The sequence below is a fragment of the Populus trichocarpa genome, chromosome 1, assembly GCF_000002775.5.
Source record: "Populus trichocarpa isolate Nisqually-1 chromosome 1, P.trichocarpa_v4.1, whole genome shotgun sequence".
NCBI classification, from domain to species: domain Eukaryota; kingdom Viridiplantae; phylum Streptophyta; class Magnoliopsida; order Malpighiales; family Salicaceae; genus Populus; species Populus trichocarpa.
This window is the reverse complement of record NC_037285.2, coordinates 7,852,761-7,922,645: the sequence shown is the minus strand read 5'-3', so window position 1 is coordinate 7,922,645 and position 69,885 is coordinate 7,852,761. Positions and strand designations below refer to the sequence as shown.

The 69,885-nt window shown below is 32.9% G+C and overlaps 7 protein-coding genes and 1 long non-coding RNA gene across 16 annotated transcripts; 2 read left to right on the top strand and 6 right to left on the bottom strand.

Annotated features, from left to right (window-relative positions):
• Positions 1 to 11,400: 11,400 nt before the first annotated feature.
• On the bottom strand, positions 11,401 to 14,549 carry LOC7472744 (2-C-methyl-D-erythritol 2,4-cyclodiphosphate synthase, chloroplastic). The gene is made up of 3 exons (XM_002297976.4): positions 14,099 to 14,549; positions 13,779 to 13,909; positions 11,401 to 11,822 (listed from the first exon to the last, which is right to left on the bottom strand). Exons 1-3 carry the CDS (start codon positions 14,439 to 14,441, stop codon positions 11,589 to 11,591), a joined length of 708 nt encoding a protein of 235 aa, XP_002298012.2. The 5' UTR covers positions 14,442 to 14,549; the 3' UTR covers positions 11,401 to 11,588.
• Positions 14,550 to 20,326: 5,777 nt separating this feature from the next.
• LOC7472743 (DET1- and DDB1-associated protein 1) lies at positions 20,327 to 24,058 on the bottom strand. Its single transcript, XM_002297975.4, has 4 exons — positions 23,831 to 24,058; positions 21,693 to 21,753; positions 20,722 to 20,783; positions 20,327 to 20,618 (listed from the first exon to the last, which is right to left on the bottom strand). The coding sequence occupies exons 1-4, from the start codon at positions 23,912 to 23,914 to the stop codon at positions 20,541 to 20,543; spliced, it is 285 nt and encodes a 94-aa protein (XP_002298011.1). The 5' UTR covers positions 23,915 to 24,058; the 3' UTR covers positions 20,327 to 20,540.
• Positions 24,059 to 30,996: 6,938 nt separating this feature from the next.
• LOC18094444 (meiotic recombination protein SPO11-2) lies at positions 30,997 to 33,485 on the bottom strand. Of its 3 annotated transcripts, none has more exons than XM_024594008.2 (11): positions 33,342 to 33,485; positions 33,168 to 33,251; positions 32,929 to 33,061; positions 32,706 to 32,843; positions 32,548 to 32,636; positions 32,319 to 32,447; positions 32,138 to 32,232; positions 32,005 to 32,067; positions 31,833 to 31,909; positions 31,611 to 31,738; positions 30,997 to 31,425 (listed from the first exon to the last, which is right to left on the bottom strand). In XM_024594008.2, the coding sequence occupies exons 1-11, from the start codon at positions 33,396 to 33,398 to the stop codon at positions 31,291 to 31,293; spliced, it is 1,128 nt and encodes a 375-aa protein (XP_024449776.2). In that variant the 5' UTR covers positions 33,399 to 33,485; the 3' UTR covers positions 30,997 to 31,290. The 3 variants fall into 3 exon arrangements, with proteins under 3 accessions (XP_024449776.2, XP_024449777.2, XP_024449778.2); XM_024594009.2 differs by having other exon boundaries at positions 32,548 to 32,627; XM_024594010.2 differs by lacking the exon at positions 33,342 to 33,485 and having other exon boundaries at positions 32,929 to 33,074.
• Positions 33,486 to 39,558: 6,073 nt separating this feature from the next.
• LOC18094445 (probable WRKY transcription factor 29) lies at positions 39,559 to 41,238 on the top strand. Its single transcript, XM_006368706.3, has 3 exons — positions 39,559 to 40,100; positions 40,206 to 40,319; positions 40,531 to 41,238. Exons 1-3 carry the CDS (start codon positions 39,685 to 39,687, stop codon positions 40,976 to 40,978), a joined length of 978 nt encoding a protein of 325 aa, XP_006368768.2. The 5' UTR covers positions 39,559 to 39,684; the 3' UTR covers positions 40,979 to 41,238.
• A 1,947-nt stretch (positions 41,239 to 43,185) lies between these two features.
• On the top strand, positions 43,186 to 46,631 carry LOC112323987 (uncharacterized). Its single transcript, XR_002977505.2, has 2 exons — positions 43,186 to 45,290; positions 45,429 to 46,631. It is a non-coding gene; the product is annotated as an uncharacterized LOC112323987 (long non-coding RNA).
• Positions 46,632 to 47,000: 369 nt separating this feature from the next.
• On the bottom strand, positions 47,001 to 49,725 carry LOC7472742 (endoglucanase). The gene is made up of 8 exons (XM_002297974.4): positions 49,273 to 49,725; positions 48,825 to 49,037; positions 48,505 to 48,705; positions 48,347 to 48,424; positions 48,104 to 48,256; positions 47,917 to 48,025; positions 47,645 to 47,811; positions 47,001 to 47,561 (listed from the first exon to the last, which is right to left on the bottom strand). The coding sequence occupies exons 1-8, from the start codon at positions 49,516 to 49,518 to the stop codon at positions 47,172 to 47,174; spliced, it is 1,557 nt and encodes a 518-aa protein (XP_002298010.4). The 5' UTR covers positions 49,519 to 49,725; the 3' UTR covers positions 47,001 to 47,171.
• A 1,595-nt stretch (positions 49,726 to 51,320) lies between these two features.
• LOC7472741 (uncharacterized) lies at positions 51,321 to 59,598 on the bottom strand. 5 transcript variants are annotated; one of them, XM_024584237.2, is made up of 10 exons: positions 59,322 to 59,593; positions 56,433 to 59,132; positions 56,241 to 56,344; positions 55,496 to 55,565; positions 55,252 to 55,354; positions 54,494 to 55,170; positions 54,188 to 54,390; positions 53,145 to 53,268; positions 52,176 to 52,382; positions 51,321 to 51,977 (listed from the first exon to the last, which is right to left on the bottom strand). In XM_024584237.2, the coding sequence occupies exons 1-10, from the start codon at positions 59,475 to 59,477 to the stop codon at positions 51,834 to 51,836; spliced, it is 4,488 nt and encodes a 1,495-aa protein (XP_024440005.2). In that variant the 5' UTR covers positions 59,478 to 59,593; the 3' UTR covers positions 51,321 to 51,833. The 5 variants fall into 5 exon arrangements, 3 of the variants coding, with proteins under 3 accessions (XP_024440005.2, XP_024440000.2, XP_024440013.2); XM_024584232.2 differs by having other exon boundaries at positions 54,494 to 55,354; XM_024584245.2 differs by lacking the exons at positions 51,321 to 51,977; positions 53,145 to 53,268 and having other exon boundaries at positions 52,211 to 52,382; positions 54,494 to 55,354; positions 59,322 to 59,597.
• A 4,123-nt stretch (positions 59,599 to 63,721) lies between these two features.
• On the bottom strand, positions 63,722 to 69,151 carry LOC7479289 (serine/threonine-protein phosphatase PP1). Of its 3 annotated transcripts, none has more exons than XM_002297972.4 (4): positions 68,775 to 69,151; positions 65,668 to 66,227; positions 64,786 to 64,998; positions 63,722 to 64,142 (listed from the first exon to the last, which is right to left on the bottom strand). In XM_002297972.4, exons 1-4 carry the CDS (start codon positions 68,950 to 68,952, stop codon positions 64,131 to 64,133), a joined length of 963 nt encoding a protein of 320 aa, XP_002298008.1. In that variant the 5' UTR covers positions 68,953 to 69,151; the 3' UTR covers positions 63,722 to 64,130. The 3 variants fall into 3 exon arrangements, with proteins under 3 accessions (XP_002298008.1, XP_024440036.1, XP_006368769.1); XM_024584268.2 differs by having other exon boundaries at positions 63,722 to 64,518; positions 68,775 to 69,124; XM_006368707.3 differs by lacking the exon at positions 63,722 to 64,142 and having other exon boundaries at positions 64,641 to 64,998; positions 68,775 to 69,125.
• Between the last annotated feature and the right edge of the window lie 734 nt (positions 69,152 to 69,885).

Sequence of the window (69,885 nt, the reverse complement as noted above, 5' to 3'; positions counted from 1 at the left end):
TGATGTCGTTCATTTTCTAAAGTTTTTTTTTAAAAAATATTTTGAAATAATTATATTTATTTTTTATATTAATACATCAAAACAATTTTAAAACAAAAAAATACTTATTTTAAAATAAAAAAATAATAATTTTTTTCAAAACTAATTTAAAACACAAAAACAAAATGAAGCATTATTTTCAACCTGCCAGGCTGCCACCCTGTTTATTTGTCCAGAAACTGTTTTTTTCACATGTTCATGTCAACTCTCCGGTTTGTTTGTCTGATTTTATCATTTTTTTTGTTTATATTGAAAAACATATACACACACACACACACACACAGTATCAATAAAAAAATAATTATTAGAGAGAGCAAAATGTTTTCTAATTTACTAGAACGAGAAATATTTTCTTACGAAGGATTCAAAATATTACCACTTTATTATTTTTAATTATATATATTTTCAAAAAAAGTAAAATGTTATTAATATGAAAAATTAAGTTTTAGTACATTAATCCATATGATGTGCTGTTAAAATATATTTTAATTCACATGATATTGCTAGAAAATGCACAATAATAACTAGTTATATTATATAATAATCATAATTATATAAGTTTTATTATAAATGTCGGGGTTCATTTTTCCAAAATTACGTTCTCTACAGAATTCATTCTTAAAAAGGAATATGTTTTATGCCAAACAAATGGGGTCTGCATTTAAATCTAATTTCATGCAAATTCTCGAGTCTCAGCATGTATCATTTCAAATCACAAACTCATTCCAAATTTAAATTATTTTCTCAAATTTCAAGATATCTTAATTATTTCAACACTTTCATTAAAACCAATTAGCTAAAAGAACTACATAATAATTATGGAAAAAATTTATTCACACATTGCATAATATTAGAAATAAATAAAAAAGAGTTCTACAATATATATATATATATATATATATAGATATAGATATATTTCTTCTTATATTAATTATAAAAAAACTAAAAATTTATCAAAAAAATAGTAAATAATGATTTGTGTACAATTTCAAAAACTTATAACATTGGTGTGCCAAGGGACTTGTCCCAAACCTATGCCAATTCTAATATAGCTCATCAATTTTAATAGCTTGTTTGTTCTTATATTTTAAAAATATTTTATTTTTTATTTTTAGTTTTATTATATTTTTAAATTTTTTTAATATACTAATATAAAAAATAAATTATTATTAAAGTTCAGGGTGATTCGGCCCGAAAGTTCAGGGTAAATTGTTATTAAAGTTCAGGGTAAATTGGTCCGAAAGTAATGGAATTGTTATTAAAGTTCAGGGTAAATTTGTCCGAAAAGAACATATGACATTGACTGGCAGAAAGAGAGATTGACTTTGATAAACTGCGGCAACCAATTTTGTAGCTAAAGTAATTAGTTACCTTTTATTCAGTCAAAAGAAATCGAAATTCATCGAATCCCATCACTTAGCTCTGTGAAAAAGTATTGTTTCTACGGCCACCTATGTTTAATGAAAAGTAATTTTTTAAAAAAAATAATATTTTTTTAATATTTATTTGATATTAAAAAATTGGTGAATGAAAAATATTTTTTAGTTAAAGAAAAAATTAACTTGATTTTCAAAAAAATATTTTCTTTTTATTTTGAGAAAAAAACAATTTACAGAAGTTGTAAAAAATTTAAAAATATCATGTTATTTAGTGATTATATCAAATTTGATCCTCAAACTTTTGATTGACTATATATTTTATTTTGAATTTTTTTTTTAATTTCATCCATTAGAATTTGATTTAATTTGATTTTTATATCAACTTTGGTTCTTATTTTTATAATTGTTATTTATTTTTCTCTTATCATTTTTTTAATTGAAATTTTTTATCTAACATATTTGATCATCTTTCTTTTAATTGTTATTTATTTTATTTGAAATAATTTATGAAATTGTAATTATTTTTTTTAATTTCATCATCTTTCAACTTTTTTATATGTTAGATTTGATCGCTATTATTTTGATTGTTATTTATTTTATTTGAGATAATTTATGAAATTAGATTTTTTTTTAATTTCATTCTCATTCGACCTTTTAATTTGTAAGATTTGTTCTTCATTATTTTAATGAACTTGAAAACAAATATTAATAAGTTATTTTTCAGCTAATTTTTCATGACATAATCAATCATTAAAAAGTATTTTCCAACTTATTTTTCATGATACTACTAAATATTTTCAGATTATTTTGATGCGCTGATATTAAAAATAATTTTTAAAAATAAAAAAAAAATATCATTTTTAATGCATTTCTGAGTGGAAAGCACTTTCAAAAGCAACCGCAACCACACTTCCAAACAGGCTACACGCTAATTCTTGGCTAGCGCTACACCGCAAGTATGATTAGTTTTTTTAAACATTAAAAAAAATATAAAAACATTAATGGCATGTTTTTTTAGAAATAAAATAAAATTTTAATTATAAATTCAAATCTAATGTATAGTTGTGTTTGTTTTTAATTATTGAAACAAAGATATATTAAATTGATCCAGACTAACTGGAATTAACCTGAAAAATTCATGACTTAGGTGATGAGATTATAATAAACTTATAGAAAGCAAATTATAATAAATTATAAAGTCTAATTATTAATCAATCTAATGCCGAACAACAAAAATGAGAAGAAAAAAAACATTCAATTCTAAAAATGATCAAAAGAGAAAAACTCGAGTCAACCCGAGTGAACATATCAATCACATAACCCAGATCATGAGAATAAGATAACCCATAGAAAAAAAATTTAAAAAATTTATGAAATCCAATTCCCAAACCAATACAATGTTAAATGGAAAAATTGAAAAAAACAATATAAAAAACAACAAAAAAAAAGATTCGAGTCAACCTAACTTAATCGGCAAAACTCTTAACTCGAGTCAAGATATTAGAATAACTTTATAAAAAGAAAATAAAAAAATTTAGAAAACTCAATCCCTAACTAACCAAATATTTAAGGATAAAATTAAAAAAAATAAAAAAAAACCCCAAAAAGAAACAACTGAAAATAAATTCGGGTTAACCTTTCAAACCTGCAATTCAGGTCATGAGACCGGGATCAACTCATAAAAAGAAAATTGAAAAAAAAATATGAAGCTCAATCCCTTACCATTTCAAAGTTGAAGGATGAAATTGAAAAAAAACAATTCAATTAAAAAAAAATTCAAAGAAAAACAAATAGCAATTAAAAGAATAAAGATAAAAAATAACATAAGAGAATTGATAAAGCATGATGAAAAAACCAATGCGAGAAGGGAGAAAAAAGAGAGGATGAGAAAAAAAATAATGGGTCGCCGACCACACATCCACTACATACCACCTCGTCTTAAAGCTCTATTGGGACCATTCAAATGACAACGACGAAGATCACCTTTCGAAGTCAGAAGAGTCTATACGCGTCTCTATAGATTGACTGCTCTCCTTACATATTGGTGCGTTGCATGTGTCAATCTTTCCCTTACTACCCATTTAATTTTGTCCCTGACTCTATTTCAGTTTTAAATTTGAGCCCAAACACCTTAATTGTTTTAAAATAATAAAATTAAATTTTATTATGTGAAATTGATCATTAACCACTCAGAAAGATTTTTTTCTCGACATTACGAGATCCTCATATCTAGGAAACTGAAACAAATTGTTAAGTTTAATAAAAAAATTCAATATAAAATGATCAAATGGGAAGGGAGTGTTCTTTATTTGTCCAACCTTGAAATTCAATCTTCAAAACCTTAATTGTTTTAAATCAATAAAATTTTATATAATCTTACCAATCAAGCATCAATTGAGTAACGTGATTTTTTCTCGACACTATGAAATCCCTTTACCTAGGCAATGTGTTTAGAATAAAGGTGTGGTAAAGTGTGGTTAAGTTTTTTTTGGTGGAACCACAAAAAAAAATAATAAAAAAATATGTATTTTTTACTTTTGGTGAGGTATAGTGAGGTGTGATTTGTATTTTAAAACAATTGTACTTTTTTTAAAAAATCAAGCACACCTTATCACGTCTTAATATAATCTCAAATAAATGCAACATCAAATAAATAAATTGAAAAGGAAAAAATCAAAGTACCGAGGTAAAAAAAAGAATAGAAGAAGAGAAATTATTGTAGAACACGGTTACATCCACAAATTATTTCTCTATATATAAACAACGATTTACTTTTTTATTAGCTTTTTAAAAAAAATATAAAACAATATCTTTTTGATAAAATAAAATGGTTTTTTACTGATACAATTCAAATCGTATCTCAAGTTAACTTATATCTGGGCCTCTGTTTGTGATTGTAGGCCAAACACAAATTATTTAAAACTTTATATTTTATATTTTTAAATCGTTTTAATAAATTAATATTATAAAAAATTATTATTTTAATATATTTTTAAATAAAAACATTTTAAAAAACAACATTATCATATTTCAAAACATCCACCAAGTTTCCTCATCATGCAGCACCAAATCTGGGGTTGGACTGGTGTGCGACCGGTGTTAAAGTTAGGTAAAATAGCTCTATTACACTCTCTCCCATCGTAGTTCCCCACATCCGCGTAAATGGTGGGTTGCACTGCACCTCTACGACTTCGCTTGCTGGTGTACGACTATCGAGGACTATCTACACTTGAAGGATAAGGGTGTCGACGCTGGAGCTGCTTTTATTCTTCTGCATTTTTTCTTTTTAAGTGAATATTTTTTAAAAAAAAACCAATGCAGTAAAATTTACTTGTACTATTCATGTAAATAATATATATATTTTAAAAAAAACTAGTTTAAAATGAATTAAATTCATTCGTACTAGTTATGTGAATAATATTTTTTTAAAAAAAAACTAGTGTAAAGTGAATTAAATTCACTCACACTGATCATGTGAACAATATTTTTTTCATCGAAAAACTAGTGTAGAGTAAATTAAATTACCTCGCATAGATCATGTGAACAATATTTTTTTCCTCCGAAAAACTAGTGTAGAGTGAATTAAATTCACTCGCACTGTAATCTCAATTTGATTCCTAATAATATTTTATCTAATTTTATTGCACGCTCAAAAAATCATGGAAACTATAGTTCTTGTCGGATGAATTTTATATGTAATGGAATTATAGATAGTTTAATGGAACAATAAAAAATATTTTATATAAAGTATTATTTTTTTCATGATATAATAGTAATAGTTAAATCTACAATGTTTAAATTTAAAACCATTAATATATATATATATATATATATATATATATATATATATATATATATATATTAGTTATTTTATAACCTCAATTTAAAAAGTATTCTTAACCAAACACATTAAATTATTTTTTGTTCAATCTTAATTTTAACCAAACATATATAAATATCAAACTAACCTCAACTAAAAATACTTTTATAAAATAATTTTTTTTAAATTACAACCATAAAAACTATCATAATACCATACACAATGTCTTTAATTTGTTGGAATTGAGTTTGCTTGTGAAGTGGATTGTACCGCGTAAGTGCTTTTTTTCTCTTTTTTTAAGGCACAGTGCAATTCCAAAATATATTCATTGAGCAATCGCTTCAATCAACAACTTCTATCAAACATGATCAACATGTTTCCCGAGGATTATTTCCAATTATTTTTGAACTGTTAAGTGCATAATATGCCTAGAAATTGTTTCTTGGTGGGACGGCGTTAATTTCTGGTTTACATAAATTAATGAAAGTTAAAGTTTCTTGCTTTCTTTCTTCTTCCTTTTTTGGAAACAAATGTGAAGATGGCCACACTCAAATTCAAGCATTTCGTGGAAGCAAGAAGAAGAGTATTATTGTAGGTAAAAAATAAAGCAAAGTTAGACTTTAAAATAGCTCTAGGTGAATTTGTTTTTGATGAGAATTTGATTTTTTAAATGTTTTTTAATTGTTTTGATGGGTTGATATTAAAAATAAAATTTATAAAATAAAAAAATATTATTTTAGTATATTTATAAAAAAAATATTTTAAAAAATAACGATATAATAAATACGCATGAGACTGGATCTGAAGACTGGACACTTGAATCATGACACCACCTACTCTGCTAAATATGACACGCTTGTGTCCCTTATTTCCGACTTCTGTGGTCAAGTGGATCAACACGTGGTCCACATCTACACACATTAATTCAAACTTTTGGCCCCATTTTATAAATGCTCAAGAATAAAAAGTCACACCATAAATAGCGTACTCTGGTTTGGTCTCAGATCACACAGGCAGGGCAAAAAATTTGACCACAATAGTGGTTTTTTCCCTCTCCCCTTAGAATTTAGGTGCCCTGTGCTTTGCCGCGTGCCAGGTAAATATTTCATGTAACTTGACAAACGAATTCAAGCACCTCCGGTGTGTTTTAAAGAAAAAAAAATCCAACTATTTGAGTTATAGATTCTACTTCCTCCAATGAAATGGTTTAATTTAATCACACCATAAATAAATAAATAAACAATGATAATAAATGCACTATTTCTACAGAGAAAAATTGATAATAACCACTAGCAGAAAAAAAAAAGCTAAAAAATCACGAAGATGCTACAATAAAAATTAAAATTCATCAAAAATTAAAAATAAAAAAATCCTCAAGTTAATCTAAACTAGTATGATAAATCTGCAACTTTAGGTGTGAGGTAAAATTAACCTCATAAAAAGAAAAATTAAAAATAATAAAATAAATAAGCTTCATCAATAAATCTAATGTTAAAAAATGCAATTGAAAAAAAATTAATGGAAAAAAAAATTAGAAAAAAAAATTACTTATGGCAATTTAGGTTAACATTTTCATACTTAGCCATGAGACCAGGATCACCGCATCAAAGAAATTCATGAAGTGCAATTTTCAACTAATCAAATATTAAATGATGAAATTGAAAAAAAATTAATTTAAAAAATAAAATGAAAAGTTGAAAATGTCCTGAGCCAATTCGAGTTAGCATAATAAACATATAACCCAGATAATGAGATTGGGTCATCACATTAGAAAACCAACCGAAAAAAATAAAGAAGTTTAATATTAAATAAACACAATGTCAAAGGATAAAATTTAAAAATAAAATTAGTGGGAAAAAATTGATGTCAATCCGAGTTAACATTCCATATCCGCGACCCAGATCATGAGACCGAGATCATCACATACAAAAAAATAAGAAAAGATTAATTCACAACTAATCCAATGTTGAAGGATGAAAATTAAAAAAAAAAATTGAAAAAAGAAAACAGAGCCATAGAAAAAAAACAATTGAAAGAAAAAAGATCAAATTTGACATAAATATAAAAGGATGAAGCATAAAATTAAAAAATAAATTTAATTAAGAGAAGGATATTAAAAAACAAATAGCAATAAAAAAATAAGGACTATGCTTGTTATAAAAATCAAATAGAACGAAAAGTTATGGGATAAAATTGAAAACAATAATCATTAAAAAATAAAAAACAATTAAAAGACTAATAAAAAAACGAGGACCACGATCAAAATAAAAAAAACTGAGGGGATAGATTCGAACTTTGATTGGGTTAGGAGAGAGAAAATAAAGGGGAGGAAAAAACTCTCAATCGCCATCGAACCGGCTCTAATTCCCATACGTGCGCCGCCTCATCAGTTGTGTCTCCACTCTCTTATTCAGACAACATGGTGGTTGGTTGCTTTTAATCTTCTAAAAGCGTTGCACGTGCTAGTAATTTTTTTTATTTTAAAATTATTTAAATTTATAAAAATAACTGAATTGCCTCTAAAGCCATACACTAATTACAAAAAACATAGTGATATTAAAAAAAAAATTCCCTAGACAAAAGCCTAAGATATTTGGCCTGTAGGGTAATTATGTTATTTTATCATGCGCGACAACATGGTGGTTAACTGTTTTTGACCTTCTATAAGCGCTGCACGTGTTAATAATTTTTTTTATTTTTAATTTATAAAAATAACTTAATTGCCTCTAAAGCCACACGCTAATTACAAAAAAAAAAATATAGTGATATTACAAAAAAGTAAATATATTCCCTAACTAAAGCCTAAGATATTTGGCTCGTAGGGCAATTTTATTATTTTACCGTGCACGTAATAGTTAAAGGATAAAAAAATCCCTTTACCCTAATTTAGTTTTTTTTTTTTTAATTAAGAGCATGCAAGTTATTACACTATGCTTTTAAGTGTGGAAATACTAATTTTTCACCGATCAAAATTCCAATGTCAAATGGGTCTTGAGGAAAAGACATTTGTACCCTTAAATCAACAACATCCCAGTCCCAGGCAGGGGCGGAAGGAAGGAGAGGCAAGCAGGGGCCCGGGCCTCCCCTAAAATATTCCGTCCCTGTAATATATATATATAGGTAATTAAGTGTGGGGGAGGTTTTTTATTCTACAAAGGTGAGTTTTCTTATTGTAATTAAGTGTAATTTTTCAATTTGATTTTTTTTAAAATTAATTTATGTAGCACTAATATAAATCCTGTAAATATAAAATCATTACTTTGCGCAATAAATTCTGTAGCCGGTCAAAAACAAAAATATAAATATGAATCACAAGTAAAATTTTTCAACGGAAAGATTGAAGCAGAGTCATCAATTAATTTATTTTTCATCAAACAAAACAAGGTAACTTAAATTTAAAATCTATTTTTATTTTGTTTTGAGATGTTTTTTAATAATTTGATGAGGTTTTTTTATTATTTATAATTCTACGATTTTTGCTTCATTTTTTTCTTAGATCTGCTAATTTTACCAATTGTTTTTTGAATTCTTGTTATAGTGTTTTTTTTTAATTAATTAGATATATTTTATTGGTTTTTTTTTATTATACTTTGATTTTTTTTATGTTCTGTTTTTAGCAGAATCACCAAAATTATTAATTTTTTCTCACGATATATGTTTTGATTTTAGGTTGAACCATGAACAAAATAAGAAGAATTTGATTTTTTTTTCAAAAAAAATATTGATAACTTGCAACCTAGTGAACCATCTCCAATGTGTAATGTTAAAATTATGATTGAGCAACTCCAATACGCCTCAGTTTACAAAGAACCTGCGTTGATTAGTGAGAATAGTTCTTTTTTATTTTATGCTTTATTTCAAAGTTTATTGAACATAAATAATGCTTCGTTTTAGCTAATGTTTCTTATATACCTTGTATGTTTATATTTGAAAGATATAAAAACCAATAATATTAAAGTGATAAATATATTATGAAGATGAAATTAACTTCGTTGTTTTGACTCAATTTGGTATTTCTTCAAACCTTTCACTTTATACAAAGATCATTATATGTTTATAGTAAGTTATTTGAATAAAATTAAATTATACATGTTTTTTTTGCAATTCATGTATAATAAAGTAAAATAAATATTATATTTTATTATATTAATTATAGCCCCTTCCAACTAATAATTCTAACTCCGCTCCTGGTCCAGGTAATGATATTTTGATTTGAATTTGCGTAAATTGATCGAATCCAACTTTATACATAAACAACTACAGTAAAAACTTAATTAATAATACTTAACAAATTAAATAAGCTTCATTGTAAATATTCCAAGTTCAGAGGAGAGGTTTGCTGCGCAACTAAACAGTTTTTTAGTCTACAAGTACGACGAGTATATTGTTCTTCCTATCTAAAAAGAATTTTTGTTGTTCCACATGAACGTCAATCATTTTATTTAATTCAAATTCTCCATAATTTAATATACATTTGCTTTTAGGTATTCTGGCAATGCTTCTAGCTTTCACAATTCAAAATACTTTTCATCTTTAACTTTGAGTTTCTTTTTGCATTTCAAATTTTTTTTTAAAAAAATTGAAATGTTTTTATTTTTTTATTAACTTTAAATTAATATTTTTTTAGTATTTTTAGATTATTTTAATGGGCTGATATCAAAAATAATTTTTTTAAAATAAAAAAATATTATTTTAATACATTTCTGAATAAAAAATACTTTAAAAATTAAAAAAATACTTGGTTAAAGATGCTGCTGGCCAGCTAGAAATATGATTTGGGTCTCCGAGTCAGATTTTAGGAATCGTTGAAGCCTTCGACATGTCCGACCATTTGGACGGTTGAGGACTTGAGTTGGATCTCACTTTTGTTCCCGTCAAAGGTCATAGAATGGAAAATCGACACGTGGACGGCTGAAGTTTCTACATTTCTTATCCACACAAGCTGAGCATCTGGAAGATGCAATAATCAATCATTATTACTTCTGTAGAAATAAAAGTCACATGTGGTCCCTCTACATCTTACGTTCGGTCGAGTCACAGCCTCTATTTCAAATTCAATAAATGGAACGAACCCCAGTTTCTTCCAATCAAAGATGATTTCAGCACTCTTATCCAATTTCATTACTTAAATTACAGAGCAGAGGAGCGTATTCCATGAGCCATTGTTGTAGACTGAAAGGAGGATGATCTTAAATTGGAAGTAAAGGGTTGATTTGACCTAATGTAAAGTCGAGGAACCATGCAAAGGTTGGTTTGACCCAATGTTAAGGGTTGATTTTCACAGTTTGGGACCACAAGCAGCCAGAGATATTAAGTCTTGGACTTCAATATCATCTGCTTTCAAGGACCTACCTTGCATCTACCATGGAAGTTTCTGTTGGGAATTAATCAGAATAGTCAATCGTTATTATAATAGAGTACTTGAACAACAAAATTCATCCATTTTTTTTTTTTTAAATTTGGCAGAGATTTGTTCAACCACAAATTGGGTTTTGAAAGTTTTGTGTATTTGGTAGGGGATGGCGATTCAAGATTTCTCCATGGAAAAAAAGACAACACCGCAGACATGACGAGTTTGAGAAAATCACATTCAAAGTAGTAACAGAACAAGTAACGCTGAAAAACATGATGTTTGCTCCTGCATACGTCTCTAGAAGATTGTTACTAGTTGAATTCAAAGTTAGCAAATTGTCATTATTAACTCCTGCCATGGAAGCTTCATGTCATCCCCTGACCGAGCAGCTTGTTAAACACGGGCTTTTAAATGTGGCGAAAGTGAAGCCCCACATTGTGTACTAAGGCCTTGTAAGTGCCATGCATACCACCGCAAGAAGTAGTGGTATGTACTGTGTAGCACCCAACGCCGGAAACATGGGCCCATCCCAACTCAACGGAAAAACCTGGTTTTTACACCAACCCAACAGGGGACGGGACAGGGGCGGGTCATCTGTACCCGAACCCACCCCAGCTCCTAACCCGGTGCTTGACCTTACGAGCAACCTTATATTATTTTTATTTTTTTATATACATTATTAAATTGTTATATTTTGTTACATACTAAACAGTATTACGGAGAATAAAAATTATCGGGCCCCCTCTCTCGCCGGGACTCGAATCCAAGCGGGTACATAATATGAGAGCCGAATCCGAAGAAGTCTGAAATTCACAAGTTGGCACAACATCTAGCATAAAAAAATAGCTGACCGATAAACTTGGCACCCGAAGGGAAATATTTATACGAGACACAGAAGGTATCAGTCGAGAGAACTAACACCATTATTTTTGTAGCTGTATATAACAATGTCACAGTTGCCATCCTTAAAACAGTATTAGATTTTAAGGCCTTCACTTCATTTCTTCATGAGAAGAACCACTGTGTGCGCCGCGATGCTTCTATTTTCACCAAGGCTATCGACCTTTTCATGAGTTTTCGCTTTCAGATTTACAACAGAGGGGTCGGCTCCTAGCAGTTCCGACAAATTGGCCCTGATAGCCTCCTTGTGTGGGCTGAGTTTTGGCCTTTGAAGGATCAAGGTAGCATCCAAGTTTCCAATCTCGTAACCTGCCTCGTGCATTAGTCTCACCTGAATTGAAGGCATAGGGTAAGCTTTGTATGGCTGATCAACTGAACTGCTTAGAGTACCTAACATTATAATATCCCAGGTTTCAGAAAAGTAGATGAAATTTTTTTCAGATGTAAACGTAATGCACCCTTTGATTGACAAACTGGAATAAACATCTAGCTGATTCCTAATAATGACACAGCTAATGTCTGAAACACAAAGTGTACAAGGATTATAACAAAGGATATTTTCCAGGATAAATCATCATACCAGTTGTTATCCAGACATGCATATAATAAGATTGGCTACTTGTTCCTAGATGTCAGTACTCGTAATCTCACATGTAAATGTCAATGCCAGTACACCACTCAAGTCAAGAACAGCCCACCCCATTATTTAAGATGTTTATCACAGTAGTAAATGTTTATGAATAACATGGGAGAGTAACTATAAGATGTTTGATCATCAAAGGCTTGTTTCAAAACCTATTAATGCTACATAAGATTGTCACAGATGCAAATGGGGAAGTGATAGATGGCAACAAGGAGTGGAGGAATAAATAAGCTCAGGATAGCTCCCCGGCAAAGAGATTGCAGGGGATGAGGGACATTGCAGCAAAAGGATTGTGAAACTGTTGTAGTTTTATCTAGTTTTAGCAAGAAATGTGGCTATACAGTTAAGTTAAAGCAGCTAGATTACAGTAAAAAAATGTGACAAACACTACAACGATCAACTCCTGTCACTGTAACAGAGAAACAATGCTGACATTCTCTTCCTTTCTCTGCCAAAATTCTCTTTCTGTCCTAAACTTGCAAATCTGTTTCTGCAAGTCCTAAAGAATACGCATCACCAAGACATTATATATGTTTTATGGTAGGTAGGACTGCTAAGAAAACACATGGGACAGATGCACCACATAAATAGATGAGATAAAAGAACACATGCTGGGAACATATTTTTTTTGCAGGAGTGGTTTAAATAAAACCTTCAAAAGTGATATTAAGACTGATCTGGTGAAGCTTCTCTGCTGTTTTCTACCAGCTACAATAAATTTCACAAAACTACATAGAATTGATACATGAAGGCCCAGCCAAAGCAGATAGCAAACATTTATAATGAGAATTAACAGTGACAGGCTACTCTGTGGTGGTGCCATTAGCACTACACTAAGTTTTGAAGGCACTCTAATTCTCTCAAAACCTTTCTCTCTCTCTTAATAAAAGTGGAGTCATATCAAGTATCAACACTTTTGCACAGTGCTAGAGGCCCCACCCACTTCTTTAGGGATGTGTACATAGTATGACTTTTATCTTTGTTAGGACACATGTCACGCAAAGGTAATTTCCTATGACAAATCCTTGCCTGCCGTCTCCTACACTCCCCAGTCAAACTAGAAACAAGTACAGTTGTTCCAAGCAAGGGTTTCGTTTCATCAGCATCAATCCAGAAGTATTGAGATTTTAGAGCACCATCAATCCAGAAGCATAGAGATTTTAGAGCACTATCAGAATTGCTTCCTCGCAGATCGGATACTCTACCTTTAACACCTATTCATGTAAGCAAATTGATTTAAAAAAGAGGTGAGATAGTTTGAAAATCAGGTTGGTTAATTCAGAGTGTAACTACAAACCAACTCTAAAATATCGTCTACTGTTGCCTGTGAAAGTGTAGATATTCTTTGTTTCTTCCACAACGATAGAAACTCTCTAACCATTTAACTTTGAGTTTAGCAAATATGATTTATTCAGTGTGTTCAAAGCCAAACGAATTCCTCAAAGCTTCTTGACTAGCACATCTAAGCCTGTGAGTGATTTGCCACTCCTAAATGTGCAAAAAAAGTTGAAACTATATTGAAAGTAATGACAATAAAGTCAAACATTAAGACAACACAACCAAATTTAAGACAACCAAGAGCCCATAGTAAACTTGTCTAATTCTCATAGCCATGTAAACGAAAGAAAAGAAAAAAAAACTCACAGCTTCTTTGATAAAAACAGATGAAGGTGCTCCTTTCCACTTGGGATCAGAATCAGGGAATATCTGCCCGATATCAGGGAGCCCCAGAGCACCCAATACTGCATCCACAACACAATGAAGTAACACGTCCCCTGCAAACAATTCAATAGAACTAATTAAACAAAATCACATCTCAATTAGTTCCCATAAAAAACCAACACCAAAAAAATGATTGAAGCCCGAATCTCTTTCAAGTTCCAAAACTCTCAACTTTGAATTGTAACATTCAATTGATATGGAATTGGGAAGAAAAAAACGTCAAGAATCAATCAAAATGTTACCATCAGAGTGAGCTTCACATCCTCTATCATGTGGCACATCAATCCCACCAATAATCAAAGGGTACCCAGGTTCTAACCTATGGAGATCAAACCCATGACCCACTCTGAAAGGCAAAGTCTTTGATGCTTTGCTAGAGGTTGTAGGTCCATCTACTTGTATAGCAGTGGTACTTGCAGCTGATATCGAAAGTGTGGTTCTTTTCTGAATTGGTACAGCGAACTTGACATGCCTAGAGATGTAAGCACCAGGTTGTAATGGAATAGAGACACTTTTGTTATTGCGGGTTTTGGTTGTTATTGGAGAATATGAAGTGTACAAGTTTGTGGCCGTGGCAATGGCCATTGGACCTTTTGAGTTCTCTTTGTTTACAGAGGAAAATTGGTTCCTTTCTTATGGTGCGTGTCTGCTTTCTGTGCAGGGGAGACTCTCTTCGTGGTGTAGATGGTTTGGTGGTAGGATTTGGCAAGGTACAATGCTTGGTAAGCTGAAGGTACAAGCTCGTGAAATATGGGGAAAGGACAAAACATAGTACGGTTAGATGACTTGGTTTACTCAAACAGAATCTCAATTAACGAATCCAAAACTTGATTTCTTGATAAAAACACGTGGCTAATAGGATTATTGATGCATCATTCTTTAAGAAGATATGTGCTCAGAAAATTGTACCTCATTTATGCTGGTTGCCATATAAAGATCTTTGTAATTTAATTAAATATGGGTTTTTAAGTTGCAAGCTTGAAGCATTTTTACTCCTTCAAGAAATTTCATGTAAATATCACTATCAAGTAATCCATATAAGTAAGTTATTATAATATCCATAAGATGCATATGAAATCTTTTTAAAAAATAACAAGGTAATTAAAAACCTAAATATAATTGCATGCATAATATTATAACCCAATTTTGACTTTATTTATTTAATTTTTAAGGGGGTTTAAATCAGAAATTAAAACATCAGAGATTGATTTTGATTTTGATTTAGGATGAGATTTATTAATTTATATTTCTTAATATCCAGTTGAATAAACTACTAGAAAAAATTATTCTTTTTAATTCTCATTTCAAATATTAATTTGAAGGAAACGATGAGTTTATTCGGGACTTTAAATTCTATATGCTGTGAGATTCCAGTGCATATAAGAGAGATATATACACACACCAAGAGAACAGAGAGCCTTTATAGTTTCAACTTTGCACATAAAGCTGAAAATCTAGACATCCTCAACGAGGAGACGTCAGGTTGAGTAAGGGCTTAGAGTTCCACAAAGTCCTTTGTTGTTCAAGAAAAGAGGACCCAAAGAGGAGGGCACTCAGTATTTTAGTTGGGCCAAGAACAACAAAAGAGATGAGGCGTTAAGGGTTTTATATGAAGAAAGCATTTACCTTGAGTGAAAATAGATGGCCTAGGTTGTATACCAAGCTGGGTACAGTGCTATGTGTAGCCGATGGGCACATGTGGCTTTCATTTTGTGTGCCTATTTAAATCATCATACGAGAATCGAGTCTTCATTCCCATTAAACGAGATCATTTTGTTAATGAAAAAGAAAATACATGCCGGGTTTTATTCGGGTTTCGGGTTCATCTGTGATTAATCAGGTTTTGTCGAGTCAAATACAACTCTGATTTTTACTATAATTAAACTTGGTTAAGGTTCTGGATTGATCGGTTTCTAAGTTAACGTTGGGGCAAATTTTGTTACTGTGCTTCTAGTAGACTAGTTTGGTTATAAATTCATGTAAGAAGAGGCTGAGGTTTATTACTGAGACTGAGATGGGCTGTTACTTCTGATCTAAATTTTTCAAAGTTTGTTTCACTTGACATCTGTCTTTCCCATGTATGAATTTATCCGTTCAAAATCCAATAATGACCCCATACATATACAAGCCACCATTCTTAACCTTTTATATATATATATATATATATATATATATATATATATATATTGTTGTCACAGATGCTTATGGTATTTGGATTTTTGTGTCTATGACAGTAACTGTCTTTGTTGCTCCCGCTTAATGGCGAGGCTAGGCTATTTTTTAAATGAAAAATAATATTTAGATACTGAAAATGAATATAAAAAATATACAAAATCATTCATGATAAATATATTAAAACACTAATTAGAGTTAAGTTAACAAGAGAAGTGGTCTATATTATATGACTGAAATAATTCGATTAAAAATAAAAAAAATATCTTTTAAAAAATATGTTAACTTTATTAAACTCGTGACTTGAGTTATTAAACTTGAAAGTTGAAACACCAAATCTAGAAAAATCACAAAGTTCAATTTCTATAAAATTAAATATTAGAAGAAGAAATTGAGAAAAAAAATTTAATCATATAATTTTTTTTAAAAAATAGCAATTCAAAAAATGATGATCAGAATTACTATCACAACTATTATTAATAAGTGATACCATTATTATTATTATTATTATTATTATTAGTAGCAGCAACAATATTGTTACCATCACAACCACTACAACAATTAGTACTATTATTATCACCACTAATTTTATTGTTGTTGTTGTTATCACTACAATCATTATTAATATTATTACTATCATCATCCTTATTATTATCATTACTAATTTAATTGTTGTTGTTGTGTTGTTATCATTAATAATATTATTATTTTTATTCTATCATCATCATCATCATCATCAATATTACCATGACTATTATTATAACAATTATCATCATCATCATCATTGAAAAACATAAAAACCATGAACTTGATTTGAAAGATAGAATTCAAAACTATAAAAATTTAGACAAAATGGCCAAGAAAAACAATAAGAAATCAAAAGAACAAGGATCAAAGCAAAAATCATAAACTTAATTTGAAGGATAAAATTGGAAGATATAAAAAAATTGACAAAAAGGAAAATGAAAAAAATAAAAAATTAAAATTATAAGGACCGAATCAAAATGCCTTATATATATAAATTAAAAACCAATGATTAAATGGAAAAGAAATTAAACTTTAACAAAAAGAAAAATGACTAAAAAACAACAATCAAAACTAAAAAAGTCTGATTTAAAAAAAAAATATAAGGACCACAATGTATTTACCGGGGTAGGAGAGAGAAATGAAGTAAGGAAAAAAAATGGTCACCAACAATACACCAATTACATTTGGAGTATATGTTTTGCCTGTAATAGAAGAGGAGATAGAGAGCAATCAACTAAGATGATGGAAGAGATTTTTTGATCAATGAAAACCGTCGCATGTGCCGCGCAAAGTGTGTGGCAGTTCCAACACGCTAACGCTTGTTTTGCACACGCTAGCAGTTTTTCAATTAAAAAATTATTATTTTAAAAGGGAATTATGTTACTACCATTAACTAAACTTACAATTAACAACAAAACCTAGGCTAAAAGACCTAAATATCCATGACTACAATGAACTAAATGTCTTGCATTTAAGGGTACATGGGTAATTCTACTGTGTATAAAAAATAAAAAATACCTAAATACCCCCTACCCGAGACCACCAATTTGTTTTTACTTTTGGGGGTATTTTGGTTATTTTACTCTTTACAAAACATTGAATAAATACAAATACCCCCAAACAAATCAGTAATGACTACTTCACCTCATGAAAATACCAAAATAACCCTGGTCTAAAGGCATGCAATTTTTTATGGGAAGGATAAAATAGTCATTATACTATAGTGGTAAACGGTAAAATGTGAGAGGGGTTATAGTGAATCCTCCTTCTATTTTAGTTGTTTGTTAATTTTAAACATGGCCAAGCTCACTAAAAACATTTGTTCTTGCATGTTTTTTTAGCATTGTTTTAGTATTTTTACATACCAAGAAAAAATAATTATTCTTGTATATTTAAGCATTTTTTTCATCTTTATAAAAATAAATAAATACAAAAAATATTTTTTGCATGTATTTTTGGACTTTATAACAAGTTTATAAAGTCCATTAGGACTTGACCTAAATTAAAAAAGTCAATTAGGTTAACATACCAAAATTTTCAAAAAAATAAAATAAAACTATCAATCTTGTCTTTCTAAATAAAAAATGATAATTGTTATCTATGTTTGAGGTAAATAGACTCATAGTGAACCATCACCTTGAACATTTAAAAATAATAACAGTTCCTGAATTTTTAACAAAAAAAAAATTTTAAATAAGTTTTTTAATATATAATCATTGATATCATAGTCAAGAAATACCAACTTAGATCAATATCCACTAATACTAAAATTAGGAATATCATCTATAATATTCATTAATGTAAGAGTCATAAATATTTGTATTTATCAATGTTAGAATTGAGAATACTTTTAGTATTCAGTAATGTCAGAGTTAGGAATATTAAAACTAGAATTAGAAATAACTTTTAGCTCAATATTCATTGACATCAAAGTCAGGAATATTATATTTTTTTTCATGTAATACTTACCAACACCAGAGTTGAAAGTATTTTTAGTAGAATATTCACCGACACCAGATTTGAGAATATTATAAGCAGACCACTAATAGCATAACAAAACATACCCTTAGCAATTTAGGATAAAATTAGTAATACAATCTACCTCAGGTAAAACGTTTTAGGGGTGACAATATCTTCTCTTTAGCATAATTAGTCTCATATCATAAAATCTATGTTAACCAGTTAAGGTTTCTAGTGATCATAATATTAGGTGACAACTTATCAAAAAATATCTTTCTCCACTAAGAACAAAATGACATATATATGTTCTTTTTTCTTTTTTATATTTAAAGTCATCGTGATGTCTAGTAGTGATGTAATGACGACTTCGCTAGAAAATTTTTGTGACTAAGCTTTGTCCTTTATCTATTAATTTTCGTGATATGTTTTTCTTGTTTGTTTATCACTTTTTACAACTTTAGCATGCATTTTCAATTCATGTTATCATGCATAAATTGGATATGAATTTGTCCCTTCATACACTATCCATTACACTTTGAATGCATACAATATCAACTTTAGGTTAGGTAAGGGGTAGTGATACCCCAATGACAATAGTCTGGGTGAGATCTGTGAAACCATTTAACTCTTGTTTGATTGTTTACTTGATAGTAATTGGTATGCTGATCTAATATTACTCATGGCCTCCATCTTTATACTCTTTGTAGGTCTCATATTGACCTTTTAAGGATGATCACCGAGCATGCAAGAGACCCTCCAAGACTAGGTAACATACCTCTTAAAGCATGTAATGGATACAACCTATCTTTAAGTTATGCCCTATTTAAATTCCACCAAGGCAAGCTTAATGTGTAACATATTGATTTCAGGATATATGGATAACATAATGACTGCTAATTATGAGATCAATCATATCATATTAGATCATTTTCCATATAGTGTTTTTTTTCTTTCTAAAAAACACATCAATCTAGTGTGTTCTAAGCCTTCCGGGGCATATTCTCATGCCACTCTACCATTATTCTGTAGAGGAAAAAAAAATGCACAGGCTTTATTCCTTTTTTCTAAGAACATCCATCTTCACCAACCATTACAGTTTCATCCTACAAAAGGAGATCTATTTCGGACTCAATCAGTTTTTATTTTTTATTTTTTATTTTTATGGAAACAATAATCAAGTCACATACTGTTCAAAAAACATGGAAATAATATCAAATCCAAACCCTAATTTAATACACTAATTTTTATATATAAGGGAATATAATACACAAAATTGCTTTGGTCCAATAAAATCTGTTGAGCCATCCAAACCACGGTACCATGGAAGAAAATCTCATACAAAAGACAATACCTTCTCTTAACTTTTAGTTCTATTTCTCATTTTGGCAGCTACCGATATGAATGATCTTTCTTGGGATTGACGACTTCGACTGTCCATTTTCTCTGAATATGAACTAGAGAGAGCCTTGGCTTGAATCACATAAACTCGGCTCTTTCTGAAAAACGCTAACCCTCCGAAAAATCGTGTCCATATCTATAAAGGATTCAAATCTAGCAAGCCAGGCTACCAGTTATGGAGCAACAAGTTACAAGCTAGAAATACTTAGAAGGCAGAAACACCGCCACTGCCGCGGAAATAGCACCACCATAATGAAATGTTTGGTCAACGCATGTTCAAGTGAAATCGAGCATGGCACTGGCTTAGGTAGCAAATTCAAACAATTCAAATGCATTAATTCCACTTGTGAGTTTAATATGGATTGGAATCAATATCAAAGTCTATCCATATGGTCAAAAAAAATTAGCCAGGATAAAAAGAAAAGCATAACTAATGATCTCACTCGGTGGTCATATGATGACCCGGTGAATCTGTTGTTTGTACACAACTCTACTTGCATTGCTCAACAGTTTAGAACAATAAGCAAGCCCTGCTCAGTCAACCAATTGGCACACTGGGCAGTGATGTGGTTTGTATTTACAACGAGAGTCGACATGCCAGACTATTAAGTAACATACGAAAGCTTATTATGAGGTAGAAGCCCTAGCCTGCTTGCATCCATGCTCTGGCATTAGATGTTCAGAGGCAGCTCTCTTTTGTCTCAACTGCAACAAGAACGGGAATGACAAGCTAAAATAAGTACGCGTCCAATGGGTGCACAAATAGAAGAGAAAGATCAAATATGTGAAAACATTTTAATTTACCAACCTTCTCTTCAGCTCGCTCATAGAAATTTCGCAGCAGAATATTTTTTGCTTCAGTAGTTATCACTGCCAAAGGAGTTTAAGCCAGATTAACCGCAGATTATGAAATCACCTTCAGATAAAATGAAGAACAAAAAACTGAATTACAATAACAAAATGCAGGAAGTTCAGCTGATCAAACTTGCATAAGCATGTCATAATCAATTGCACATCATCCCAAGCTTTTCAGAATGCCCAGGCAATATCCATGATGATACAAAAGAAGGCCCATGGAAATTCTTCGCCATCCCAAGTGGTTAATCATGGTCAAAGACCAACTCATGGAGCAAGAGGCATGCAGATTAGAGATAGTGAAACTGCTCCATCCAGCACTGAAACATGTAAAATTCAACATCGATTGCAGAAAACCCCCCCGACTTTAGGCCAGATGCTTTGTCACTCACATCCAAAGTAAACTAAAGCTCCTTGTTGTTTTATTAGGATGTTATAATGAGATTGCACCAGTTTTATCCAGAATGTCGTATTGATTTCTCCCAACTTCATGCACACCATGGACTTTGAAAGGGCGGCCCCAAGCCTTTACAAGAATCTATGCCGGTTTTGCTCATGCATGATTGTTGGATTCAATCTCCCCACCTCCCCATCTTTTATATTCTACATTTTTGCCTTTCAAGAATCTTTCTTAATGAAGTCACAAAATATTAATATCTTGATGAACAGGAATCGGAAGATAGATCAAAGAGCAAAACGCTAGCATCTAAGCTCATCAAACATTTACATTCATAACAAGAGAGACATTATGATAACATGCACCTTTGAATAACATGTCCAGATAAAGATGTCAAATTTGGCAGCCATATTTAAAGGTCATCCCATGTCTTAGAAAACAAAATATGCCAGGTATTCCCTATCTTCACCCAAACAGAAAATTTGGGGAGAAGAAACTGCAAGCAGATAGAAAGTTCTGTTCTTTACCTTGATCAGGTGGGGGAAGAGTCCGGCTATGAGTAGGATGATAGGTGGCAGGAGTCATTTTCTATTACAAAAAAAGAAATTAGCTATGATAATGAGAAGAGATTATCCTTTCTCAGACTCGGTAATATTATTGTGAATGAGGTGAAACAATTTTTTTTCCTTAAAATTGACAAACATGGTTGTGCTTTAAATTGGTAAACTAGGTTATTTACTAAAAAGTCTCAAACAATTTAAGATTCATATGCATACCAGAATACATACATGATAAACCATATATCATTTCAATCAAGAGATGGTAACATGATTAGTCAAATAACCCTGTCAGACACACTTTGGAGCTGGAAGGTAGATCATTGTAGCATGAAATTGATATAAACCTATACACAAGGTTATGGGTGTCTAAAAGAATGAATTGTCTTAATTAAGTGCTACTGGATATCTGAACAGGTCCCACGATTCAGAAATTTCCAAATTTCTTTGCAGAGTGCCAACCCCAGATAAGCAGTCGTTGATAGACAGCATAGTGATAATCTTGTATATAATCATCAAACAATTTGGCATGAGTATCAGCTGTAAATTACTAAACAAGATATTAACCATAAACAGACATGTGCACAAGAAGTAGACAATATGGAATCAGATTTTCAGGTATGTATTGCATTATTGTTGCCAGGTGGAAGTACTATTGTATTCCTACATTTTTTCTTTATTAGGTCAGCTCTACTTTGCTAGACTCTAATGTTTATTCTAAGAAATCTCCCATGGCATCCTCTCCCTATTTTGGCAACAAAACAGTTTTTTTAATCTTGGTCAAAGAAGCTACCAAACAAGTCCTTTCATGTTTCAGAAAAGTGACTGGCATTTAAGATGATCCACATTTAGAAAGGGAAGTTTATAAATTATCTCAAAGAAAGAGGATATGAAATCTGGCTGACTAGGATATACAAAGAAAGAGTGTTTTGAGATCCTTCTTTTTAATTTGATCACCTCTTTTCTTCTTCAGCTAAAGCTATGAACTATTAAGTTTCCACTTGTTCAACCTTAAAAATAGATTTAGATAATGCAGTCACTGTTCTTCCATAGACTGCTAAACCTTCAGGGCTTTGCTATAAGAAATATTGAGGCAATGTACATACTCATTTCTGATTAAATATGTCTAAAAATTAAAGAACTCTAGGAAACCATGCGGTTGTTTTATTTTTAATAGGCAGCTAAAGTTTATCCAGGTAAGCACATAGATGCTGCTCCACTTCAGGACTTCAGGAGTATATTTTATCATTTGCTTGATTTTAAAAACCAATATGCAAAGAACATCTAAAGCCAGATATGATTTGAAAATCATTTTCAGGAAACTCACATTATAATGCTATGACACAATGCTGTCCATTAATATTTGGCATTAGATATGTTCATGATGCATCAAGTACAACCCAGTTCAGGTAATCCTGAATCTAAATGAAACTTGGCAAGCGATGTAAATCCTTTTATGGCATTCCATCTCACAGCCAGTAATTGTAGAAACTTCAACACGTGAAGATCCATTTAAAGCACAGCTTCATTAGAATTATTACACTAGATTCGTTCCCAGCTCATCATCCCACAAACAACATGCCCCACAATTTATATGGAAAACTAAGCTAAAACACGAAGAAACAGAATTATGATGCTACATTTCTTTTAACTGACCCCTAAGTTTTTTCCCTTACCATCTACAACATAAATCTAGACATCCACATGTCTAAACACAAGAATTCTACTCACAACTCCAGAGACTTGAACTAACCGCAACCTTTTAGCATTAGAACCCTAGCAATTCAATGACTTTCTCATTAAAATCCTTAAAAACTCCTAATCACACACCCCATTAACATATCTGGGTACACCCAGAAATTCAGTCAAAAGTGGGAATATAATGTTCATCTACCTTATCTTCACCTACTTGGAATCAGTTCTTTCAAAAGTATTATCACACAGTACAAAGAAAAAAAAAACCCAGACAGTAAATTAAGTCTAAACTTCACAGATCATTAAAAAGATTACAAATTTACTTGATGATCGTGAAAGTTAAGCAAGAAAGATATAAAATCTGTGTTTGGTTAATCGATAGTTAGTAATAAGAATAAATATAATATACTTACAGAAGGATTAGAAGGATCAGAAGGTCGAAGTTGGCTAAAGTTATGAGGGTCAAATGAAGGCCAGTCACCAAGCAAAGACCCCATTAGAATGCGAGATAGAGAGATTAAGAGAGACAACAATGGTCTGATTCTAGAACCAACCTCCGCAGGTTGGCATGACAAATTTCCTAGTCTTTATAAGTCCATAAATAGAGAGAGAAGTGGCTAATTGGGCTCTTTAAGTTGAGACTTCTTTTTGTCCCACACATACCAACTCGTGCGGGGAATCAATCACTCCGATCCTCCGTCGTATGGTTGGAACTATTTAGGTTGGAACTATTTAGATTCAGTTTCGATATGTAAAAATAATTAGGAATAATCTTATCATTAATTTTTTTTATATTTTGTTTTCATCTTTTAACTAATATTAGTTTGGGTAAAATACACGTTTACATCGTGTAGTTTAGTTTTGTTTTTTTTTCATTTTACCTTCATGTTTTCAAATTGTTTATAAATTATATAACTTTACAAAAAAAAAAACAAAAACTTTAGAATTATTTATAGGATTATTATTATATTTCAATTAATGATTAAAAAGTCATTATACTAAATATTGCAAATTTTTCATTAAATTAAAAAAAAAACCATAGCCACCATTCTATTAAGATGTTGTTATTTAGTGTGAAATGGCAACCCATATGTATTAGCCTCGAAGAGGTTGAAATCATCCATATTAAAGATATTTACCAACCACCATTTTGGTCCAAGTTTGTTGCAAGGTGAAAGTCCAATAAAATTACAACTAGAGGTGATGGAATGAGCTAAGATGGTGGTCATCTTAGCTTATAAATATAACCAAGTAAATAGAGCAAAGGTAGAATCAAGTGGAGAGCCAAGAAGAGAAAAGAGATAGAAAAAAGAGTTTCTTGAACAGCAGAAGCAGTGGCTACAACACTGTTATGAGAGAAAATTGTGAAACAAATAAGTTAAGAGTAGGAGTAAAGTAAAGGGTGTTCCTTCTCCTTCATTATTATAGGATTTGTGTTTTCTATCTACTAATAAGATTGACTTCTTCGTAGATGTAAACGATTTTCCAAACCATGTAAATATTCTGCTTTCAATAGGTAAAACTCAAAACACAAATAATCTTAATAAGTGGTATCAGAGCATGATTGATGAAAATAGTAGGTGTTTTGATTTTACATATAGTTATGAAACTTGGTCCGACAAATTATCCCAAGACCTAGGCGACTTGGGGTCTTAGTTAAGTTTTAAACTAAACAAACCTAAATATGCAATTGGCTTAATCAAACCCGGGTGACCTGTTTGGTAAACTTGAAACTCAGGTGACTTGGCGTAACTCGAGTATGAACCAACTTTTTTAACATTTTTTTATATTTTTAATAAACCCTAAAATGTAAAATTAATTTATGAATACTTAGCCTCACATTTATTTTTTATAACCTACATCCACATAAATTATTTCTTAACTTTTTAATATAGGATAATTATACTACACTTCATACCTTATATATTTTTTATAGCCTACATTCATATGAATTGTTTCTTTAACATTTCAATGTAGGGTAACTATGCTACACTTCATGTCTCATATTTTCTTTTATATCCTACTTCCTCATGAATTGTTTCTTAACTTTTTGTTATAGGATAATTATACTATACTTCATGCCTCATATTTTTTTTATGGCCTACATCCACATGAATCGTTTATTAACTTTTTGATTTAAGATAACCATACTACGCTCCATGCCTTATATTTTTTTATAACCTACATTCATATGGATTGTTTCTTAATTTTTTGATATGAGATAACAATATATAGTCTACATCCACATGAACTGTTTCTTAACTTTTTTATATAGGATAACTATATTACACTTCATACCTCATATTTGTTTATAGCCTACATCCATATGAACTGATTTTTAAGTTTTTGATGTGGGATAACTATATATAGCTTCATTAACATGGATTGTTACTTAATTTTTTTATATGGGATGACTATATTACACTCCATACCTCATATTGTTTTTATAGCCTACATCCATGTGAACTGTTTTTTAAGTTTTTGATGTGGGATAACTATATATAGCTTACATTAACATGGATTGTTTCTTAATTTTTTGATGTGGGATAACTATAACACACTTCATGCCTCACATTTTTTTTTTATAGTTTACACCCACATGGATTATTTCTTAACGTTTCGATGTAAGATAATTATACTATACCTCATACCTCACCTTTGTTTTTTATAGCCTACATCCATATGCATTGTTTCAAAACTCTTTCATGTGAGATATTAAAACCTCAAAAAAATATTATATTTTCCTAAATTAACCTGGGTTGACTTGTGACTCAGCCACTTGGTCAGGTCAACCCCTAGGCTAGATTTAATAACTATGATTTACTTAGAAATGAAAGTGGTCTAAAATGTGTTTTGAACATACCACTGTGAAGAGGAGGCTGATAGGAGCACAATGGTAAAATTATACGAAAAATAAACATCCAACATAGCCACACACATTTGCACATGCCGATAAGGGATCTGGCCCACGTGTTGATGCACTATATGCACATTTTTTTGCCTAAATTGGTTGACTAGACTTGAAACTAGTTAAGGCAACCAAATGAGCTAACCCAAAACTTGAAATGCCAATACCTAGTCAACATGCATAGTCATTGTCTAGTCATCGTTCGGTCAACTAACAAGTCATCCTCGAGTCCCATTATCATGTCATCAAGCTAACAAGTCAAGTTGAGCTAAAGTGAGTCGAGTTGAATAGAAGTTGAGCTGAGCCATTAAGCCTAGATAGCGATCCAATATAGGTGATCTTATGAGCAATTGTATTTGTTGTTGAATTTGGGCCTTTTTTAGGCTATATTATGTTTGATCAAATCGAAGTCATCTAAAATGTGATTAAGATTATTTTAAACTTGTTTCCAAGTAATTTGATCATTCTAGATGCAATGGTATGGTCCAATTAAGGAGACTTAGACTAAAAATAATGGTGGGAAGAAAGATTACCTAAGTAGAAAGGGGCATATAAAGGTTATATTGGTGGTAGAGTGGTAATGTAAAAAACAAAGTCACACATGTTAGCCCAATACATGTGATGGATTATAGTGGTGATTTAAGTTACCATGAGGGAACATAAAATTGGGTACTCTTGACACCCAATCATGTGGAATATAGAAGATCAGAGTGTAGAGTGATGATAATTGTAAGACCAATTTTGACAAGTCTAAAGCAATAGTAGTCTCATTGAATGTATAAAAATTAATAGGTGCATAACCTATGATGTACAAATCATTTGTAATAAGATCGAAAAGGAAATCTCGTGATTATACGATGGTAAAACTATCAAGGATAACCATAAAACAACTAGCATGTAGTTGTGTATATAAAAAGACAATATGGTGAATAGATATGGCCTAAGAAGTTATATTTAGGAGATTGAGTTTTAAATAAGACTAGTGTGACCCCTCCAATCTTTCCTGAAAACTTGTTTAGTGGAAAGATTATCCATACGGTACTATTTTGGTATATATAATAGTTTGTATTAAAATGGTGGTAGTCAAGTAAGTTGATAAAAAAATAGACAGTTTGAGTTTCGTATATTCAAGAATATGATGGAGTTGATTTCTTATGAAATGCTAGATTTGATGACTGTTATTTCTCAATGGTGGAATTGAGAAGGTCCTTAATGGTATAAGATAAATACAATAAGATAGAGAAAAATATCGACATCTTATTTTAAGTGAGAGAGAAAAGAAGTCATAGTTTTGAGAGAAGAAAATAGTTGGAGAAATTTAATGGATGACATGTCATACATCTTATTGGACTAATATTATATACGAGGATAAATTTTTCTTTTTATTTAAATTTAAAATTTGCATTGCCTCACAATGAAAACTGTAATTTCTAGAAGGATGAAGGCAAAATGAAAAACTAAACTACATGATAAAAAGTATTAGTTTTCATATACTAAAACCAAGTTCTTTCTTAAGGTCGTTTGTTTGGCATAAAATATTTTACAAGAAAATATTTCATAAGTTTGCCATGTTTGTTTTCGAAAAATACTTTTATGTGTTTGTTTCTCGTAAAATATTTTACAAGAAAATTGTTTAATGAAAAATATTTTATATTCAACCTTTAAACTTATCTCATTAGCTAAAAAACATTTTATACTCATGAAATTTCATAAAATATTTTACAAATAGTAATTTATTTATAATATCATCCAACTATTTCAACCACCACTACCATCTCGATGTCGTCACCACCACCTCCTCTTTCACAACCACCTCCACTACCACCATCATCTCATTATCACCACCTCATTTTTCATCACCACAATGATCGCTTACTCCTCCACAACCACTATTGAAAAATATTTTATATGTAAAATATTTTACGCAAAACAATCATATCCTTATCTAGATTTTTAGTAAATGATAGATTAATATATTTACTAGTGATGTATACCCAAGATTGAGTTGGATGTTGAAAACATGATATAAGAAAACAAGAACAGTTACATACTTAATACAAAAAAAGATATATTTAAAAACTTGTATTCCAGTCATGTTGATTTTGATGACATTGGTTTGGTTATGATAGTTTGTGAAGATTGTTTTGAGATATATTGGAAGAGATATTAATATGCTCATGTTCTTGTTTTGGTCAAGTGCTTGGTTTTCCTGTATGGTTTATTTTTCTTTTGATTTGGTTTGTTTAGTGTTTGGTTTGATTTTTTTTTTTTTGGATAATGATTCATTAGGCATCTATTAATTTTTTTGACATCCTTCCTTTTTTTCAATTATGCTTTTTTAGGTTCGTCTGTGCTATGCTATTTTCCCTTTTGCATCTATAAAAGATACGTGGTGTTTGTTTTTGTGGTCATGTATGCACGTGATAATTTGTTTTGCTGGATTTAGGAGCGTTCATTGCTTGGTTTCTTTCACGCATGTTTAGCCTTTTCGCTCAAGCTGGATTGGGTACTTGGTGTTATTTGGTCTAGACCTGTTTCTATATATTTAAATAACCTGATGTTTGAGCTCTTTTTCCGGGCTTAATTAGTGGTATCCATCTATTTGCAGGTTTGTTAAGTTACACCGCGAATCCTAAGTCATTCTAGTATACTATCATCTTAATATTTAAAAAAAAAAGATATCATCGTGGTTTTTTTTAAGTCGGACCACATTTTTACCGTCGTTTATGTTAACTTTGGACCCATCAAGTAGACTAGATCAAATAAGAACAACTCTCATACAGATTAATTTTAAAATTAGGCTAGCTAAAGAGTCAGATCAAGAGGTTTTAAAGATAATCTGCTATGTCAAGTTTAATAACAATGTTAAATAGTTTTTTTTTTTAATCCATTTTCCAATTTTTTTTCTTTTGGTTGAATCTTTTTTTTATTTTGTTTTTTGATTTCATCCTTTAAGATTTGATTGGTTTTAAATTGATGTTCATAATTTATTTTGGTTTGCTTTCTATGAAGTTATCGCGGTCTCAAACAAACATTTTAGCTTTTGGTTGATACTTAATTTTACGAGCATCTATTCTGGTTATCATATTATTAAGTGAAAAATAATTTTTTTTAAAAAAAAAACAAAGTTGTTAAATTCAATAAAGTCTACGATTCAGGTCACGGGTTTAACGGGTTAAGTCATGAAGCCCGAATCAATCTAATATATCATCGTCTCTATATTAAAAAAAATATCATCTTGAAATTTTTTTAAAAGCCAAGCCATATTTTTTACCAATCATTTTGAGTTTTTTTTTAATCAGTCAAATCAGTTGAGTCATGTAAGAACAATTTTTATATAAGTTTATTTTAAATTTGAATTAGATAAAAAGTTGAGTTAAAAAAATTTAAATTTAATTATTTAAATCAAGTTTAATAATAATACAAGACAACTTCTCGCAGTATATAATTTTTATTTGATATTTAAATTATTTTTATCCAACCCACATCATAATAGCGCGATAGATAAGCTAGTTTATCACTGTATCAATTTTATTGTAAATAGCGTATTGATGTGTTAGTTTTATACATAATTTTCTGAAGGCTTCCTTATTTTTATCACCTTCAATTCTCTAACTCATCAAATTCCTCATCGCATCTCATCATAATTTACATAAAAAAGTGGTAATCTGGGAAGAAACATATTTTTCGTTGTTCTTGTGTATTCAGCTCAAGATTGTCAATTCCATTTCGGTAGGTGTTTCGTTTTTTCAATTAGAATGGAATGTTTCAGTTTCGGAGTGTTTCGACGTGTCGTTTCGGGGTTGTACTGTTCATATATATATATATATATTAAACAAACATAATTCAAATTCAAGATAAATTAATTATAAATTATGCAATACAAACACAATGCCAAACAAATATAATTTTAAAATTTAAAATATTTCTAAATAGTCAAGATTAAATAGATCTTTAACTTAAAGTAATTCAACTTAAACAAAATATCAAAATATTATGAAAGTAAAATGTTTTAACACAAATATTTTAAATATAAAGTTAGGTTAATGTTATCAAGGCTAATAGAATCTAAAACATCCTTTGTTTTGCTCAAATTCCTACAAAATATAAACATGAAAAAAACAACATGAATATAAACCATATATATTAGTGATAAATCTAATTTTAAAAAATTAATATCATTGTTAATGAAAATAGTAATAATAATTTTCAATATTATTATTAATATCATTGTTATTGAAAATAGTAATGAAAAAAAACTTTTTATAATTGGATGGTTTAATTAATTAAATTGAACAAAGTTCAATTTGATTCAATGGCTTTTCAAGAGCGGAACGGAACATGTGGAATGAAACAGGAACGTTCCGAGTGAAATTTAGCTGAAAAATCCGGAACGGACCGAGATTTAAAATGAGATAAAATTTGTTCCGTTTTGTTCCGTTTTTTGAACTGGTATGGAACGTTTCGGCCATTCCAGGCGAAACGGAACAGAATTGACAACCTTTTCAGCTAGTATTACTGATGGCACAGTCATCACCACCATGTTTTAGCCTTTGAGAAGGTGGGATGTTTGGATCTGGGATCAGATAACTGCAGCTGTTAACTAATCTTCCAATGTCAGTGGTGAACGGTGTCTGCTTCCTTTATTTTATATTAGATCAAGGTGGGGAGTTTTTGTTTTAACACAATAAAAGCTGAGATTTGTGATAGGCTTCTTGAGATAGTTGATGCCTTTCAGCTATGTAATTTGAATTTTCAGACCCTCCATGCTTGGTTCATGTATAAGTTTGTTTCCTTGCCTGATTACAGTTTACCAGGTAATTACATGTTTAAACGATATACTACTGGTTTAGCTCTTGGCAAAAGAGTTTGGATCATGACTCTCAGCGAAGAATTTCTTGTTCTTCAATGGCATATAACTGCTACATGGAGTTCTGTATTTGTTGGCTTGTGATTCTGTTACTGTTAAATGTAGTTTGCTTGCACGATTTTCTTAGCTATGTACTTCCCCAGATAATCGTATCCATGGAAGTATAAAGCTTCGATTTCTGCTCTTTTGCCACTCTGAACCATCAATGCCAATTCTTCTCTATGTTTCTCCTGTCAAATGTAATCGACTTGGTAAAGGTGCTGGTTATGTTAAAAAGTGAAGGTGCAGTTTTGTTGTTCTACTGTTTCTTTTTATTCTCCTTAACTAATCTGTTGGCAGAGAGAGTGTAGGGCACCTCCTCACCAGAGCAAAGATCTTGAGAAATTGAAAGAGGGTAATATGCTTGCTAGCATACCTGCAAAGTTTCTGAGGACATCAAACTTTTAGCAATCTGCAAATCTCTTGGCTTCAATGAGACTAAAGATTCTTCAGGTAGTAGCTGAAGATCGTCCCCTCGCAGTCCCAGCCACTTCACATTGCATGCTTCAGAAAGGAAGAACCCCAATTAGCATTTGTTGTCATTTCGAGACAAGGGGACGTAATAGATAACAATCAGAATGACAACGCAAAAACTTACCATATCTGTAAGCCTCGAGACCCATTCCTATGCTTCCGAACTTGAAGGTGCATAGTATAGCTAATCCAGCTGGATTCCTTGTAAAGGTGAATCCAGGAATAATGTATAAGAGCTCAAAACAGAAGGCAGAAGCACGCCCATTAGAGTTACAAGTATTTAAGGTCATCCATACCAGTCAACCAGTGCCATAATTGGCAACTCAGGAAAAGTCCGGCTCATTCGGTGAAGAAGAAACCTGTAAGGCATTTAACATTGTGATAATAATTAAAGCAACCAAGATAAAAACAAAAGAACATCAATTTTACCTTGTGGCTATATCTGGGTATCCTTTGGCTGTAATGAGAATGCTTGGAATGTGATTGAATAAGCGATCCTCAGCCAATCGCTGGAATATTGCATGCTGCACAAATCCACGAGTGTCACTTACTGCCTGGAAACTGGAAACCCAGAAGAAATTTGATAAAAAGGACCAAAATAAACAAATACCTTCTCCACAATAATAATGTACCGGGCATCTGTCTTCATAACCAATCTGTCCAATAAATCCAAGTCTCCAGAAATTGCATACCCAGAAGATCCACATTCAGAACAGTCCACTACCTCTTTGTCTGGCTCCTATCACATAAAACCAAGAAACCAAAGAGCATGAAGAGACCTATAGATATTTGCTTCGTAATCTGCAAACCAAAACAAATTCAACAATTCAATTATTTGCCTGCAACAACAAACGGCCAGCAACAATTCCTCTACTGGATGCCATGATTCCAAGACTATAACGACTGCACCGAAGCAAACCTACAACATCTGTGACACACAAATTTAACACCATTCTCTCAATTGAGCAAAAACCAATACGCAAAAAAAAAAACAGACCTTGGATTGTCCGATTAACCTGCAATTGAGACGAGAAACAATCGGGCGAAACACAAAGCAGCTTATAAAACAGCTCACGCTGCGTTACCCGCTTTTCTTGTGACAAAATCTTAAAGCACATCTCCATCACCTTCCACACTGCATTATTAGCCCAAACAAAGCGAGATTTTAATGATTAAAAAAAAATGAAAGAAATTAGCTGCAGTAATTTTGATATAGTTACCTCTAATAAATGCTTTAGCCGCGTTTGCTCTCATTAAAGTCCTTTTACAAAATGAACGGGAGAGGAAAATCCACGTATCATCATCCGTCAATAGTCCTTGACTTACTCGCCTATTACTCGATTTTCTATTTATCTTTCCCATCCATCTCAAACAAAATCAATTTAGCATATCTGAACCCCAAAAATTTTTCAATTATTTAACCCAATTCGAATAAATTTTTCTTAATTAATTATCATACCAGAAGGAGGTCTGATATTGCCGGATCAGTACAAGTCAATATCTTGAGAAAATTGAGCACCGCTACTTCGATTCTCGCTCGAACCTTATCCAAACCAAAAAGAAAAGAAAAGAAAAGAAAAGAATCATAGCTTTTTTTTATTATTATTATTAATTGGTTGAGGATGATTATTACCTCTGAAGGAGGGAGGATATCGGCGTAACATATTTCTCGATCGGCGAAGAATCTCATCGGCGACGATTTGCGGAGATCTTCCCTTTTTTCCCCTGAATTCGAACAAGAGAATATGATTAAAAAAATTGAAGGGGCGAGAAAGTGTAAAACATGTGAACGCGCGCCATTTATGATTTGAATTTTAAGAAGCTTCCAGCCCATATATTAATCTGGGCAACTTAATGGGCTAGACGTAGTCAATTAATGGGCTTTCTTTTGAATTCACAGCCGCCGTTTTATTATTTATTGTGGGTCTTCCTAAATTCACCGAAAGCACGGCTGCAAATTGAACAAAAATTCCATAATTAATGACGCTCTTTCAAAAACCATCTTTTTTCTTATGGTAATTAAATGAATATTTTTAAAAGTGTTATAATTTAAATTCCAAGAAAATTTAAAAAAAAAATTTCAATTTTTTTTTTATGATTGTATGAAAAAATAAAAAATAATTAATAGAAGTAAATAATATAAAAACAAAAATTAAAATAATATTAAAATATATGTTTTGTTTTAATTGAATATTTATGCATAAATGTTTTAAAACCAGTACATATTAGTTTTATATATAATTATAAAAAAAAATGTTAAAATAAAAAACTTAAATATTATTAAAAAATTATGGAATAATTGATTTAAAAAAAACATTATTGTAATTGATTATTTAAATATAATTTTATTTCAAGATGTAAAAAAATTGTTAAAAAAAGAACAAGAAAAGGAAAAGGGCCTTAGAGAATCAATAGGATGTCGGTTTGAAAAGATGACCCAAACACATTGGACTGGAAGACTAGTCTCATATGTTTAAGCTTAGATTCTAAACCAGTTTTTTTTAAAAAAAAATAATGCGCTACGCATCGTTCACCTACAATAATTTTTTATTATTGCAAAATTAGGGTTTATGTTTTTAAAGCCATAGACAAAAAGTTCAACTGTTTTTTTACTCCAAGACACATCACATTCTAAACACATTAAGCAGAGAGGTGCTTTTACTATAGACTTTACACTATGCATTCTCTAATAAATCATTGTGGATTGGAGTAGTAATTCTTTTTATAATTTTTAATTTGATCTTTAAAACTTTTTTTTTTACACAATTAAACTCTTTTGAGCCTAAATTATTACTCAATTGCTTTTTTTTCTTTAAAAAAGGGCTTAATAAAAAAGACAGATGATCAAAGTAAAATAGACGGGGAAAATAGATGGCAAGTTCTAATTTCATATAAAAAGTTTAATTTAGTCCCCCAAATTTTCTGGTTAATAGGTAATTGATCCTTTTAGTTGTCAGAAATTTAATTTTGAAATCAAATTTTTTTTCCTCATTTTTCAATCCTTTTTTATGAGATGAGAGAAGGCTTTTCAAATTCTGGTACAGAGAGAGAAAGTCATCGTTGATACATATTCTAACAATTAAAATAATTAAAATTGGTGTCAACGGGTTCCATTCGGTAAGGAGAGTATTATAATTGTTGTTTTGGGCCTCAATATTGCCTAATAAAACAAATCTAAGTTAAGGATGAAAAACTTTGTTTGGATTGATTTTGTGATTTATGTCATCTTTTGTGCTTATTAGGTTGCTAAATTGGTTTTAAATGTTCTAGGAGTATTTGTATGGTGTTTTTAGCTTTAAATGAGTTGAAAATAAGTTTTTTGGGTTGAAAATAAGTTTTTTGGGTTAAAAACTCATAACTCTTATTTTTTGGGTTAAAAACCCATAGCTCTTATTTTTCGGCCACCATTGGCTAGTAGATAATGCTTCATCTGCCTTGGTGGACGACGTTTTGTTTGCCTATTTTTTAAAGAAAAAAGTTCGAATGACAGGTTGTCTACCCTTTTAAATGAGAAAAAAGGCCAAGGCTCTTGGGGTTTGGACTTAAAACCCCACACACGTGGTCTATTCCTTTCAAAGGCATGCATTGGGCCTTTTTTTGCCCTATTTGGCTGGTTTTTTTTTTTTTTTTACTTAGGTTAAATATAGATTTATGAACAAAAGAATATTAAAATCATTTGAGTTCATGATCTAGATCGCAAGTTTGACGAGTTAGGCCATAACATCCAGGTTATTATTTTTTTTAATGCATTTTTTGTCCTTTAATTTTTTTTAAAAAAAATTAACTTCACCCTTTGTTATCGATGATCTATTTTTTTATTTAACTTAAAACTAAAAAAAAAATGCAATTTTATCTTTTGTTATCAATCATATGCTTTTGTTATTTCAGTTTCACCCGCCTGTCATAGTTTTTTTTCTTTTAAAAAAATATTTCATACAAAAACATTGCATGCGCTTTATTGTCATATAAATTTATTAAATAAAAAATAATATCTAGGATAAAATATTTATTGAATTAGATATATAGCATGCATAATTTGTGTCGAGAGTTTGATTGGTTAACTTAGATTCACTTGTATTATTTTTTTTATTAATTTCATCCTTTAATGTTGAGTTAATCAAAGATTTAGCTTTTCCATTTGTTTTTTTTTTTAAGATCATCCCAAAAAATAGCTATTAACAATGAAGTCAATATATTAATGTGAAATGATAAACAATAAATATACAGTAAAACACTCATTTTTAGTATAGAGTATTACTTTTAGGCATAGTTTGTATCTAATGTAAAGGAAACTCAACACACAATTAAGATTAAAATGACATGGAGAATTATTTTTAGGCATAGTTTGTTTTTTGGTGTAAAAACGCTTTAGAAAAAAATATTTATTTATTTTTTATTTTAAATTAATTTTTATGTATTTTTAGGTAGTTTTGATATGATAATTTTAAAAATAAATTTATAAAAATTAAAAAAATATATTATTTTAATATATAAACCTGCTCTTGCACGCAATCAATTCAGAGTCATTACTTTTCTTAGGAAAATTTATTTTCCAATTGTTCAAAATGATGAAAATACAATGAACAATAAATAGGCATGTAGGTAGCTCATAGGGAGGTCTTTGGTCAAATGTCGGTGGTGAATCACGAATTTTAATCTCAGTCCGTACAAGTCTTGCCTACCATTTCATTCGAAAACTTTGGCCTGTGAAATTTATTGTGCCGTTGAATTTGAATTCATGGTTCACTCGGGGTGTGGTAATGATTGACATGATTAATTCGGGCGATTAGCCTCTTAATGATAAGAGAGTTATACCATTTACTCGAATCATGTAGCAAATTGGATTACGAGTGAGATTTTTTATATCCCAATATATATTCTTACTATCGAACCAAAAAAAAAAAAAAAAAACAAAAAGGCATTAAAATGGATTAACCAATATTCTTAAAATTGATACTATGATCATCTCTCGAATTAATTTCCAATTGTTTCTGTAACAATGTTTTACGCATTAAATTCCCTTATTGAACCAAGTAATCTTTACAATACCGAATAATTCCTTTTTTAATTTTTTCTTTTTACTTTTCAGTCAAGGCATAACTAAAGAATGAAAAAGAAAAAGAATTAGCAAACAACACATCAATTTCAACGTAATTATATTCTTGAAAACCATCCAAGGACCAATTTCTTAGTATTTTTCATGGGTTGATCCATGTATAGAGCAACTAGCACAAATCATTAAGTTTCGCACGTAGCCAATGTCATGTGTGAATGACTTTGCTTATAGAAAGATTCCTTGGCATGTCTCCTAGGGGCATGCCATTTCAACCCGGGCCGGGACGAAGAATCTTAAACTCCAAAGAATTGACGAAATTCCAGCCAATAAGAAGTAAGGTCTTGTCTCATTTTCAAGCAATTCAGCATACTAGGAAAAACAAAAGCTCTTTCCCAGCGTTAATGTTTGAATGCAAACCTAACAACTGACCCATCAAATTCCAGCATGCTTTCCTCTTCTGGTCATTTTCAATTCCAAAAAAAAAAGGGAAAAGCCCAGTTACTTCCCCGCTCGAAAGTCGCTGCCAATCCGCGTCGCGCAGCTCCTCCCAATTCACAACCGAGAGCTTTCAATCCTTTTCAATTTCTTGCCACGCTACGCGCCAGTTGCCTGGCATTCTTTATAGGCAAAAGAAGCTAGGGCATGTCCAAATAAATAAAAATGAAGGTGAAAAGTACAATTACGTCCCTCTCCTATTTATCTCACCAATATTACCCTCGGACTATGAAAATCATGCCAATCTCATCCTTCCATCACCTAGGATGCTAATTTTCCATATTGAGTTACTAGCTAGTTTAGTTGTCTTCTTTTCTAATAGCCATTTTTAATTGTCTTGGCACCAACTTTGTTATCTTTATAATGTAACTTTTTTATTACAATAATTAACTAAGAAAATCACGCCTATCTTTTAACATATAATTAATGTTTCTTAACTTTTTTTTTCTTTGGATTCGAGAAAACCTCACCCTCCGGAAAACGCACTTTGTGGGTCCAGGTGAGCGAGTAAAACTCTGGTTGTCCCAGGCTCTTATAAGAGGTGTATGCCCTGACTCGAACTCGAGACTTACTGTGCAGATCTCAAACCCTTTGTCATTACGTTATACCTCTTGAGGACTTAATGTTTCTTAACGTATGGTGTTCAAATCGATTTTAAGGAATCTGTGATCATATAAATTGGAGGAGAGTAACCCTGGCTAAGTTGAAGTCTAATTGACGAAGAGGAGATTGACACATGATCCAATTTTGATAACTCGATTCCAGAAGGTAACATTTGTGCAGGTAGTAGGAGATCAGGGACCTAATTGAATTCTATCTAATAGGTGGAGGGCGTGTTCGTAGTTCACCAAAAAACAAAAGACAATCGACGAATGGGGACAAGAAGCATATTCTTATGCGTTGAGCTGATATCACGGCCTGCTACTGCCGTATAACCGCGTAATTGAAAACTTTCAAAATTTATTTTAGTTTTAGATTGTTTTTTTATTGTGTTAATATTAAAGATAATATTTTAAAAAATATATTTTTTTAATATATTTTTAAGTAAAAATATATTTTTTAAATAATTTCTACTGTATTCTTGGACATGCTTTAAATAGACCGAAAATCTTATTTCTTGAGCTTCCCTAAAATATACGTAATAAATACAAAGATCATGCCTTTGCTTGCCCTTCCATGACGATATTGCTTCACGTTGGATAGAAAGTAACTACCTAGGTGCCCAAGATTTCCTTGCAACTTGCTAGCTGGCGCCTACCGCCGACTCTTTTTTCTCTCTTTGACCACCGATTGAACTTTTTTTTCTCGGAAAAAAATATTTGGCAAAACAGGGTACTTAATTTGGAGGAGGAACTTGCTCGCCAGTGACTTGGCTAGTGAGAATGAGCGAGAGTTTTCACTCGTTTTCTAGCTGCTAGAATGGAAATTATGGACACATGCATGCATTAGATTTGGTAAAAAGATCTACAAATGTTAGAACTGAGATTTACAGATAATATAAAAAATTATGAAATAACTAATTAAAAACAAGATTCCATAAAAAAAAAAAGATTCCATTGCATTGAAATAAACTAAGAGCCCATTTGACGTGATTTTTTTATTAGGATTTTATTTTTAAATCATAATTTAATACCTCAACTACTATACTATTAAATAGTTTCAAGAGATAGATTCTTCCTCATGAAACTTCTAATAAAAAGAATTGCTCGGTTTAGAGGTGTGATGATTTTTAAAAAAAATACAATACCTTCTAAGTATAAATTACATTTTTAAAAATAAAAAACAAATGTTTTTTATTTAAAAAAATCATAAATTATCTCCCATCCAAACATACAAAATAGTCCTTCGGCGTGCAGGGAGGGAAGGGACCGATTTTGGCATTTAATTACGACTCACCAGCACTGGCAAACGATCATGACGCTAGCTAGGTTTATCATTTATGAACATCTCTCTAGCAGCAGCAACTAATTAAAGCAAATAATAGACCCTTCACATTCAATTGTATATTTATTTATCTTTTGTAGATCCTTTCATTAACAAGTTCCCAATAATTAAAAGAAAAGAAAGCCAACTTTTTTTCTTTTTCCTTTACAGAAGCAATGATACGACGAATGAGTCTAAGCAAGTTGGGTTTGTCCGAATGTACAAAATCCAAATTATTGGTCCATATTCTGTTGTTTTACGTCTTTGACTTTGTAACAAAGTCAACTCGACGGAAATGCAATAATCAAATCCACCCTAGCTAAATGGAGAAGCATAAGACTTTCAAAGTATAGCAGTGCCTACTCTCCATTAATATATATAGACAGCCTGCCTGGAATCTATCCTTTCACATGTTTTCATCTCTCAAATTTTATATCTATTTCAACCACAAAATCCGCTCCTCTTTCTTTCCCTGGTATCTCCTTTCTGTTTTAGCTGACAAATGTCGAGTGAATCTGTTTGCATGGAGGAAAGCTGGGATCTGCAAGCTGTGGTAAGGTCAGGATGCAGTACTAATTATCAAGAGTTTTCCAACATCATGAACAACCCACCTTCGTTATTTGCTCCTCTGAGTTTTGATCAACACGAGCTTTTAAATTCCCAAGAAACTTATGAAACCCCAACTGATTTTGATGAACTAGATGGCCTTTACAGGCCCTTCTACCCTGTGTTGCACCAAACCCTTAATTCCTCACAAAACAATATCCTTGGTACCTGTACCAACACCACATCCATGTCTGTTCGCAAAGAAGTAAAGGAGCGACAAAAGGTGCAGAAAAAGAAACCTCTTTCTGAACCTGCTACCTGTCCAAATAGTAGTAATATTGATGCCACTAGTGCAACCAAATCAAAAAGGAGGTCAGTAAATTTGTGATTTTTCTTCCTTAATTTCAGAATTCAATTCTTTTATCTTAGATGTCCTCGAACGATATTGATATTACTGAGAAATTGATGATTCAACAGGGAGAATCAGCACAAAAGAGTGGTTCAACATGTGAAAGAAGATGGCCTCTCTTCTGACATGTGGGCGTGGCGCAAGTATGGGCAGAAACCCATCAAGGGATCCCCATATCCAAGGTAAAGAAACCTCAATTTGTTTTTCTTTAAGTTTTCTGTTTCTGCGTGGCCAAGCAAGATTATACAATCCGAAAAATCCTATCATTTTCATACAAGCTACAACTTGGAGTAGCCTGGAAATGGTACAAATAATGATGCATGCAACAAGTTTGTTGAAGGTTTCCTTTGCATTTTTTGATGGTCCTTTATTTGCTTGGTGAACAACAAACAGGAGTTACTATAGATGTAGCAGTCTAAAAGGATGTTTGGCAAGAAAACAAGTGGAAAGAAGCAGTACAGATCCATCAATATTTATCATAACCTACACAGCTGAGCACAGCCATGCCCATCCTACTCGAAGAAGCTCACTCGCTGGTAGCACCCGAATTAAGCGTGATGCTATTAAAGGAACCACTCCCAACATTGAGCCCAACATGCCAACAATCAAAGACCAACGTTCGCCGAATTTCGATGGGCTTATCTCTCCAACAACCCCTTCAATGACTTCCACTGAAGATGAATTAGTGCAAAACCTGAGTATTAAGAATGAGGAATTATTAGATCAAGGGCAGATTTTGGAAGGAAATGAAAGCAAAGAAATTTCCTTGCCAGATTTAGTATTCAGCGATGATTTATTTCCAACTTTAGAGGATTTGGAAGGGTTTCTTTTGGATCACTAATTTGCAGATGCAGTTCCCTGTTGATCATTTAATAACTCAATGGGAAGCTACACCAATGAAGCTCCAGTTTATTTTCATTTCCGTTTTTGTTTTTGTTGCAATTTCAGTTTTTTGCATATTCTGTCTTAAAACACAAGATTTCAAGATATCACAGAAAGGTACAAAGTTGTATATGAGGAGATTACGTAGATTTTGGTTGCTTTCTTATGGCATAAAAAAATAAAGATGAAGAAGAAATTGTGCTTGGTTGTGTCATAGAAGATATAGTGAACACTTTTATATTTTATATATTTGGTTTTCGTGGGATAAAACAAAATATATAAAAATTGCGTGTTATCATGAAACTTGCAATGTTCATTAATTTGGAATAATAAAAATAGAGATGGCACATGCTATGCCATGAGCCACACTAAATATTTTTTTGAACTAAAAAAAAGAGAATGCCAACCCTTTCCTAACAAAAAGAGAATGTCCACATGGAATAATTCAAGCTAAAAAATTAAACCAAATTTCTAGGATAAGATAATGTTTTTTTAAAAATATTGAATTAATATATTTGGATTGTGATCTAGATTATAAATTATAAATTATTTAATTTTTTTAGATTATTTTTTATTTAATTATAGAATATATGAGTCGGGTGGGTGATGTACTCAAATTAGTTTAATTACTTGCAATGTTCATTTGGAATAATGAAAATAGAGATGACACATGCTATGCCATGAACTGAAAAAAAAAGAGAATGTCAACCCGTTCCTACACAAAAAGAGAATGTCCACATGCAATTTTTTTTTTATTAAACTAAATTTCTAAGATAATCGTAATGTTTTTTTTTTTTAAATATTAATAATATATATATTGAATTAATTTAAGTTTAGTGATCTAAACCCATGATTTAGATTATAAATTCTAAATTATTTAATTTTTTAGATTATTTTTTATTTAATTATAGAATATATCAGTAAGGTGATGTGCTCAAATTAGTTTAACTATTTTTTTATGTTTAATTAAATAATAAAAAATAAATGCTCGCATATTAAATTATTAATTAAATATTGAGGTGTTTATTTGAAATTGTAATAAATTCACAAATATCAAACCAAAAAAAATAAAATATTAAATAATAAATAATAAAATTAGAATAAAAACCAACAAGAAAAATAAATAGCAGTGAAAAAAATCAAATGAAAAATAAATAATAAATAAAAATAAGAAGTTAAGATACGTGCGTACGTCTACTAGCTATAGGCATAAAAAAAAACTTAGGCACGTGAATTCAGGAAGCTTATTTTCAACAATTTATTTTGTTACGAACAACTTGGATTTTTTTGAGAATTTTCTAATGCAAGTGGGGCTACAATTTCACTTACCGTCCATCATCTATCTAAACTGCGATGTTAAATGACATTAATTAATTAATTGGTTATATTTAATTTGAGTTGAATAAGCTTAATCAATTATATATGGACCTAACACCATGTTTAATTGGTTATATATATTTAATTGGTTACATTTTCATGTTTTGACTGCTGACTCTGGCAGTTGAAATACGCAAGTGGATTATTATTATTATTATTATTTTATAAGAGGGGAATTTAATTGATTGTTTATAAAATATCTTAAAACTCGACTTTCATGTTTTTATTATTTGGAGCGCACACTATGTTTTATTTTTGGTAGACAGTCTTTGAGTTAGATCGATCTCTTGTTTTTATTATTTAAAATTAAAATAATAGTAATCTATTTTCTCTTGATGATAAATAAGTTTTTTTTAATTAATTTACATGTCAATCGAGATTAAGTCTCTTGATCGTGGGGAGTGTACCTTTATAAAAGAAATAGTACTTGATTAAATTTTTTTAATTGCTTAAAATTAAAGAGTAGGGTGTAATTAACAATAAAAAAAATAGTTTGAGGACACTTGGTCACTAAGGTGCAAATGGATCAAACCAACAGTTCTTGATTTTATTCATTATGAATCTACCGGGAGAGAGGAATAGTGTTATTTATATGCTGTAATGGACCTCTCATTGGCATGTACTGATTCCCATTGATCCAACTTTTCGCTTATTTTTCAATTAGGTACCCAAAGTATCATACATTTCTCAATTAAGCCTACAATTTGAAATCCTTTCCTTTTTCGGACTATAAAACGTTAAATTTTCACTAAAAAAAGGAGAGAGTCATTTTATACGTTTTCCTATGAATGTTTAGGACACTCACCATAGCATTTTGGGCCAAGAAACGACTATAAGCTTTGCATATTGATAGATGGTTTGCATTTGCCATTAAAGGGAGGTTGAGAAAATTTATTCAAATTTTCTTTTATGTATGATGGTGATCACAGGTTTGCTTTTCCAAGCTATCATTTTCCTTGCCATCTTCTCCCTGTCGATAAGCCATGTAAATCGAAGCATTTGTGCCTGCCACGTATCGGAAGCTTTCTCCCTAATGGCTCTATTCGTCAAGTACCCTTGATTTGCGTGGAGTATATACCTTTACATCAAAGTGACATTGATAGTATCCTTTCTGGTCGCTTGAACCTGACATGGCTGAGGTCGTGTTGTTCCAAGATGCGTCTTACCTTATACATACATGGTCAGCTTCTCAGTATGAAAACCTTGAATATTGCTGGGCCAACCTTCTATCGTGTCGAGCTCAAAACTATAAATCTTGAAAGCTTTCGAGTTTCAAGGTTCGATCCAAATTGTGTTTTTGTTGGAGTTCCATTTCTGAAAAAAGGTAGTTTGCTTGCAACTATGTGGAGCTCATCAATAGCCAGGATGCTAATTGCAACAGATCTTCCTCGGCTTCAATTTTTATCTCTGTTTTTTACGAGTGAGGTCTGCGAAGAAAAAACCATGTCCTTGTAAGTTCGTTTTTACACTCCTCTTGTAACCTTTGACATTTGATCAGTAACATGTAGATTTTTTCTCTATACGTGCTGCCCCAAAGGGCAATAACTCCTAAATTCAACCTTCGAGAATAACTGGTTCTGCTTGTTAAGAGGTCATCAGATTTCGATATCTTCACAATTACCCGCCCGTTGAGGGTTTCTCCTGTCCTACAGATACTACATGCGAAGGTTGATCCTTAATTTTGTTTAAGCCTAATATTCTGACATCTAAATTGATCTGTTATAGATTATATTGATTTTTTTTTTTTATCAGAACATGAGCATGCTACTCCATTCATACCACATGATGCATCCTTGTCTCTTTAAGAACGTAGTTGACATCCTTCCTACAGCAAGCAAGCTGCTCCATTTATATCATATGCACTAACTGGGATATCAGATGCCTTTATAACCTCACATTTCTTGGTTAAATCCAACACTGGATATGGATGTAACGTCCCGCATTGGTAAGAGTAAAGGGTTGCCTTCTTTATTGGCATAGCAATCAATAGCCTTGTATATATACGAGAATTTGAGGATGAATCGAGAATGTGGCTAGAGCATTCTGGGAATGTAGTAGGATCATTGCAGTTAGTATATAGGTTTATAGACTGCTTGGCCCATAACAATGATATGAAAGCCAATTCAAAAGGATCGGTGCAGACTTGTAGGATCCTGCCTAATATCAAGTTGACGTCATTCGACAATAATACCTTGTATTGTTTCTGGATGGGAGACGTTATAACATCCCACGTTGAAAGAGGAGAGATGGATCGGTATAGCTCAGGGTACTGAGCAATTATACAGAGATATGCTATATATATCAAAATAGGGATTTGCTACTAACAGTCTACTTGAAAGGCATCATGTTTTTAGAGATTAGTGACACAAGTTTAAAAAGAGATTCGTAGCACCAAACTAAAATAGATCATAAATTTAAATATAATTATTGAATCAAATTTAAATTTTTATAGAAAATTCTCGGCTCTAGATCTATGGAGGGACCCCTTTGCCGGTCCATCCATTACGTTGATTTTCTCAAATTAAACTTCGAAGATTCTATTTTGTTATTTTTTCTTGATTTTTCTGAATTTTATGATTTTTAGCATATATCCTTTTTGTTATAGTATTTTGATTTTTCTATATAAAAACTTGTAGATCTTTTAGAAAGATAAACTCTGTAAGATTAATATTTCATAAATAAAAATAATATTTTAGGGTTATGTTTTTGTGTTTTAACTCTATTTCAACCTATTTTATATATTTCTATGGTCGTTGTTGTTCTTGTTGTGCTCCCATCTGGATCGTAGATTTCCTGCTATTTGTATCTCGGGCTTCACTTAATCAAGTTACTGCAGTAGTTGGAGGATAGCTGGAAGTTGATAAGCATGCACCTCTTTGCATGCAATTTTTTCTGTGAGCACCTTTTAACTTCTGGATTAGAACATCTCTTTTTGTCTCCTCAGCTACAATCTTTACCAGCTTTATTTCTCTCAAAATAATTTATGCTAACTTATTTGTATCGAGTCTATAAACTCATTTTAAAGCACTTAGGTTGAGGAGAAAGGAGGAATTTTTTTGGGGATGGTAAGGACGCTACAGAGAACGTTTCATAGGATCAGGTACGTAGTTTAAATCTTTCAAGCGTTGCATTGTTTCTGATGCCAATCATTTTACGGTTCATAATAAATTAATGTGCTTCTCGCATACCTCTCTTTTTAATTCTAACCTAACACTCCTTCGAATTTAATTTTCACGTCGAATTTATAATCTTCCAAGTACATGAATGGTACAGCGTGATCGATCTTAATTATCAAGAAGTTTCATTAAAGGTTTGATTCTTGTTTGCATAGTTTGGTTTACGCTGTTCAAGCTTGATGGCTCTTACCTATCCACCGGGACGAATTTATGATAGGTTAGCTTGCATGTGTTATAATTCTCATTCTGGGAGCTTCGGCTGAAAAGGTCTGAGATTGTGCTAATCTTCACCATGATTTACATTTTACTTAACCTGCATTGCATAAGAGACTGAAGTTGACATAAATGTCCAAAATTAGTCAATTCCTTGGTTTTGAAAAGCTGTGCATATTAGTTATAGGCACTGTTTTGAAGAACTTGGTTTTAGGCCATGCCTTCATGAAGGCTCGCTGGATTTGAGTGACGGGTGAAGGGCACCTCTTAGAAATTTGGATATGTTGGGAATTCAATGGGAATTCATTAATTTTCTGCATGGTTCAATATACGTTGTTGCATGTTAATTTACACACACACACACACACACACACACACATATATATATATATTGGTAATAAGCCATTTATCTTCATCATGTTTGGATCATATAGCTGAGAAGGTAAGAAAGCTACATTTCATGAGTTTCACAAGTCTACCTTTCCATATGAACTGTGAACGTTTCTTTTTCTTTGTGGCAACTTGATGTTGACAGTTATGGACCCAGGAGACAAATTTATGAGCGAGCATTATTTACACCTACATTTAAAGTTGAAGGGAATTAAATTCGGGGGATTTAGTGGAGTATTGATGAGCTGGAGCTCGCAATGTATTTGCTCCGAATTGCTGTTGCACTGCTGCAAATATATGGTTGGTTGATTGTCTTTTGATTAGCATAAACTTTGAAGTTGATTTGTGGAGTGAAAGAAGTTTTCAATCTGGTTCTTATTCCTGTTCTTATTCGTATTCACACTATTCTTATTCTTCCTGTTCTTATTCGTATTCTTATTCCTGTTATTATTCGTATTCGTGTTCTTATTCTTAATCTTATTTTAGCTCTTCTAGAGTGGTACTGTTCAATTCATAAGGTTTGGGATCATCAACTATACGGATTTAAGACCTAAGTGGATTTTTTTTTGGCTTAGAGAATGGAGGTTGATGTTGCTTGATTAGAGCCCCTTAGCCATTGCCAGGGATGGAGCTGATGTCCTTTTCGGGATATTGCCCCTTAACTATTCAAAAAAAATCTAAACGTTGTTTTTAACTGGGAAAACACTGGAGGGAAATTAAACAATAGTTGTGAGTGAAATCTTTTTTTTTTATTAAATGAGAAATGAAAATAAAAGTCCATAGGAAAAACTATAGAAAATGAAGAAAAATAAAGAAAATAAGAGGTTTGCCACAAAATTTGAAATTCAGTAGACCTGAATTATATATATAAATTGTTCAGTGTTCCATATTATTTTGTGGCTTAATACAAATTCATGTCAGCAACAAAGCTTATAATTGAACATAAGAGACAACTAATAGTACTGAATACTAATTACATTCACTTCATGATCTAAGCTACATGTAATCAGCCACCTTCTTGTTTCCAGTCAGCTGCCACAGCTGTGACGGGCAGTCTGCTTTGCTTTCAGCTACTAAAGCAGCCACTGAGCCCACGAAAGCTGCGTTCATATAAGTTGTAGGTTCAGCGTGAGAGTAGTCTGATCTTAAATCTTTGTACTGGTCATTTGAATCTGGACCTCCGACAATGGCACCTACATGTGTGTTTGGATTTGGTTGACTAGCAAAGTAATAACTAGAGTAGCCATCATTGCAGCCAACCTTTGATGGGAGAGCTTGGACTGAGGGGATGGATGCGCCCCTATGGTGCATTTGAGTTGGATATTTGCTGCCAAACCCCACCATATATGACATCTTCATGGGGTTGCTCCCAAGTATATAGTCCACCTAAAAAAACACATGAATGAATTCACATGGTTAGGGAATTTTCTCTTCTTTTTGGTGATCCATTGGAAGAATGTGGAATCTACCTGTGATTTTGCAAAGGCTTTAATCTGAAGTGCAGAGAAATGTGCAGAGCCACACTGGATTCCACTAACATGAGCTGCTGTCAAGGTATTGGAGTAGATAAATAGCAGCATGGAAGAGCTTGTGACATACTGCAAATTAGAACTATCTCTAGTATACAGAAGCCCACCTTCAAATAAACAAAAAATCTCATCTATTAATGATGCTATAATAAATTTGTGCTGTTCAAATTAGCTACTGTAGTGGCCTTAATCATCCCTTTTGTTTTGCTTACCAGGAGTCGTTTTAATCTGTACAGAACTACTCCCTGGCATCAATGCACATACAAATGACTCTGCATCACTCTTAAACTTGTCGAAATCCTGCTTCCCACCATAGAACTCCTGGACAAAAGTTTAGCACTTGCCTTTCAGGTTCTCAAAGAATGAGGAGTCAAGTTTTTAGTTTTCTTATGGTAATACCTTTGCAAGTAATGTCTGAGCTCCGGCAAATTTGTTGTCCCAACTGAATTCTGACACTGCCTGACTCCATCCTTTATTGCTTGAGATGTAGCTCAAGTACTTGTTCTCTCCACTTGCCTTGTATAGCCAAGTTGCAGCCCACAACAATTCATCCTTCACAGAATTCAGAAATAGTAATTTCATGACAAGACATAAGTATTACCAATCTCAGGGCCAGTTTCTACAGGCAGCTTTTATTTTTACCTGATAGCCTGAGAATGAGCAGTAGAAAGGGCAAGAATCTTTAAAAGATGATCTATAGTTGTCTGCCAGATCAAACAACTGCATAGCATCCTTAATGAGTCAGCCAAAGAGTTTTTCATCATAGCTTAATTGGTAGCATTTAAAATTTTTGGCCTTACTGATTGTGATTGTTGTAATAGCTTGGTGGAATAGCTGGGGTCAACAGCCTTAAAAACAATTGAAGCGGCCGAAAGAGCGGCTGATGCCTCGGCTGCAGCCTCAGTTCCTGGTGAATTTGGAGTTATCTTGTAGAGTGTTCGAGGAGTGTCCATATCTTCAGGACGTTCCCAGCATTGATGATCAGCATTTCCATCCCCAACCTACGATAGTATCAGAAAAATAAAGTAAAAAACAATATAAATACTTCAAGACTTTTAGATATAATTAACTCCGATGCTACCAATAAGCCATCACAAATCATATGGAAAAGAGAGACCACCTGGGTGTAAAATGCTGTGGATGAAGTATGACATTCCAGAATGAAGTTAGTGCCCCAACGGATTGCAGTGTGGAGATAACCAAGCTGGTTGACAGAAGATATCTCTTTCTGGTACTCAATTCCAGCCCAGCTCAATAAAGTAACAGTAAATGCCATTGGCCATCCAAATTTAACATTATCCCCAGCATCATAGTAGCCTCCTGTTAAATTCACCTGCCAAAACACACCACATAAATTATCAAATTACACCACAAGTACTAGCTTTGCTCTTGCTGAGTGATTTAATAAAGTTGTTCATAATTCTGTTATGTTCTTGCTTGTTATTTAGGCTGTTAAATACTCTTAGTTTGGTGATCAGGAATTGACATAAAAATAATCCAAGTTTAATTTCAGAGAGAACAGATTCTAGTCCCTCCAAAATAATGGTGGTTAATTTTGTTTACCATACCTTTTCAGGCTTGCCATCGGAGATAGCAGAATTTCCCCTCCATTTTACTCGCTGGTCGGAAGGCAGTTCCCCAGAACGTTGCCCTTCAAAAAACAATATCGCCTTGCCAAGGGCATCACCGTAGCTAGTAGCTCTGGAGCATGGCTCTTCACTTTCCATGGCAAGACCAACCAAGACACAATACAATACAACACCCCAGAGAACTCCACTATGCCCCATGATTTTTTTTAACTCGATGACTCCCATGTGTCTAATTTAGATCACTTAATGGTATTTATAGACCAGTTTTACTACAAATATGCTGTATGGTTATTGAGTGTTCCTTTAAGTTATTTTGTTACGTAATTGTAAAAATGGTGTGGATTCGTCAATGGTTTAAATGAGGATGACAAAACAGAATGGAGATGGCGTGAGAGGTTCACACAAAGTCTTTTGAAGGGATGGGTGGCGTGAGAGGCTTACACCAAGTCACAAAGATTATACAATCATGATACTTAGATACTGGCACCCACTCCTTAAACGTCATTAGCTACCATCATACTCTTATGCATGTATTTTACATGATGTGGAAAAAAATAAAATTAAATCTCTCTTTTTCTTGGTTACTCCTTGACGTCTCTTCAGCAGAACAGTAACAGTAGCCCTAGTCTAGCTCTAAACGGAGATTTTTTGTATTAATCATAAAGCTGTCTCCAAGGGGACAGTGAATCTTTTTCTTTAACATTCATCTAAAATATTATACCCTCTGCTGTATTCGAACTTGATAAATCTTAAAAAGAAGCTTTGCCTTTGGGCAGCGAAAACATATGAACGAACGGCTACCCTTCGATGTGAGACGACTGAGCCCAGTCCTTCTTTAGGTGAAACAACTACCGCCTGAAACTTTTTCATACACGGCAATGTAAATCTCATTTCTGTCTACGTTCAATGCGATTCTTCTAGCTATGACTGTTTCCTTGTGGTGTCTTTCTTGCATGTATCTATTTTCCAATTAATGTTGGTAGAAATACACATGTATAATTCTTTTTAATAGAACAAGAAGTAAACTTTATCACAGGATATTCCCCGGACTAACAGCCCGTTTTTCAGTAGCAACAGAGCCGCTGTCAGTCACTTCACTAAACAACCACATGTCCCTCTTGAATTTCACATCGAGTGGCCTTATTTGTTAGGCATTCTTGAGAGATGAGTCTTTGCCTTCGTGTGCATTTGCTTGTGCTTTCTGCAATATTTAGCTTGTAAGATTACAAATTTAATCTTATGATATCCTTATCCCCAGTTATTTGAGAAATCAAATTTATGTAACAGCCTTTGTCATATTGAGTTTCGAAAATGAAGCATAAAATAAGTTTATAGCATAAGGATCGCGACCTTTCCAATGGATGACATAAAAAAAGGAGTTTACATGCATGGACTGATAATATATAAAATCCTCGTATATGTAAAGCAGCGTCTCTGATGAACTTGTTTTAACTACATTTTATTTCATAGAAATCTTCAGATTTGAGTGTGTGCAGAGTGGTCTTCTGTTTCTTGTTTCTTGCTCCTTGTTTGTACATGCTACGAGGGCTTTTCCCCTGAATTAGTATTGCATCAGATTGCGAAATCTCCGGGTGCTGTTCACAGGCATAGCCTTCCTCCATAGATGATCTTTTGTTCTGGTTTTTGAATGTGATGCAGGTAGCTTCTATTCTAAAATCAAATCGAACATCCATATCCAAAAACATCAAGAAAATTATGATTTCATGATCTCACGAAAAAAAACTTAAACATGCTGTGAGAGGAGGATAAGCAAACCATACACGCACAAGCTACACTCTTTTCATTTGTATTTGTCATGTTCTTTTTCTCCGCTGATTCTTGCAAGCATTAGAGCATATTGCTGCAACTGCACTTGGTATAAATGGTGCAAATGGTAATCAGCACAATAGTGAATCAATAATTTGAACCTCAAAAATGGATCTTGAACTCCATTCCCAACAAAATCATTTTGAACTTGGATTCTTCCAAGAAGATATGAAGTCCAGCAAGATTCTTCACAAAGTAGATTCTGAAAATGAACTCTTTTAATTATAGCAAGTTACAGAGCTGTTTCTCTTCGACCGAGTTCTCTACCTTTTCAACTCCTATACAAAATCTCTGAAGCAAATTTGAATTTATAAATGACTGCAAAATCCTCCCCATTTCTTACATTCTGCCTAGATATGTACCTCCTTCTAGGAAAAGTGAAACAAGAGTTAGGAAAAGTGAAACAAGAGTGTAAATAGTGTATACTTTCATGCCACATGAAAGCCGTAGATATTCTGGGAAGCCAGAACTGAAGCCAGAACTGCGCAGGAAAGGTTCAAGCATTATAAGCCATAGAAGAGCATTTTCCTTCTTGAGAAGGAAAACCTAAATTGTTCTGTCTGTCCACAGAAGCACTTCTTGAGACTAACTGAAGCAGGGTTTGTGGCACCATGTAGGAAATCCTTCTGGAAGCTTTGCCCATAAGAATGCGCATCATTTGATATTTCTCTTTTTCAAGTGAATCAGACGTTTGTGAAGAGATGACATGATGCTTACAATGGAAAAGCTCCCAACTCCAGGCCATGCCTTGATAGAAGTACCTTACGTTCGCCGACCCATTGTAGCTGGTAAGAGAGGTCCAGATTATGTATTAACAATTTCAAATTGTCTGCATAAGTCGAATCCCGGGCTTTCTCCTTAAAAAAAAACATCACAAAAGTGTCATCACCTCAAATTAGCTGTGCAAATCAGAGGAGATACTTTTGGTTTACACTAATCTATCTTGTACGGGATTAAATTGTCCACCAAAGAAAGATAAAGCAATTCAACAAAAAAGTAATTTTAACCACTTGAGGTAGCATTTTGCACAGTTCACTAGCTAGAAGGAAAATCACCTGCAAATTGGCCTGGTTATCATGCCCCAATATGCTTGCCATTATGCTAGACCTAGAAGAATTGGGTGAAAATCCTTCCCATGGAGGTACAAATATCAGTTTGGTGCACTGGACAGGAGCCAAGTTTCGACTAAGTTTCTCCCACCACACAGATCCTAGTGACCACCATCTTATCATCAAGCCATGCTCAGAAAATGCAACCAGTCCCTGCACGTTTCATGACAAATTCAGATAATTGCAGGAAAATCTTAAACAACTAACAAATTGTTATTTTCATCTTTTGTTGACTGATTGCACCAAAAATTTAAGAGGCTTCCAAGCCTCCAAACTATTCAGGATCTTGTCAAAAAGGTAACATTGATAGGTTTCATAGCCAACAAGGTTGCAGCAGATACCTTTACAATTACCCCAAGGATAACTGAAGGTGTTAAATTTTTTTTGAAGAAGTTCTGCATGCTTCATACATCTATCAGAGCTACTCTCAACTTGAAAATAGCACAATTCCACTTCATGCCACATGTATATATGACTAAGTTCTGCATTCAAAATATATACTTTCCTAACTCACATAGAATTCCTATTTATATCATGTGGTTCCTCAGACTCTAAACTATGAAAAACTTCAAACCAAAACTCGCAGACTCTTTCTTGGATTCAAAGAATAAAATAGAATGCATAGGCATGGCAGAACAGCAGATGACACATGCCATGATCGTGTGTGCATGTGTGTTTGTGTCTGTGTGTGTGTGTGTGAGAGAGAGAGAGAGAGAGATCAAATATTATATGAATAGCCCACAAAAAAAGTTCAAAACTATTATGCAGAAAGTCAATTTGATTGGTGGGTAGCCCAATCATGTCCATGAGTCAAAGTCAAGCCTTTTAAACCGTTGATTGCACAGTCTAAGCCAGAATTGGCTGGCTGGTACAAGTTTAAAAATTGTCTATTTGAGGCCTTTGAACAACGTATACCTCTCCATCAGGGGCAAAGCTCAAAGCTGATATTACAGTGATCACTGCCATTTCTGATGCTCCTGAAAGCAAATTTGGAAGACCAGGGGGTCCACATGCATCCAAGACTTTTATTTTTGTCACACTAACATTAGAAAGCAAAGATAGACTTAATATCCCAACAAATAAAAGATATAACAAGCAAGAGGCGTCAGAGAAGTATAAAGCCAACTCCAGCGGCACATTCAAAAAAAAAAATACATAAACTAATGGCAAAATTTTACTATTCGCTCCAATAATATTCTCTGACTTACAGTACAATTTATCATGCAAAACTCCAACTTCTGTTAACAAGTAAGCAACTAGTAATATAAGCATTGATTGATTTGTCCTTATAATCCGGCCAGGCAGTTATGTACTTAAGAACATCTTTGAAACGAAGAAAACTCCAAGAAATTTATAAGAAGCCAGTAATTCTCCTGTGTATTTCGTTGGGATCTCAACTGCTAAAAGGACAGGTAGGATCAGGGAAGAACTTGGCTTAAAATCATACTGAAAGAAGAAAAGCGGAAAAAGGTATGCTTGTTTGCTGGAATAGTTCTACAGATAAGGGACAAGCAACCTCTAGGGCTGTGGGCCTTAGTCCTGAAAAGCAAGGGTTCTTATATCAATGGACGCTTTGAGCCAAGGTAATCACGGAGGCAGATTGAATGGCACACACAGCTAATTGAAATCACAATTGTCTTTCACCTGGTATTGTGGCTAATAATATGAGCCATCTAGCTGAAAACATAAACCCAACTTGATACTTAAAACCATTGACACCGAAAGAGCTGGGAACTTTAGTTAAGTGATGGCCATCACGGCCCCCCTTGGGACAAATGATCTATGAAAAGGAGAAATCTTAGAGCATATCCAGACTTAGCAAACTTGACTCCTAGGATGACATGATTCAGTAAACTTGACATAGATAAACATGAGAATTGTACAGACCCCCCCAGGTCCCGAAAATAAAATATAATAATGTGAAATTCTTTTGAATCTGAAAATCATGCCAGCCATACCTTTGCATGTCATAAACTGAAATAGTAGCATTATTTATCATTCCAATTGCATCGCCAACAGCCAATCTGGTAGATGTGTCATTCAGGGCTACCATAGGAAATGCCTGTACCATTTCCTTTAGTGCTGTCATTGAACTTTGAAGACAAGTTTTGCGCATGATTGAGTTGCCAGGATCCATAGTGTGTAAAATGAAGCTAACCACCTGCAGATCTGTCCATGTGTCACATGAAGATTCAAAATATGAAGCATACAGTCTGAAGTATTGTGCATGATTTTTTTTTAGGAATGTAATCAATCCTGCTGACCTTATCAAGATATTGAGCCAGGTGCCGTGGAGAACCACGCACAACCCTTATTAGTGTTGTGAGGGATACCAGATGAACAGGCGAATCAGATGCAGTAGACCAAATTTGGCCCTCTATGACAGTTAAAAACCCTGGTATATCAGCCATAGCTAAACTTGGAAAAAGTATCCCAACCAAAGTCTCTCGAATGAAAGATGGTACAGATGAATGATGTCCAGCAGAGTTGGCAGATTGACCACTTACACACTCTATCTGGTAGAATATATCCCCAATGAGGCGAGGTATTTCAGAACTAATGCATGCCTCCCATGTACTCTCCATACCTTCTGCAAGGAGCTCTGCCGCAGTGGAACTATATGTTTCATTCATGTCCATAACCAACTTAATTAAAGGATGAGCAACCAATGTGGCGATACTTGGTTTGACAAGGCTAGGGTACCACACTGCCAATGCAGCTGCAACAATGACGTGAGATGTCATTGCATCTTGACTTGTCCCTCCAACACATGAAATCCAGTCTTGCATTTCAAATGACTCTAGCCAATCAAGTATTTTGGATCTTGCTGCTTCAGTAATTCCCTGTTTTTCCAGTGACTTGTCAGGAAATTCTACAGCCTGAGGGGTTGCTTGTGGTTCAGGTGACATGTCAGATGCCAAATCATTTGTAGATGTCCCTCCTACATTTGAAACTTCAGCTTCATTGTCTCTAATTTCACTCAAAGATCTCACAAGTTTTCTGTGTGCATTCATTTTTTTACCACATAGAGGGAGTGGGATAGACCGTGAAGCAGCACAATGGAATAAAGTGCGGGCAGCCATGCGTACATGTTCACTTTCATCTTGCCAAAAACTAACCAGAAGCTGTTTCCAAAAAAGCACACAGAGACTTCAGTTAAAAATAAAAATTAGAGGATAAAAATAGGAACTTGTCAAGCACAATTCCATCAGTGCAAGTTTCAGGACTGGTATGATTGTCAAGATGCTTCAGGGAAAAAAGTTGACCTGGAGTAAAGGGGGCTTTATATCTGGAATTTTGTCTGCAAAACTCCGAGTGTAAAATGCTGCTAAGGCACTGAAAACAATGTCCATTAGATCAAAACTTGTGAAAGTTGACAGCAAAATGCACATGGGTTTTTGAAAATTAGCAAACAAGAACACTGATTTGATCTGTAAGACTAGTGATTTGCGTATCATGGTACTAGTCTTGCAGAGTAGATGCTAGTGTCTGCAGGAAAACAAATATGCAGTGTCATAGAATGCCACATGCAAGAATGAAGACATGCAATAGGTTTCCTCTGAAGGTCTCCTGCAACAGACCAAAATAAAAGGCTATTTACAATTTTACATTTAAATTATTATGTAAAAACAAATTAAACCAAGAAGCTAAATATTATCCCAGTGGCCATTTATTGGCAGCCTAATATTGTAAAAGCATAATTACAACCAGAAGAACAATCTCGACCAAACTTCAGAATTTGTGAAGGAAAAGGTAGTTCACACACTTTGTTACCATAAACCATTCAAATTTAAATATCTCATTTATAGCTATTTCCATTTCCACATTTTGATTTATCTCACGATCCTATACAGAATCCTGATAAATAGCAGATTTAGTTTTAACTCAGAAAAACTATATTAATATAAAGAACCATAATACTCAGCAGCTTACAATTTTTGGAGAATTCGCTAAGAATATGTAACAGTAGTCTGATATCATAGGAGCTTCTATGGAGAAGCATCACAATACCTGGTGACTGGTGAACTGCAGCGAGACAGGCTAATCATGCGTTGGGCAATGGACACCATCGTAAGTGACCTCATGGCACAAAACTCTGATGATGATTTCCAGAGCTGAAAAGTTATCAACGTCTCAAAGAAAGTTGAAATGAGCCAAATAAGAAAACAAATCCCAGTATTTAATAGGTTCATCCAAAAGTACCTCAAGAATAGAACTCAAACCAGGAAATGACAGGGTCAAAGACCCCTTGTCACCTTGCAAACCAGAAGCTATGATCAAATTCTCTGGCCGATTTAGCTTCATTTCTGTTACTAGCAATTTATCAAGCTCACTATCCAGATTCCACAAATGCAAGAATGACAAGCTAAATCGAAGTGAATATTCTTCTAGTGACCTAATCCAGTCATGCTCCTCAATGGTATCAGTTGAGGTCCCATTCTTATCAGAACCACCATCAAAGTTCATATCCTGAGTTCTTGGGGTGCTAGTTCCCTGTTCCTTGACATCTATATTCTCTTGCTTAACAACACCATTAGCTGCCGGCTCATGTTTCTGAAAAGGAAACATCAAGGACGCAAGGTCAAAACTCAAGGCTGCAATCCCAGGGAACGGGCAAGTGCATCCAATGGCATGCTTGTTCATTTGTAGGAAAGATGGCGTGGTTGGTAATATTCCTTTCTTGACCTGTCCTTGGGAAGCAGTGGGGTCCATTGCATTTTTCATGTTTGACATCATTCTTGGTGAGCTGACCTTCTTCTCCAGAAGCTTTGAGTGGGATTGAGAGAAGGTTTCATCTTCAATTACTGGAAGAAGCAATGAGGACACTGAAGTGTTTCCATTCAATATAGAACCAGATATAGAATGCACACTGATTTCTTTACAAAAATGATCGAACATTGAGTGAGAGGCTGTTCCGTGAAGAACGCGCTCTCGGGCACCGGTTTTTACATCCCATATGTACAGAGCATCGACAGTATCAGATAATCCTAAATGGCTCTGGCAGAGACATGCAATGTAACCTCTTGCACCATCCCACACAACCTTTTCAAGATAGCTTGGGTGCCCTGGAAACATTCTCTCTACACGCAAAGTTTCAAGAGAAGTTAGAGCAACACATGAGTCCTCCCCGACAGAGAGAAAGCAATCACCCCAAGGACGTTCTGTCCGTGCTGAGGGAAAGATTATTTGACGCACTGAAGCTATATGTTGGTGCATCACAGTAATGAGGTTTCCAGTGTCAAGATCCCAGATGCGAACTGTGCAGTCCATGCTTCCAGAAACTAAAACATGACTGAAACTCCATCCTCTGGCAGCACCCAACATCCGATGCGCTGCCAAACAAAGCACAGCGCCTGTGTGCCCTGAAAAATATTGCCTGGATACAGGAGAATCTACATCATTACGTGGACTTTCACCGTGAGAATCTGGTTCAAGAAGCATATCAAATCGTACAACTTCTATTTCACCATTAAAGAAGCCATATACAACAGCATAAGGGAAAAAATGATTTTCAGAAACAACCATGGAAGAGGATACAGTTTTTCCGTTGCACACAAAACCAAAACTTTCATCAGCATGTTTATTATTTTCAGTTCTTGAATTTGGAACAGAGCTTTGAGCAGAAGTTATCCTCATTTTCCCGACACCTTGGTTATTAATTCCAAGGAGGCTAGAGTTTGAGACCCAATCAGCAAAAAAATCGCTTTCACCAAGCATTTTGCGTTGTTGGGATGACTTTCCATGGTTATCATGCTTTCGACATAGAGACCAGATTGTGACATGGGGTTTCCACTGTAAAGGCTCTTCGTCATCAAAGCAAACAGATTCAATTCGAAGAAGATAATTGTTCAACTGAATGAAAGAAAACAACAATCTCACATCAGCAGGATAAGAAGCAGCAGGAATCTCCCAGAGAGTTTCAGATTTAAATACATTGTTCAGATATGATACAATATATACAATAGCAGAACCTCTACTATTCCAGACAGCAAAATGTCCACAGAAATTATCGTGCTGGGCACTCTGCATTTCACCAGCTTCACCAATTTCAAGAAACATGCCTCCCAAAACATGTGATTGGGCAAAATGGTCCTCGACACAAAGGATATCTTCAGCAAAAGAAGTCTCTCCAATTGTAGTTTCGCTGGTCAATAGCCTAAATATGCAACGTGTTTTTAACACTAGAGCAATAAGGTTCCCACGAGTTGCACTTGACACGACCTGTCCTTCTTTACTCGAACCATTGCCCCAATTAACCACTTCCAGCTGAGAACTCTTACGCAAGCCACTCCCACCATCACCAACTGGATTTGACTCCTTCAAGATCGGAACCAATTCCACCTTACCAGATGAATCAGCGATAAAAACAGAATGCTTCTCCCCATCTTCACCCAACAAAACTACATCCATAAAATCCAATCGCCCAATTGATAAATTCCCATGAAAAACAGACTGTACAATAGTGAGACTATACGTATCAACAATCACAACAGTACTCTTCGGATGTTTCCCAGGCAGACAACCTTTATCCACTGAAACCTCACCCCCTTCAAGAGAATCAATAGAATGACGATCTGATGAATGCGCAGCATCAATAAAACAGCACCCTATACACACATATCTCGAACTCGTAGGCAATGTCCGAACAAAACACGGACTTCCAACCCAAGGGGGGAGTTTCCTTCTACGCCGGCAGTGTCCACTTCCTCTACTCCAAACACACAATACACCAAATTTACACGCACTAATTAACGCATCATAAGTATCGGAAGCAGAACTTCCATCACCATTACTCGAACATTTCGTTTTGGTATCTTCTCCCGTGACCACCATGGGACAACAAATGCTAAGATCAGCTATCGGTGCAGCGTGGCCACACAGCATTGCAACCGGTTTAATTTCCTATCAAATAAAAATTAAAAATAGTTAACCTAAATCATCAGCGACGATTTACATTGATAACATAAGAGAGAATAAAAAAGAAGACTGTTTGGTTGCTGGGAGATTAAATGATACAGCTAACAGAAAACAGATTCGGTAACTAATGAGGTAAGTGTAGTTTAAGAGAAGGAAGGGGCTGAGGTGAGTTACCGTGTTGGAATCGGAAGAAGAGAGGTTCCAGCAGAGAATGGAGCCATCGGATCCACCAGTGTAAAGGGTTGGCGGGTGGTTAAGTGAGGCGGAGGCGGTGACTTTGTGAGATGGAGGTGTGTCCGGCCATATACACGCCACGGATCGGCACTTCATGAACTGTGTGAGTCAGTTTTGGAGTGGGAGAGAGGAGGGAAATGAATGAGACGAGGAAGGAAGGAAGCAGAAGTTGTTTGCTTCCGTTGAATTACTCTTGTTTCGAGTTTGTATTGTAAGCGGAGACGGGCTTCGTGCTTTGTATTAATCGGCTTTTTTTTATCAATGGGCTTTAGTATTACCCCAAATGGACCCATCTTTACGTAAAATCCATAAAGAAAAAAACAATATTTTATTGGCCAACAATAAAATAATAAGTCATTAAAATAGTTGATGAATGTGATATTTATAAGTAAGGTAAGATAAAATTATAAAAATGGTGGCTTATCCTAGCCTATTATAAAATGTGCACGTGAAGAGATATTATTATGGATTTTATATAGTTATTTTCAAAATCTAAAAGTAAAAACATTTTATAGTAAGTAGTGGAGGATTAATTTATAAATTATACACATTTTATTATATCAACTCATCCATTTAGAACTCAAGACATAGCGTAATTATTTTTTGATTACAAGTTTCATGAATTACTAGCTACATTTATAAGTTTATTTTGGAATGAGCTATTTAAAAAGTTAGGAGTAATGCTGCTAATGAGTTTAACTTATTATCCCCAACAAGATGGTCAATTAATAAGGATAAATTAGTGTTTGGAAACCTACTTAATGTGCATGACAATGTACAATAAAAAAAAATGTGCATAATCTTTATTACGCTTCCAAACAAGCCTTGGTTTCAAGAAAGAAAAAATCATGCATTAGATTGAGTAGAGGTAATAACATTTTGTCATTCTCAATAAAAACTAATCCTATATCATAAGAGTAATATGATCGTGAAGTTTATTGGTCATTTACTAAAATTGATCATGAACAATTTAATTTTTTGATATTTTTAAATTATAGTAAAATAATTAAATTATTTTTAAAAACAAATTTTATTTAACTAGTTGCTATAAACTTTTTTGGATTTTCACTTTCAAAGCATGGTAAAATGACTATATTATCCTTAAAAATAAAATATTTTTAATTGAAATTCATGGTTTTGTTTTTTTCATTTTTCATCCTCTTTTTTTTTGTTATAATTAAGTAGACTAAGGAGAAATTTAGTATTTAAAAAAATATAAAATATTATTTAAAAATAAAAATAGTTAACGCGTGTATTAGTTGGATACGTCCATGCTTTTTAGGAGACACATGAAGTTTCTCTGGGTGGCCAAATATCACTTTTCATTATGGCGTTGGAAGCTCCCTAACATCCTCTTCATGGTGGTCAGACGCGTGTATACGGCGAGGTAATGATCGGGATTCGATGAACTTTTTCTCTTCTCTTTCCTCTTTTCTCTTTCCTAGCCTTAAGTTTTGTGTACGCCCTTTTAAAAATTAAAAGTGTCCTGTCAATTTGTATTTATATTAATTTTTGTCTTCACTCATTCAATTGTTATTTGTTTTGTTTTTAATACTTTTTGAAGTTGATTTTGTTTTTCAATCTCGTCCATCATCAATTGATTTTATTTAAAAAAATTATTAAATTTAGTCTTCATTTTTTATAATTATCTTTTTGTTTTTATTATTTTCTTAATTTATTTTATATTTCATTTTTGTTCCTCGTTGTTTTATTTCATTTTGTTTTTATACCATATTTGGTCCTTATTTTATTTATTGCTATTTATTTTGTTTTTTAATCTTTTCTTGATTGATTTTTTTTCTAATTTCATCCCTCAATATTTAGATGATTAGAAATTTTCCTTTATGATTCTTTGTGTTTTCCTTTTATAGTGTAATCTTGATCTTATAAACTCGGTCATAGGCTTCGAAAATTAGCCCAATTTGATTTGGGTCCCTTTTCTAGGTCTTTTTTAAAAATTGATTGTTTTTATTTTTATTTTTCGACATTAGGTTGTTAAAACTTGAGCTTCATAACTTTTTTCGCTATAATTTATATGGTGTTATCTTGAATCTTGTTCTTATTTTTGAGATCTTGGGCTGATTTAATTAACTTGGGTTGACTTATGTTTTTTTTTATATATTTTTTTAATTGATATTTTTTTTCACATTTCATCATTTAGTTTGCTTGGGAGTTGACCTTCATTGTTGTTTTTTTCAATTTGTTTTATACAAAATTATCTCAGTCTCATGATCGAGTTGCGAATGTGTCATGTCTAACTCGAGTCAAGTTTTTTAGTTATTTTTAATTTTATTTTATTTTCAGTTTATCCTTCAACAATTGATTTGTTAGTAATTGAGCTTTGTTTTTTTTTTCTCTTTATAAAGTTATCCCGTTCTTATTCAATTTTTATTTTGTTATTATCGTTGAGACCTTTTAACAATATTAAGCGGGTATCTTTTCATAACTTTGGTAAACGTTCATTTTTTTCACTGGTAATTATCATTGTCATTTTTTTATCATTGATTTTTTTTTATAATCATATTATTAAACTAATTGAATTTATTAAATTCATTTGAATCAATGATTTAAGTCTGATATTTTTCTTATTTCTTTGAAAATGTTATCATCATTCGGGATTCTTTTTATATATTGAAAAAATTGACTTAGCTAACGACATAACGCTAACAATTTAAATTAGGATAAGAACATCAAAAAAATACAAAAATATATAAAAAATTAAAACAAAAAAAAATCATTTTTTTTTTAAAAACACAATTCTGCCTCAATAACAAACAATACTTTAAACTATGAAAATCAGGTGGGGGTTTGTTTGTTGTCGCCAAATGCAAAATTATCACGTGGCAGATTATTCATTAATCTCTTCGGTTTTTTTATTATGAATGGAAAAGTAAATAAATTAATTTCTTTATGTATTTTACTTTCCTTTGTTTTAACTTTTAAGATTATGAAATTAAAAATTGCGGTCAGTATTCAATACTAAAATCATAAAGGGATCCGGTTTTAATTTGTAAGAACTAGTTTACAAAAAAATCATCATCATCATTGAAAAATAATTAAATTTCTTGCAAGTCAGGATGTGTTTCATTATTGAAAGTCACTTGAAATTGGACTGCGTATGCAAAAGTTATATATAAAAAATACTATGCAATAGTTAAAATACAAATATTCAAAAAAAAAAAAAACTCATCTACATTAACATTCAAGAATTTTGCAGCTAACGACACTCAGAACAGCTCAGAAAAAAATATTCTCCAGAATTGTGCAGTTACAGCTCAGAAATCATTTCTCATAATTAACCTGTGCTGAGAATAATTTAGATTTAAATATATATTTAACAAAAATTAACCCAAAGCAATCCTCTTAAACAAGGAATGTAATACAAGATAATATGAATATATTCAATTTTCTTTGCTAATATTCCAATAATTTATTAAATTCTTTTAATCACTATAGTTGAATAAAAGAATCTGTAGAAAATCAATTTTTTGGTAAAAGCAAAATCTGGACTAAAATTTGAAATATATATATTTTTATTCACGTCAAAATATAAGTCAGAAGTTATATTAAATCATATGAATAAATTTAAAAAATATTTGAAAATGTAATAACAGATACTTTTTAAAATATTATTTTCTTGAAAATATATTAAAATAATTTTTTTTTTAAATTTTTTTTGATATTAACACATAAAAATAATCTAAAAAATATAAAAAATAATTTTTTGAAAAAATCAAATATTTTTTTAGAAATACTGTTTGAACGGAATTCAAAACTGCCACTTAAATTTGCCTAGAAATAGTTCCAAGAAATAGTTCCCTTGTACAGTTAACAAGACTCGTTTAACGTGAAAAGCAGGAACCGAAGATTTCATGAATTTGATCAGAAAAAATGAATTACCAAGGGAACTGTAGAATAAAAAATTATCTAAAAGCAATTCGTTGCCTTCACTGCGTAAGATGTGTTGATGCAATTCAAACACAAATTCCAACTTTTAGAAACCCAATAATTATATCCCAAAGGATTCTTGCAACGAATAGTAGTGCAGTGATTCAAAAGGATATCCTACCACCTATGCTAAACAAATCTGGTTAAAATGTCACTGTTCTTCATTAATATTAATAGAGAGCGCGCCAAGCCAGGGAGGCGAGGAGAAAGTAGCGTGGAACATCCAGTGCCAAAATCAATGGATAAGTCCCCAGTGCCTCTTTTTTTTTGGTTCTAAGTCCAAAATCATAAATTGAGATCAAATTATTGAGCAACAAGTAAATCACAAACATGCTATGCGAGGTTCGTGACTCGGTTCCATATCTCAGACATTGAATTGGGGATGCAATCCATCATAAAATGGTAAATAGCATAAATCACACTTCCTTTCAAATTAAAGTGTTTTGCCTTAATTGAAAGCAACTGAAAAGGAAGTATTGTCACGAGTCGAAAGTTCCATTTTACATCAATTAAAACATAACTTTATTTCAAAGGAGAACAGGTGCATCAACTCCTTTAACAAGGTTCAATAGCATAATGTCTCAACGTTCATCTTGTACAGGCGCCTAGGGTTTCTTTCAGAAGGTGCAGGAACTTATGCCTCCACATTTTATCTTTTGTGCCAAAGGTGGACTCAAAAGTTACTGTGATTATGCCTAACCATAAAGAAGGTGATTCTGGCCAGAATGACTTGCACAAGACAGAGCAAACCAACTCCATTTGCTATATTCCACTTCAGATTTTTAATGCTGTGCAAATCAATCAGCTCTTCCCCTTGAGAGAAATGAGGGGTGTTAAAACTCAATAAGCTTTCATGAAAATCTAAAGTTCACAAAGGTTGCAGTAAGGCTTCAGGCTAATAATTTCACAATGTCTTGCATTGCTCAAAAGAAAATGCAGTGCAAACAGAAATTGTGGACAAGTCAGCACACAGCACAAGGATAGACATATGATGCCAAAAGATGGTTACAATTTTGGATTAACAAGAATAGTAAGAGAATTGGTTGGTATAGAACCATGGCATTTGTGTTCACCTTAATTGTTGCAGAAGAAGAATGGTTTACATCAATTCTCACAGGAACAAAATTCCAGAGTCAAACCACCCCTTCAGATATACATTGTCATTCTAGGTGAATTCTCATGTTGAAATCTGTAATGATGAATTCCCAATAAGATATTCTATTTTGCATTTTAGATCTTTTGATAATGTTGCAGCCTTTCTTTATTTTTTCCAATTTTTGTTGGGCGAGGAGAGGGGAGGCTTGAAAACGATTTTCAGGAATTTAGTCTTAATAAACTGACCAGGATTCAACCTTATCAAGTCTTGGTCATTAGTCAGAACAGTGCTTGTTCAAGAAAAAAAAAGCCAGAACAGTAACACAATGCCAATCTATGGGGTGTGACTAAATTCACATACCTTGTGAGGTGGAGTTCCTGGTCTCAAAATGTTGTTGCCAAATCCGCCTTTGCCTTTCTTCTCAGAGGCTCTAAGGATTTGAAAGGAACAAGTCAAAGTATCATCGACACTCATCATGGCGCCAGCATTATCGAACTCACCACAGTAATTTGGTGCAGAGAATATTGTGACCAGCTGTCGCTTTGCAAAAAACTCATAACCATCTTCAACAACCTATCGATCACACTCATTCCCACAAACCGGATAGACATTAATTAAGCACTTCATGATGCTAACAAAAGGATTTCCATGCATGGCTCATAACAAATAAGCACATAAAGACACACTCAGAGAGTAAACTAGCAGGCCAAATAACGATGAAGACCCAATTTTTTTATCAAGCCTAAATACATGAAACAAGCAAGAACAAAAAAGGAAACCATTAAGCTAGCAAACTCTACAAGTATAAAATCTTTTTGCACATGAACAGTAAAATGCATGCCCTGCATCGCCAAGGCCCTTTTCATACAGCTAGAAATCAAAGGCATGAGGAGAAACACGAATGAAACACAAATATTACTAAGTGAACTGATAGGGCATACCCTGAGCATGCATAAATGTGTGCACTGGCATAAACACACATGATTGATAATGATGTGATCAATCCCATCTATTCTACTTCACAAGTTTCCAGGGAGGTTTGACATGCAAAATTCTGCTGATAGAAATTTAGAAAGTCATTCACATGTCTGCAGCTTTCACTAAAACAGTGAACGATAAATGTGATTCTTGGAGATAGTCCACCCAAAAATGACAGGAACCGAAGTTGGATCAAGAAAGTTTCAGGCTTTCAGCACAAATGCACCGATGCTAAAGTAGAAGGGTTAATTTAACTAAAATTACCTGATGAGCTCGGCAAACAAGATCAAGGTCCTGTTTCCTAAGAAATTCAACGACCTTGTCAGCCCCAAATGTGTATGACACACCCCTGTCATTCTCTCCCCACCCTTCCATATCTTTATCCGGGTCAGCCCACAATAGATCACATAAAAGACCATGGTCCGGCACATCAATAGGGCGAGCAAGATTCCTGATCTGATCCAAGCTCTTCAACTCAGGAGACAATCCACCATGCATGCAAAGGATCTTTTCATCTATAAGAGCAGCCACAGGCAGACAATTAAAGCAGTCAGTGAATGTCTTCCAGACACGAACGTTAAACCTCCTCTTGCACTCATCATAAAACCCATATATACGGTTGATGGAAGCACATTCATGGTTGCCCCTAAGAAGGAAGAAGTTCTCCTTGTATTTGATCTTGTATGCAAGGAGGAGGCATATTGTCTCTATGCTCTGTTTGCCACGATCAACATAGTCCCCCAGGAACAAATAATTTGCCTCAGGTGGGTAACCACCATACTCAAACAATCGTAGAAGATCCGAGAACTGACCGTGAACATCACCTGCCATACCGGTTGTTAATGTATAGAAAGCCTATAGAAATTATCTGCAGTATTAGATTCCTTATATGTGACAGATCAAGAAATGAAACAAGTCAATATATATGATATTCTATTGCCAAGTGAAACATAACTTTCTAAATCTCTCTAGTCTATTAAGCCATCACCAATACAGTAACAATAGAAAACAAAACCAATAATAATAATACTGACAAATAAGGCACAACAAAAAGAGTTCCCTCCAAAGTTCATTTATACCATTAGGCATTGGAGACAGAGTGATGAAACCATGAGCTCTACCTCCCTACCACACCATAGCTTCTTATATGACAAACTATATCAATTGTCATTATAGGAGACAAGATTCAATGTTGAATGACCATCAAGACCTACAGGCACTAGAACCCTGTAGCCAAAATATAATAACCAACCAACTAGTATCGATTCGCCACATCATCAATGAAATTATCCTTTCAAGATGAACGTGGTTGATCATCTAACTTTAAGCAAAATTCAAGCTGAGAAAGGAAAAAATTATCTTGCTTGACAAGTATCACTGAAATCAAATTATTCTCCATTTTATTCCTCTAAAATAAACTTTAAGAGTTTTACAAATGTGTTTACTTAAAGGTTGGAACCAAATCATACAAGAAAAGAGGAGATTGATTGATACATTCAAAACAAGAAGGCAGTAGGCTACCTTTTTTGTTTCAATAAAATATTTGTAAATCTCTTGTAATTAGAAATCATCTATGTGGAGGTTTTTGAACCACATAAATCCGAAAAATCAACTCGAATTACAACTCTCATCTACACTTCCTGTAAGGCTAAGAGCTTGTATTGCGGTAGCAAAAGGGGTTCGTGAGTATTTCAGGTTTCTTACAAGATTTGTAAATATCTTGTAATTAGAAATCATATATATGGAGATTTTTGAACCACAAAAATCTGTAAAGTCAAGTCGTATTACACCTCTCATTTAAGGCTTCCAGTAAAGCTAAGAGCTTGTACTGCGATAGCAAAAAGAGAATCATGAGCATATTCCAGGTTTCTTAGAAGACTAACAGCCTGCGGAACGGGCAACTCAAAAGCTATAGCAGCAAGATTTTAATGTAACAACGGTGATGGTAAGAACTGATAAAAGCTGATTCTTGACCTCTACTCAGACAATTTGATGCAATAAATTACATTTATTTCCTTAAAAGCATTAGATAAAATAAAAACTGTATTCCTTTCCGAGGACAAGGCTATCACCACCTCCCACCTCCCCAAAACAGACCATAAAAGTTTTAGAAAGGCTCCTGCTCAAAGCATGCATGCATTGTCATGGCTATACAGTCCCCAAAGACCTAGAAAAAGGCAAAGCTGTGTGTTTTATATGATACCAGTCAATGCTAACAAGTATGCAACTCCTTGCAGTTACCATCAACTGAACGTAAGACCAACACTATCCCTTCCTAAAAGAAGTGTTATTAACTCAATTCAGATCCCAAGCACTTACTTGAAGCCTACATACTCTGCTATGTGTCACAGTATCCCAATAAAATCCTGGACAGAGAGAGCGAAGAGTAGGGAAACTTACAAAGGCTAAGCTACCAAAATTCCTCAATGACTGTCCATAACATAACCCAAACAAACCATCACAAAACAGCCATGGAATATCTACATGGAACACGCCCTGCCTAAGGCTCCAGCAATTGTCTAATTATTTGTTTACATTTGTTTCCCTTCTTGCCAACCATAACAGAAGAGAGGAACATGACAGCTAAAAAAATTAGATAAGATATATCTCACGTCATAAACACAATTACAGGGACAAGCACTGCCTAAGTCATTCATTCAATTCCAGTAGTTTTAGCATCATGATAAATTAAAAACCACCCTCTACTCGCACTGATTACATGGATACCAATCACTTTAAGAGTTCTACAAAAAACAATCATTCACACGGTTACTATCCTAACTACCATACTCTCTAATGATTCCATGACGAAACTTCCATTCAATTAATACATACTACCTCTTCCACCAATCAAGCAACTCACTTGCCATTCGCCATCCAAGTAGCCAGCTTATAAACAACACAAATCCAGTAGTCCATTCAATTAATACGTACTACCTCTTCCACCAATCAAGCAAATCACTTGCCATTAGTCATCCATGTAGCCAGCTTATAAACAAACACAAAGCCAGTAGTCATCTCAGAACTACAAATATTCAATGATGTTTAAAACATTTCCTATTGAATGCTCCTGTCTTACATTCTTAACTTATGTCTCCACAAACTATTACAGAAAAAGAATCGAAGTTCACATCCCTGATCCTCCTTTTATCATCTATCAGGAAAAAAAAAAACAATTATTCACCTGCTCGCTTTCGCAGCTATTTTCTTACCGGCGTGAATATTCCACTCTATTTGTCCACAAATGAGCTCTAAAACTACTTCTCAAATTTCACATAAATAAGTTCAAATTCACAATATATTAAACCAAAAAAAAACAATGAAAAACTGAAAAGAGAAAGAAAAAAGAGCAGACTTTTCCATTTCTTTACCACAGATCTTAATAGGTGCTTCAAGCTCGAGAAGATTTGGCTGACTAAGAAAAACCCCCCTAGAAGCCAAACAAAGCTGCTTGATTTCCGCCTCAGTCAAATGAACTTGTTTCGTCGTCCTCCCATTCTTCGCTTCCACTAACCGCCGTATTATGTCGTCAAGTAAACTCTCGTCCATTAAAACAAACCCTAGCAAAAAACAAACCCTAACAAAAGCAGCAACTAAAACAACTCTCCCTCGCGATGAAGATTTCTTTGCTTTCCTTAAAGTGACAAAAGAGATTGCGGCGTTAAAACTAACGGCGGGATATGTGAGATTCTGGTAGTGGACAGTATCAGTGGGTAAGGTTAGTGGCGGCTATTTTCCCGCTTGGCGTTGACAGACGGAGTTAGAACAAAAATGATATTTACTGATGATTCGTGTTTTAAATAAAAAAATAATTTTTTTTATTTTATATTAAGTTTTATATATAATTTTAAATTTTTAATATACTAATATCAAATTTAAATATTAAAAAATAAAAAAAATATTATGTTAATATATTTTTAAATAAAAATATTTTAAAAAATAACCAAAAAAATTACAAACAGTAGTTATTATGGAAGATGAGGAGCCCCAGAAAAGTTAAAAACTAGCCGGGTTTTATTGTTTAATAATTCAAAAAGATTTTGAATTTGTGATGAGATTAGCCCATCCTTTCAATTCTATTGAGGTCAAAATTATTAACCAAAGAAAGACGCGTGGCAGACGTTGATTAGCTGAAATCTCAATCAAAGTTTGACAACTGGCCAAATTTGATCTAGACAGAAATTGGAAACTTGGATGACACTTGAAGGAACTAGCTATACCCTAAATATTAGAAATCCAGTTGTTTTTCTTTTTTGTTGTCTGTATTTTTTATTAATTAGATAATTGAATTCTCATTATTAATTTTGAATTCAGTTGAGTTAGGTGTTGTCGTTTTATTATGCATTGAATCATACCCATTTGATTTAGATTTAACAAACATGATAAAATTTAACATGAGAGGATTTCAATTATCATGTCCACAGCTTTAAATAAAAAAAAACGAAAACATAACCGAACTAATTTAGAATATTTTTGCCTTTT

Coding starts and splice junctions, on each gene's coding strand:
- LOC7472744 (XM_002297976.4), bottom strand. CDS start 14,441: ATGGCCATTGCCACGGCCACAAACTTGTACACTTCATATTCTCCAATA. Junction 13,910..14,098: donor ATGTGAAGCTCACTCTGATG/GTAACATTTTGA, acceptor AATTGTTTGCAG/GGGACGTGTTACTTCATTGT. Junction 11,823..13,778: donor CTGTTTTTATCAAAGAAGCT/GTGAGTTTTTTT, acceptor CCTTCAATTCAG/GTGAGACTAATGCACGAGGC.
- LOC7472743 (XM_002297975.4), bottom strand. CDS start 23,914: ATGGGGTCTTTGCTTGGTGACTGGCCTTCATTTGACCCTCATAACTTT. Junction 21,754..23,830: donor CTGATCCTTCTAATCCTTCT/GTAAGTATATTA, acceptor TTTTTGTAATAG/AAAATGACTCCTGCCACCTA. Junction 20,619..20,721: donor ATGAGCGAGCTGAAGAGAAG/GTTGGTAAATTA, acceptor TTCTTGTTGCAG/TTGAGACAAAAGAGAGCTGC.
- LOC18094444 (XM_024594008.2), bottom strand. CDS start 33,398: ATGAGATTCTTCGCCGATCGAGAAATATGTTACGCCGATATCCTCCCT. Junction 33,252..33,341: donor ATATCCTCCCTCCTTCAGAG/GTAATAATCATC, acceptor GGTTTGGATAAG/GTTCGAGCGAGAATCGAAGT. Junction 32,068..32,137: donor TACCCAGATATAGCCACAAG/GTAAAATTGATG, acceptor AATGCCTTACAG/GTTTCTTCTTCACCGAATGA.
- LOC18094445 (XM_006368706.3), top strand. CDS start 39,685: ATGTCGAGTGAATCTGTTTGCATGGAGGAAAGCTGGGATCTGCAAGCT. Junction 40,101..40,205: donor GCAACCAAATCAAAAAGGAG/GTCAGTAAATTT, acceptor ATGATTCAACAG/GGAGAATCAGCACAAAAGAG. Junction 40,320..40,530: donor AAGGGATCCCCATATCCAAG/GTAAAGAAACCT, acceptor AACAACAAACAG/GAGTTACTATAGATGTAGCA.
- LOC7472742 (XM_002297974.4), bottom strand. CDS start 49,518: ATGGGAGTCATCGAGTTAAAAAAAATCATGGGGCATAGTGGAGTTCTC. Junction 49,038..49,272: donor CCGATGGCAAGCCTGAAAAG/GTATGGTAAACA, acceptor GTGTTTTGGCAG/GTGAATTTAACAGGAGGCTA. Junction 48,257..48,346: donor GCTCATTCTCAGGCTATCAG/GTAAAAATAAAA, acceptor AATTCTGTGAAG/GATGAATTGTTGTGGGCTGC.
- LOC7472741 (XM_024584232.2), bottom strand. CDS start 59,477: ATGAAGTGCCGATCCGTGGCGTGTATATGGCCGGACACACCTCCATCT. Junction 55,355..55,495: donor TAAAGCCCCCTTTACTCCAG/GTCAACTTTTTT, acceptor TTTTGGAAACAG/CTTCTGGTTAGTTTTTGGCA. Junction 52,383..53,144: donor GCTTTGCCCCTGATGGAGAG/GTATACGTTGTT, acceptor TGAAACGTGCAG/GGACTGGTTGCATTTTCTGA.
- LOC7479289 (XM_006368707.3), bottom strand. CDS start 68,952: ATGGACGAGAGTTTACTTGACGACATAATACGGCGGTTAGTGGAAGCG. Junction 66,228..68,774: donor AGCACCTATTAAGATCTGTG/GTAAAGAAATGG, acceptor CCGGTATGGCAG/GTGATGTTCACGGTCAGTTC. Junction 64,999..65,667: donor TTGTTTGCCGAGCTCATCAG/GTAATTTTAGTT, acceptor TGTGATCGATAG/GTTGTTGAAGATGGTTATGA.